This window comes from Miscanthus floridulus, chromosome 9 (genome assembly GCF_019320115.1).
Source record: "Miscanthus floridulus cultivar M001 chromosome 9, ASM1932011v1, whole genome shotgun sequence".
In the NCBI taxonomy this organism is placed as follows: domain Eukaryota; kingdom Viridiplantae; phylum Streptophyta; class Magnoliopsida; order Poales; family Poaceae; genus Miscanthus; species Miscanthus floridulus.
This window is the reverse complement of record NC_089588.1, coordinates 127,150,176-127,219,465: the sequence shown is the minus strand read 5'-3', so window position 1 is coordinate 127,219,465 and position 69,290 is coordinate 127,150,176. Positions and strand designations below refer to the sequence as shown.

Genomic DNA, 69,290 nt, shown 5'->3' with positions numbered 1-69,290 from the left:
CCCGTTTGCATCTTTGGATTCTAACTTGAGATTTTAGCTGCTCGAAGGACTCTATTGCCCATAATACCTTCCACGCCCGATCAACTAATATTTCAGTTCACATAAAAATATCGAAAGGCCTACCACGCGGACGTCCGAACACAGACCCTTGGCTCGCCTCCCGCGTCCCGCCCAGATTCAACGCCCACGTCCGTCGCCGGACCTGCACCCCCGCGCCCACGCTGCGCCCGCACAGGGAAACCCACGGCTACACCCCAGCAGCAGCAACAGACGGTTACGACAGGTCATTGTCCGCCAGCCAACGTCCGCGTCGTGCAACACTCCGATCTATTTTGAAACATCCAGATGAAATATTTGCAACACGTCTGAAAAATAGATGAAACACTTGAAACATGTGATTGAAATATGTGCGTATACGCATAGCAACATATGCAACATCCAAATCTACTTTTGCAACGTCCAGATGAAACACTTACAACATAAGTATGAAATATATGAACCACTTGAAACATACGCTTGAAACATATGGATAGAGCAATAGCAACATATGCAACATCCAAATAGACACACTTGAAACATACGTCTGAAACATCTGAAACACTTGAAACATAGGCTTGCAACATACGTATATTGTTATTGTAACATATGCAACATCCCAGATCTACTTTTGCAACATCCAGATGAAACACTTGAAACAACGCCTAAAACACTTGAAAAACGGTGATGCCGGCGACCACGGCCTACCTGGTGGGGGAACTGCGGTAGCCGGCAAGCTCGGGTCAGGGGGATGTTGAGAGCTGTCCAGCGTACACCCAGGCGCAGGTGCAGGCCTCCCCTTCCTGCCGTAGTGTCTTCGCCCGGCCGCGACGGTGCGAGGTGGATGGATGCGCGGCGCGGGGCGCGAGGCGCGGAGGAGCGCCGGATGGGGGCCGGGTGTAGTGCCCCCATGCTGGAGAAAGCCGCCGGGCTGGAAAAGGCACGAGGTGGATGGAGGCGGCTAGAGAAGGCGAGCGGCGCGTTGGATGCACCAGCGGGGGCACCGTGCAGCGGCCGGCGGGGTGCCTCTCTCGGACGGCTCGGCCCAGATTCGACGCCCGCGTCCGTCGTCGGACCTGCACCCCCACGCCCACCCTATGCCTTCATAGGGAAACCCACGTGGGTTGACCCATGACTGTGTCCCAGCAGCAGCGACAGACGGCTGTGGCAGGCCATTGTCCGCCAGCCATCGGTCGCGCCGTGCAACACCCTGATCTACTTTAAAACATTCAGATGAAACATTTACAACACATCTGAAAATAGATAAAACACTTGAAACATATGATTGAAACATGCGCGTATAGGCATAGCAACATATGCAACCGGAGAGCCGATAGGGTCCTATCGGCCGTCTAGGAGACGACTAGTCCCTGCACAGCCGCGCGTTGGGAGAACCCGCCCATGCCGGTCACTGTGGCAACGCTGTTTCTCTCTCTCCCTCTCAAAATCTCCCGCAAAGGCTATGTCTCTCGGTCGCGCGTCTCCTGTTCGTGCCATGGAGATTGGTAAACATCCGCGCCCCTTCCCTCTACTCGCTCCACCGCCGCTCCCCGTTGTCGACCATTAGGCTGCGAGTGCGTGGCTTGTCGGCCCTCGGACGACCGACAGGGACCTGTCGGCCGGTGGCTAGCCGACAGGCCTTGGACCCACAGGCTTATCGGCCGATGGAGGGCCGATAGAGTTCAGTCGGCTGTGGCTGGCCGATAGGCCTAAAATATCTACGACCTTCTTCCTCTCTCTCACGCAGCCTCTCTCTCGCACGCCTCCGCCGTCGCCGCCGCTGCGCCTGCTCGCCCGGCCGCCGCGTCACTGCTGCTGCTCGGCCGGCAACGCCGGATCCGGCGCCGCCGCTGCCGCTCCCGCCCCCAATGCGCGGGCCCGCAGCCGTCCTGCTCGCGCGACAGCGCTCGCCCTCGCCCGGCCAAGTGCCGATAGGTATGGAGTTTTTTTTTTTAAATTTAGATTTCCTTTTTAAGTAACTTGTCAAGCTCATCGGCCTTCGCTTTCTTCACTTGTGACGATTCTTGCGACACTTCGGCAGGCAAGCTTGCATCGCCGACGTCCTGCATACAAGCAGCAATCAGCATGAATCAGTCGTGTTGCACCGCGGATCAAAAGAAGTGGTGGGATATATGGTGCATAATCTGTAACCGCAATGGATGTTTATTAGTACGTAATTAGGTCCGTGCCTTGCCGATGATCAGATAGTCGAGCATCCACAAGCCATTACGGGTTAGGTGGCCCTGGCCAACTTCCTGCCCTGTCCTATCCTTCACGGAGCAATGTCCAACCTCATAGAACATAGACAATTCATGTTCCCCGTAAAGCTTGCCCGCGGATGTGATATTAATTTGCACTCCCGGAACAACGAGGACGTCCGGGATCTTGTATCGCTCGGTCTTCAAGGTCCCGCGTCCAACAGCCGTCAGCACCTCTCCATTAGGAGTACACACCAGCTTACACGGTTCCACCATCAGGATGTAATCATGCAGCAAATTGGAGTCGGAAGTACAGTGGACTGATGCACCCGAGTCAAGGAACCACTGCCCCGTCTCCATGTCCCCTTCTTTCACGACTCATTGTCTACCTCTGCAAACGCGAATTATACGCGCGTGTGTGTGTGCTCGTCCGTCCGGCGCTGTACTGGATATATATTTGTTTATGATGCCGTGATGAGGGAGCTGGTAGCTTGTCGCTCTCATAGACATTTTTCGCTCACCAGCTACGTGGATGGGCGTGCCAAGGCCTACGTCTCAAACCACTACTCTCTGCTCTTGTATTGTTTCTCTTCAGCCAAGCCCGGTTCTGTTCACAGTGTGCAATTAGCGGAAGCTGTGTGGCCACCATTTAAGCAACTGAGAGTTCTGATTCTGACTCCGTCCTTCCTCTTTAATGTAGATATTGAGCACGAAGAGATAGCCTGCGTATTTGCATTGGCCTTGTCCCACGAAGCTGGGTGAAATATATGTGTACTAAATTAATAAATAAACTTGCTTGCGTGCAGCACTAGTGGATGAACAAAAATTACAATAAGAATTAGAGGTTTAACTTCACATGTGGTTAAAAATTGCAACCACTAGATTAAAAGTTAAAAGCTAAAATATTGATTTATGATTTATAGAAAGATGCAACAAGAACTTTTATAACTTAATTTAGGTTTCAACTAAACATATATCATAAAATTCTTCTCACAAAAAAAGTAGGGCCATCAGATTGGTAGACTCATACCATTCTTAATAATAGCCATTAGGATCTATCCTATTTTCTAATAATGACTAACCTCTGTGATTGTGTAAAACAGTTCAAGAACCCCATGAATCTCTTTGTAAATTATACACTACTAATAATGTCGTTGTAATAGTTAAGAGTGCAATTTATGACCTAAATTCTTATTTCAAAAAGTACAAAAGAAGAGATAGTAAACATACAATAACAATTTTAACTTAGCTTGACAATAAAAAATATGTCATAATTAATAAGATTAAATATTAAAATCAAAATTTTAGATTTATGGCATCAAAAGATACTTGCTGCAATAACAGCCACCATAGTTTAACCTTTTCTTTTTTAAGCTAATGTTTCAACTAAATGCATATTTGTCACACCCAATTTTAAGGATAAAATTGAATGCACAAAACTCGTGTGTGCCCAGGAAACAATCACACACATAAGCTGACAAATTACATATAGTATCATCACGGTGTCTCATACATCAGAGTTATAATAAAACTTAGTCTTATACATCACAGCGGAAAGATAAAAAGATAATAAACTCTCGTGGGCTTCATCACAGGGAAGGTCAACTGGTTGACCTCAAGCCTAATAATCCTCCAGAAAATCCTCATACCCGTTGTCATCTGTTACCCATCCGGGATTTTTATCCATGTAAAGAAAATAGTAGTGGAATCCTAAGTCAGGATAGTAACGTGAAGAGAGGCAGAGGAAGACCGAAGTTGACTTGGGTATAGGCAATAAAAGGAGACTTGAAAGGATGGAATATACCCAAAGACTTAGCCTTAGATAGGAGTGCTTGGAAGACAGCTATTCACGTGCCTGAACCTTGATTGCTTCTGTTGGGTTTCAACTCTAGCCTACCCCAACTTGTTTGGGACTTAAAGGCTTTGTTGTTGTTGTTGTAAAGAAAATAAACAAGTGTAAGTACATTCTGTACTTAGCAAGCTAACATGGGGTTATGAAGCTCAAAAAGGTTAGACTCTGGTTTACTGCAATTAGCATTTTTAATAGGCCAAGCTTTTATTCTCAAGTATTATCAAGTTATGCTTAAGCTCCCATTTAATCCCATATGAACAATTATCAGAGTCAAGTGTATCGTATATCCATCATATACCATCATAAATGATCATCAACAAGTATCCAATTATTCTGAGTTTTCCGGGCCGCTCGTAACCGTGAGCACGGCTGTTATAACAGTTTGTTACCCTCTGCAGAGGTGGTGCACATTCACCGCGAGTCGTGATCCCCATATGCCTGGGTTAATTACTCCCATGTCACTACCAAGGTGAGTGGGCAGGGTACACTATGAAGCCATTTCATAGGTTTCCCTAACAAGTTAGGGCCGCTAGGTTTCCTTGGCAGGCAGATGTAGGGACCCCCCCTTTCTTATGGCACAAATCCATCGCGGCTATACTCATAGGAACAGAGGCAGCCCTATACCCAAAGTGGCAAGCCCCATTTGCGCCAAAAGGTAACCTCTAACCAGCTAGGAAAGGTCCTATTACTGAGCTAAAGTCAGAGCCATATGACTCTCCCGGTTGCACTGTCAGTCCCAGCTTTTGCCGACAGATAAGTCCTTATGGAGGGCCGGGAGCAACATGAACAAAGGTCATTTGCACTTTCGCCCTATGGAACAGTTGTTATAAATCATGTTACTCACTTTGTTCCATAGTATCATTCATCAACATGTATGTCAAGTTCAGTTAGAGCACTAGCAATCTACCCATATGCATTTAACCCATAGGAGACAAGGAACATGATAAACAATCACTAGGATGTCCTTACGGGTATCAAAATTAGACACATGCAAATGAGTAATTGATTAAAGTGAAATAGGACATCAAGGAAGGCCCATGTTATACTTGCCTTGGTTCACAAACTTGTGCGTGTCCTGCTGGTCGTCGAAGAGTTCTTGGTCTCCCACGTTTTCCTCACCGTCTGAACGCGACCAACACGGCAACATACAACATTCCAAAAGCATTCATGCAAAGCAAACATTCCTATCATTAGAACAGTACACCAACAGTATTGAAATCAAGATAAAATGTTTGTAAAACTAATCTACGTCTCGCTACGATCACGTCAATGCGAAGTTCACGAAAAACAGAGCTAAAATGCGAAAGTTATGATTTAAACGGGTTTTCCTATAGCCATATATTTAATTAAATCTAATCATGAAATTAAAAAGTTCTAAACTTGACTAACAGTAGCTCCAACATGTAGCTTATGAAATTACGAAGCTAACGCGATTTGAATGGATCAATTCGGAGCTAAAACGACAATTTTATAAGCAAAACAGTTCAAATGGCATTTCTGTAATTGCTGAAAACGTATTTTTGACTTAAGCCGTGGAGTTTACGCTTTCCAAACGGGATTGCGCATTCGGGAAATACGCTTTGGGCTGCAGGTTAGGACTTAGAAAAGTCCAGGGACTCTAGCAAAATTACCCACGAAGGGGTAACTTCTAATCCTGGCCGTTGATCTCGCGATGGGCGGCTAGGATCGGCCTGGGGGGGACGGCCGGCCGGAACAGGGTCACCGGCGGCCAGGCGCCATTGCCGGCGACGTGGAGGTCACGGTCGCACGCGGTTAGGGTCTAGGGTTCACCAAATGGACCTCCAAGGGCACCGGTGAGCGCGGGGAAGAAGGGGGGTCGCGGCCATGCCGTTTCGGCGGTCGGGAACGGCGGCTAGCGCGGTGGCCGCCATGGCCGGCGACCATGGCTTGCGGAGCTCGCGGCCAAGGCTCAAGAAGCCAAAAAACGAGAAATAAGATGCTCGGGGAGATAGAGGGGAGAACGGCGAGTCTCACCGCGGTGAAAACCGGAGCGGAGGCGGCTCGGTGATGGAGGTTCACGCGGAGGCGGACGGTGGAGCTCGGAGACCTCGGGGCGGCGGTTCTCACGGGCACGGTGACGCGAGAGGGAGCAGGGAAAAACAGAAGGGGGGCGGCTCGGGTGCGGGCTTCGATTTAAAGAAGCCAGGCGCAAGGAGGGGCGCTCCCACGACGCGAGAAGGCCGGGCGCGGCGGCGGTTGCCCAGGCGCACGCGCGAGCGGTTGCCGAGTCGCGCGGGGGTGAAGACGGCGCCGACAAGCGGGCCCGGGCGTCAGCGGCAGGGCATGGGCGCAGGCGCGCGGCAACGGTTGGCGCGGCTACTGGGCCGAGCGGCCGAGGCGCGCGGCTGGGCTGGCGATTGGCAGGCCGAGCGGGGAAAAAGGGAGAGGGGCCAACGGGCCGAAAACAAGGAAGAGGAGGAGATGTTCATTTTTTTCCTTTTTATTTTCCAAACAAATTTTTCCCAAAAGCATTTTCAAATAATTTTTGAATTCATTTGAACTCTAATTCAAGAACAAACATCCCACGAATAAATATTGCAGCAGCATGTATGCATTCAAAAGTTTCAAATCTTATAATTGATTTTAATTCCCCAAAAATTATTAATTTCCTATAATTGAATGCACACTTATTAACATAATTAAATCAAATTTACTTATTTTAAAAGAATGAAAAATTTTGGGTGTTACAATTCTACCCCCCTTAAGATGAATCTCGTCCTCGAGATTCGGGTGATTGCTTACTCAAACAGTTGGGGATAAGTCTTCCTCAGATCCTCTTCTCTTTCCCAAGTAGCCTCATCCTCTGTATAACGATTCTACTGCACCTTGCACATCTTTACTGTTCGGCTTCTCGTAACTCTTTCGGCAGTTTCCAAGATCTTTATCGGATACTCTTCATAAGTAAGATCTTCTTTGACAACAAGTTCTTCCAAAGGAATTTGTTCTTCTGGTACCCTCAGACACTTTTTCAACTGGGAAACATGGAACACGTCGTGCACACCGGACAAGCTCTTAGGCAGTTCCAACTAATAAGCTACTTCTCCACGTCTCTCTAGGATCTTAAAAGGTCCTATATACCTTGGTGCTAACTTTCCCTTCATATTGAATCTTCTCACACTTCTCATTGGTGACACTTTCAAGTACACATAATCACCAATCTCGAAAGTCAGCTCTCTTCTTCGGGTATCAGCGTAACTCTTCTGTTGGGACTGAGCTACTCTCAAATTGTCTCTAATCATTCTCACTTGTTCTTCCGCGTCTCTAAGGACATCAGGACCAAACACTTGAGTTTCTCCAGTCTGATTCCAGAACAAAGGCGTTCTACACTTACGTCCATACAACGCCTCGAAAGGTGCCATCTTGAGGCTCTTTTGATAACTGTTGTTGTATGAGAACTCTGCGTAAGGCAGACTCTTATCCCAACTATCACCATACTGAAGTGCACAAGCTCTCAACATATCTTCCAAAATCTGGTTGATCCTTTCAGTCTGTCCATCGGTTTGCGGGTGGTACGCAGAACTGAAATTCAACTTTGTCCCCAAGGATCTATGCACTTTATGCCAGAATTGCGATGTAAATTGGGTGCCTCTATCCGACACAATTTTCTTGGGAACACCATGTAAGCACACTATTCTTTCCATGTACAACTCTGCTAATCTTGCACCATTATAAGTAGTCTTGACTGGAAAAAAGTGAGCAACCTTGGTGAGTCGATCCACTATTACCCATATTGAATCATAACCTCTTTGAGTGTGGGGTAATCCTACAATAAAATCCATACCAACTTCTTTCCATTTCCATTCAGGAATCTTCATTGGTTGTAGTAACCCTGTAGGTCTTTGATGCTTAGCTTTCACTCTTTGACAAGTGTCACACAAAGCCACATATTCTGCCACATCTCTCTTCAAACCATACCACCAATACTTCTCCTTGAGATCCAAGTACATCTTGGTACTTCCAGGATGTATAGAGTAAGCAGACTCATGGGCCTCTTGCAGAATTGCATCACGGATAGCTTTCACTTCCGGTACACATATCCTTTTCCCGAACCAAAGAGTTCCATTCTCATCCATTCTGAATCCGGGTGCCTTTCCAAGCACTACATTCTCTGCTATCTCCTTAAATTTTTCATCCTCCAATTGTCCTTTGCGTATCTCCTGCTCCAATGTAGGCTCTATCACCAATTCCATTGCATTAGTGACCAGGCTCAAGTTGAGATACTCCATTTCAGCACACAACTCTGCTGACATAGATGTTATCTGAATTCCATTGGCATAGCTCTTTCTGCTAAGTGCATCAGCTACGACGTTTGCCTTTCCCGGGTGATAATGCACTTCCAAATCATAGTCTTTGATCAATTCCAACCAATGACGTTGTCTTAGATTCAGATCTGATTGGGTGAAGATATACTTCAAACTCTTACGATCAGTATAGATATCACTCTTATGTCCAATCAGATAATGTCTCCAGATCTTTAAAGCATGAACCACAGCTGCCAATTCCAAGTCATGAGTAGGATAATTCAACTCATGCTTCCTCAATTGTCTAGATGCATATGCCACCACTCTTCCTTCTTGCATAAGCACACATCCGAGACCCAAACGGGATGCATCACAATATATAGAGAAGTTCTTGCTTAAATCGGGCAAGATTAATACTGGAGCTGTAGTCAATCTCTTCTTTAACTCTTCAAAGTTTGCCTAGCATTTATCCGACCATATATACTTAGCATTCTTTTCCAACAGAGCTGTCATGGGCTTGGCTAGCTTGGAAAAGCCTTCAATGAACCTTCGGTAGTAACCAGCTAATCCCAAAAAGCTACGAATCTCACTTACCGTTGTTGGTGGTTTCCAATTCAGTACATCTTACACTTTGCCTGGATCCACTGCTATTCCACCATTGGAGACAACATGACCCAGAAAAGAGACTTCCTTTAACCAAAACTCACACTTGCTCCGCTTAGCGTACAACTTATGTTCTCTAAGCTTTTGCAAGACCATCCTTAGGTGTTCCGCATGTTCTTCTTCAGTCTTGGAGAATATTAGTATGTCATCTATGAATACTACCACAAATTTATCCAGAAACTCCATGAACACCTTATTCATCAGATACATGAAGTATGCAGGTGCATTGGTCAATCCAAAAGACATAACGGTGTACTCATATAGTCCATACCGTGTAGTGAATGCGGTCTTGGGTATGTCCGAGTTCTGAATCTTAAATTGATGATAACCAGATCGGAGATCAATCTTGGAGAACACATGTGCTCCTCTCAACTGATCAAACAAATCATCAATCCTAGGCAAATGGTATTTATTCTTGATGGTAACCTCATTAAGTGAGCGGTAATCCACACACATCCGTTGACTACCATCCTTCTTATCCACAAAGATCATAGGTGCCCCCCATGGGGAAGAACTGGGGCGTATGAAACCTTTTTCTTACAACTCTTTTAGTTGTTTCTTAAGCTCTTCTAATTCATTAACTCCCATTCTATATGGACGTTTAGCTATTGGTGCAGTTCCAGGTAATAATTCAATAATGAATTCAATGTCTCGGTCAGGTGGCATACCTGGCAAGTCATCGGGGAAGACATCCGGAAACTCCTCCACGACACGATCTTGTTCATTGACTTCACCATCTAGCTGGTTCACTGTGGCTGTAGGCTGAGCTTGCACTACTACTTCTACACAGATTCTATCCCCATTGAGTGATGTCACAACCACAGATTTCTCCTGACACTGAATCACTGCCCGGTGTTGTTTCATCCAATCCATTCCCAGGATAAGATCAATTCCCGCTGTTCTCAACACAATAGGCTTCACCTTGAAGTCTACCCCCCTTAAGGAAATGCTAGTTGAGGGGCTCCAATAAGAAGCGGGCATACTACCTCCCGGGGAATTCACTAGTATGGGGTTTTTTCATGGCACACAAAGGTATGCTATGCATTCTAACAAAAGCTTGGGAGATAAAAGAATGCGAAGCACCAGAATCAAAAAGTACGGTAGCAGAAATAGAGTTGACGCTGAACGTACCCAACATGACCTCAGGCGTCTCCTGAGCTGCATCAGATGACACATAGTTCACCTTCGCTGTGAGAGGTGGTCAGGCGTGGAACTTCTGATTGTTGGTCTGGTTTAGTGGTGCTTGTTGGTTCTGCTTCTTAGGACACTGATGAGCATAGTGACATACTTCTCCACATCGATAACAGGCATTGGGATTGTTGGGTGCACCACTCTTCATAGGAGCATTGTTGGGCACTCCCTGGCGTGTTGCAGGATTGCTGGTCTGTTGTGGGGGATGCTGATTTCCAAACTATTGCTGATACTGAGGGCGTTGCTGGAACTGGTTCCGCTGAGGATACTGACCACGGTTTCCCTGGTGAGTTGGTCCTTGATTCCTCTGCTGGAAACCTTGCTGGGGATAAGCACATGGGCGAGTGTTGCTTCCAGAAGCTTGCTCTTGGAGCCTTCTCTTCTTAGCTTCCATCTCCTTGCGCTTATCATCAATCACGATTGCGCGATTCACCAAAGACTGGAAGTTAGGATAGGTATTAGACATCAGCTGGAGCTGCAGTCCATCATAGAGTCCCTTGAGGAAACGGCGTTGCTTATCCTTGTCATTTGCCACATCATTAGGAGCGTAGCGAGATAGTTGTGCGAACTTGTCCCGATACTCCGCCACAGTCATTGATCCTTGCTTGAGAGATCTGAATTCTTCCTGCTTCAGTTCCACGAGTCCATCAGGAATATGGTATGACCGGAAACTATCCTTGAATTCCTGCCAAGTGATAGCAGGAGCATTGTTGGGACATCCAAACTGGAATGATTCCCACCAATCCTGAGCAGCTCCTTGGAGTTGCCTGGAAGCGTACAACACCTTCTCAAGGTCGTTGCATTGTGCTATGTTCAGTTGTTTCTCCACAGCACGCAACCAATCATCGGCCTCCATAGGGTCTGAGGCATGGGTGAACACCGGTGGACGACCTTTCATAAACTCTCCACGCTTATCTCTAACTTGGACAGGCAGTGGCCCTCTTGCAGGTTCATTGTCCAAGCGCTGCATCATAGCTTGCATCAGCTGCGCTTGCATTCCCAATATCTGTTCCATGGTCACAGGTGGCGGTGGTGGATTTATAAGAGCATCACGCCCACGACCACGGCCTCTGCCTCTTCCTCCTCTTGCGGCCATCTGTTTTCCAACAAATGTGCAAAATTTAGAGATTTTTCCAATTATAGAGAGCTTACAAAAGATAAGAAACAATGCTGAGAATTTTCTGGACAAGATTTAAATTCAGCAGTTCAGTAAAACTGTTATAACTCGAGTTTTAGAGATCCAACAGAGGTGCACCAAGATTCGTTAGAAAGCTTAGGACATCAGCCACAACTTTCATTTAGACCACTTTTACAGATTCAAACTCACACATAGGCAAAAGTAGAGCTAAACCGAAACTGTTCTGAGTTCCAGACAGCGCAGGAACATCAACTTGTGACAGCTAGATCTCCCAAACCTGAACAGCTATTGACGTGATTCCAAAGACACTTGAAAGATACAGAGGTCTAGTTGTCTCCACAAAAATTTCAGAATTTTTATCATCCCAGATTTCGAGATACCAGATAAAGAACACAGGCTGCTCCAGAAATCAGCACAACAGAGATAAGATAAAACGAAACATCTGCATTAAGATTTCATTCTAAACTAAAAGTTCCAATCTAAGGAAGTTGTGGACATGCCCACAAACTTCTAGCAATCAAGAAAAATACCAAATCAACCAAGTTCACAAATTAAACATCTAATCAACCAAGTTCACAAGACCAACAAGACTAATTAAGAACACGAATCTAACGACGTGGTAATATAGATCAAGGCACCTAACACCTATGGAGCGGTGTCAATCATGGTGAAGGAACGACGCTTCTTCTTGTAGATGGAAGGCTGTCCCAGTTGTGCTCGAAGTTCATCCACTTGTTTCTGAAGACGTCTCTGCGCCCTCTGAGATGCACGCAGTTCTCCTTTGACTTCATCATCCACTCCCTGCATAGCATGGATATGCTGCACCGTTGCCTCCAGAGTTGGGTCATTCTCTGGTGGAGCCAAAACCTGCCAAACACCCTCATGATCATTTCGAGGAAGGAATCTGAAGCGATCCTCCCTCATGGCCTTAAAGCGACGACCATGGTAGTGGATGTAGGCATTCTGTGCTGCATCCTCCATGCCATCCAAAGCATGGGCTCTCCTGGCAGGGGCACAGTGGACAGTCTCCACCTCATGTCCATTAATGATATCGTTCCATGCGGTGACCACCAGCTCTACCTTCCAGAAGATAGCCTCTAGTGGGTGCTTGTACTCGGCGCAGTGGTAGCTGATGGAGGCGTGCAAGTCGGGGAAGTAGTCGTCCAGCACGTGGGTGAGGAGAGTGTGGTAGTAGGCTGTCTCTGGAGCTGATTTGAAGTAGTACTTGCACTTCCAGCCAATCTCCTCATCCTCCATGGGGGCAGTGGGGGAGGGTGCAGGTGTAGGGGAAGTAGCCGTCGACTCCTCAGGTGTAGCTACCACAGGATAGACGGGCACGGCGACTGGTGTAGTAGCAGGTGTAGGCGTCGGTGTAGCCATCTCCTCGTCGTCGGAGATGATCACAATCTCCCTCTCCACCGGTGGGGCACGCGGGGTGAACATGGCACGATAGCTGGCGGTGCTGAGTCGAGCAGTCTTCGGATTATGAGACATCTATAGATTTAAAGTGAGATGAAATTAGAATCAACAATTTTAAATAATAGATTAAGGTATGAAAAGCATAAATGTTTTAATAAAATAACAAGAATAAGTCAGTAAGCAAGAAACCAGAGGAGCAAAGATGCTAAAACGACCATTTTTTAACTAGGCTTGCGTCCTATAGTCAACACGGCTCTGATACCAATTTGTCACACCCAATTTTAAGGATAAAATTGAATGCACAAAACTCGTGTGTGCCTAGAAAACAATCACACACACAAGCTGACAAATTACATATAGTATCATCACGGTGTCTCATACATCAGAGTTATAATAAAACTTAGTCTTATACATCACAGCGGAAAGATAAAAAGATAATAAACTCTCGTGGGCTTCATCATAGGGAAGGTCAACTGGTTGACCTCAAGCCTAATAATCCTCCGGGAAATCCTCATACCCGTTGTCATTTGTTACCTATCCGGGATTTTTATCCAAGTAAAGAAAATAAACAAGTGTAAGTACATTCCGTACTTAGCAAGCTAACATGGGGTTATGAAGCTCAAAAAGGTTAGACTCTGGTTTACTGCAATTAGCATTTTTAATAGGTCAAGCTTTTATTCTCAAGTATTATCAAGTTATGCTTAAGCTCCCATTTAATCCCATATGAACAATTATCAGAGTCAAGTGTATCATATATCCATCATATACCATCATAAACGATCATCAACAAGTATCCAATTATTCTGTGAGTTTTTCGGGCCGCTCGTAACCATGAGCACGACTGTTATAACAGTTTGTTACCCTCTGCAGAGGTGGTGCACATTCACCGCGAGTCGTAATCCCCATATGCCCGGGTTAATTACTCCCATGTCACTACCAAGGTGAGTGGGCAGGGTACACTATGAAGCCATTTCATAGGTTTCCCTAACAAGTTAGGGCCGCTAGGTTTCCTTGGCAGGCAGATGTAGGGACCCCCTTTCCTATGGCACAAATCTATCGCGGCTATACTCATAGGAACAGAGGTAGCCCTATACCCAAAGTGGCAAGCCCCATTTGCGCCAAAAGGTAACCTCTAACCAGCTAGGAAAGGTCCTATTACTGAGCTAAAGTCAGAGCCATATGACTCTCCCGGTTGCACTGTTAGTCCCAGCTTTTGCCGATAGATAAGTCCTTATGGAGGGCCGGGAGCAACATGAACAAAGGTCATTTGCACTTTCGCCCTATGGAACAGTTATAAATCATGTTACTCACTTTGTTCCATAGTATCATTCATCAACATGTATGTCAAGTTCAGTTAGAGCACTAGCAATCTACCCATATGCATTTAACCCATAGGAGACAAGGAACAGGATAAACAATCACTAGGATGTCCTTACGGGTATCAAAATTAGACACATGCAAATGAGTAATTGATTAAAGTGAAATAGGACATCAAGGAAGGCCCATGTTATACTTGCCTTGGTTCACAAACTCGTGCGTGTCCTGCTGGTCGCCGAAGAGTTCTTGGTCTCCCACGTTTTTCTCACCGTCTGAACACGACCAACACGGCAACATACAACATTCCAAAAGCATTCATGCAAAGCAAATATTCCTATCATTAGAACAGTACACCAACAGTATTGAAATCAAGATAAAATGTTTGTAAAACTAATCTATGTCTCGCTACGATCACGTCAACGCGAAGTTCACGAAAAACGGAGCTAAAATGCGAAAGTTATGATTTAAACGGGTTTTCCTATAGCCATATATTTAATTAAATCTAATCATGAAATTAAAAAGTTCTAAACTTGACTAACAGTAGCTCCAACATGTAGGTTATGAAATTACGAAGCTAACGCGATTTGAATGGATCAATTCGGAGCTAAAACAACAATTTTATAAGCAAAACAGTTCAAATGGCATTTCTGTAATTTCTGAAAACGTATTTTTGACTTAAGCCGTGGAGTTTACGTTTTCCAAACGGGATTGCGCATTCGGGAAATACGCTTTGGGCTGCGGGTTAGGACTTAGAAAAGTCCAGGGACTCTTTAGCAAAATTACCCGCGACGGGGTAACTTCTAATCCTGGCCGTTGATCTCGCGATGGGCGGCTAGGATCGGCCTGGGGGGGGGGGCGGCCGGCCGGAACAGGGTCACCGGCGGCCAGGCGCCATTGCCGGCGACGTGGAGGTCACGGTCGCGCGCGGTTACGGTCTAGGGTTCACCAAATGGACCTCCAAGGGCACCGGTGAGCGCGGGGGAAGAAGGGGGGTCGCGGCCATGCCGTTTCGGCGGCCGAGAACGGCGGCTAGCGCGGTGGCCACCACGGCCGACGACCATGGCTCGCGGAGCTCGCGGCCAAGGCTCAAGAATCCAAAAAAACGAGAAATAAGATGATCGGGGAGATAGAGGGGAGAACGGCGAGTCTCACCGCGGTGAAAACCGGAGCGGAGGCAGCTCGGTGATGGAGGTTCACGCGGAGGCGGACGGCGAAGCTCGGAGACCTCGGGGCAGCGGTTCTCACGGGCACGGCGACGCGAGAGGGAGCGGGGAAAAACAGAAGGGGGGGGGGGGCGGCTCGGGTGCGGGCTTCGATTTAAAGAAGCCAGGCACGAGGAGGGGCGCTCCCACGACGTGAGAAGGCCGGGCGCGGCGGTGGTTGCCCAGGCGCACGCGCGGGCAGTTGCCGAGTCACGCGGGGGTGAAGACGGCGCCGACAAGCGAGCCCGGGCGTCAGCGGCAGGGCACGGGCGCAGGCGCGCGGCAACGGTTGGCGCGGCTGCTGGGCTGGCGCGGCTGCTGGGCCGAGCGGCCGAGGCGCGCGGCTGGGCCGGCGATTGGCGGGCCGAGCGGGGAAAAAGGGAGAGGGGCCAGCGGGCCGAAAACAAGGAAGAGGAGGAGATGTTCATTTTTTTCCTTTTTATTTTCCAAACAAAATTTTCCCAAAAGCATTTTCAAATAATTTTTGAATTCATTTGAACTCTAATTCAAGAACAAACATCCCACGAATAAATATTGCAGCAGCATGTATGCATTCAAAAGTTTCAAATCTTATAATTGATTTTAATTCTCCAAAAATTATTAATTTCCTATAATTGAATGCACACTTATTAACATAATTAAATCAAATTTACTTATTTTAAAAGAATGAAAAATTTTGGGTGTTACAATATTCAAGTTACACAGAGGTGACTTGCAAAGAGAAAGAGGAATGGATATAGATGGAAAAACATATAGATTAGTAACTGATATCCATTGATCACAACTAGATAGAGACAACATTGTATCTGTTGAGTCTATTGTGTTGGAAAATGAACAAAGAGAAAAACGAGCAATTCAATATTAGTAATTTATTTTAGATTCATCACATCAGAATTTAATGTGGGCCACAACAATAGTGGCCATAGTTTAAGCTAATATTTAGTAATTGAAACATTTATCACGAGTGGATAAAGACATCATAGTATCTATTGTGTTACAAAATTAACCAAGTGTAAAAACATGCGATTTAATTTTAGTATTTCTATTAGTTAGATTATATATTAAACATTAACTAATAATTATGTGTTCTAAAATTCTGCCTCGTGTGAGAGCACGGGTTGATGGACTAGTATAGACAAATGAGAAGATCAAAGAACTTTGTTATGCATCCCGTGCCAGGAGAGGTGGAATGTCTACGTACTCCGTACGTGGGCCTCCGGATGTGTTGGCGGGTGCTCCCCCATCCCCGGGCCCCGTGCCGTACGGTGGGTCTGTGCGTGGCATGGACAGCCCAACAGGCCGTGGCCGGTTCAAACTTCAGAGTTGGGTCAGTGGTGGACCATATGGCTAGAAATCATGTGCCGTGGATGCTGCCGGACAGATTTTGTTAAAGTGCGTCAATCGAAAGAAAGAAATTTTAATGGTATCGTATCGTGGCATTAAAACTAGAGGACGACGATGGAACTCTGTCATTGGCCTTCCTAGCTCTTCCGTCCCGGCAGAGGAAACTCCTATTTCGTCGTTTGGATTTTTAGTTCAGAAAAGGTCAAATAACAAACTTGTGTTGACTGGCCCTTGTCGATCCTCCTGACCTACTACAGTAGGGCGCGGGACAGGCCGATCCATTTGCATTGTGGTTTTGCCGGTGCTGTATGTTGTGTGTCACCAGCCATAGCAAATGAAGCATCCGCGCAGTCCACGAAAGGTTCAAGGTAGTGAGAGAAGCAATCTCTCCGAGTTTTCTTCTTTTTTGCTAGTACAAAATCTGGACACCGCTGCCGCCATATTGCGCTCGACTCTACACCGCCGACGCCCCATTGCCGCGAGGATGCGCTAGCATCCACGACCACACCTAGTGCTCAGGCATACTACAATAGTAGCCCAGTGGCCTAAATAATAGTATTTTAATTATTAATTGTAAATATAGCATTTGGATAAAAAGAATTGTAAGAGTAGTAATCTATCGGTCGCCGGGTTGCCTATAGGCTACCTATCGGCAACTGGCTTGCCGACAGGGAGCCGACTAGTCCCTGGACAACCGCACGTTGGGAGAGCCCGCCCATGCCGGTCACTGTGGCGATGCTGTGCTCGTCCATCCGGCGCTGTACTAGACATATATTTGTTTATGATGTCGTGATGAGGGAGCTGTGCTGGAGTATACCCGCGAGCCTCGCTACGGACCGACGGACGCTGCTCGTCCTCGCCGTTCCTTTTATAAGCACGAGCCGCCGTTGTTTCTCTCTCTCCCTCTCAAAATCTCCCGCAAAGGCTACGTCTCTCGGTTGCGCGTCTCCTGTTCGTGCCGTGCGTGCGTGCGTGCAAATGGAATTCTGTTTCTTCGCAGGCTCACATCGAGTTTCACTGTTCTGCGAGGATGTTTGTTATTGTAAGGTGGAACTAGTTTGTGCTACATGTATGTATAAAGCTACGGCAGCAAACTTCATTTTGCTCTCGCTTGCGTGTTACTAGTATATTATATAGTATATTCGTTTATATGTAACGCCATAACAAGCAGCTGGTAGCTTGTCCTCTGGTAGACATATTTTTATATCACCTATAGTCACCATCTAGATGGATCGGCCGGCCCTTGTAATTTACAGTCATGCGACTTGCATAGATCGATGACTAACAGCGACATCTTTTCAATAATACAATTTGCTTACTAACTTATTTTCGGGGCCTTGGACTCTCGGTGGTATCGGCAGACTGCTTTTATTAGGATTACTAAATTAATTAATTCCAACAATCTGCCAATTGGCTGCTCCTTGACTTAGTTTACGAGGTGCTCAGCCAAAACCACCGGCCGGATTAAAATGTGTATTTGTACACCATGCTTTGTAGTCTACGTGTGTCTTTTATGCCAGTACTCATCACATTATTCGATTGATATAACCTAGAGAAAGCGTGTTGCTGCTGATTGCTAGGCTGGTAGCTCTCCAGATTTCATCCATTAGCTCTTCTTTGCACTGCTGAAAGTCTGCAAAGGTCCATGGCCTCCAGCTGATGAAGGAAGACTTCTTATATATCCTCCTTTGCCATCTCGTTACACTTGCAGAGATAACAGAAGTGCAGAACATACGAATCAGAGTCTTGTCATCAGGTATATTTAGTTCTAGTATCTCTGAGATCATAGTGATTCTTCTCGCCTACTAAGTGCATATTATTCTAGCTATAGCAATTCAATCAACCAGGTTACAAGACTTCTTGTCGCAGTGTGATTTATTGGTTTTTCTCTCTCTCGGTGATAGATTGATATGGGTTCAACAACAGGAGTACTCACGGGTTGTGATCTGAACAAACTGCTCCTGCAAAGATGATTACTACGGGTTCTTATTGTCAGACTCTTTTCCTTCTTGGTTAAGATTAAAAGGATTCTCTTTACTTATGCAAAGTTGTGCTGAAGAAAGGCACTGTCCACTGAACGGGGAAATATTGGTGAACCTGTAGATACTAATCTACATAAATATTTTCTGCAAGATTTCATTTCCTGCTTCAGAAATTATGCAAATGAGAGGAGGAACGGAAAGCGTGATTGAGTAGCCACTGCTGTTTTGGCTTTCAGTGTTTCACTTTCTGACACCTCCCCTGGTTCTCTGCATCCTTTTCAGTTTGGTAAGCAAAACATAAATCAGTTGGCCCATAAAGGTTTCAGACTTCTTCCTATCGTTCTCTCAGTTCATTCCTTTTTTTCTCTCAGACAAAAAGTCGCATAGACACATACTGGTTTACATCCGGATCACTCTGCTGTCAGTTCCTCTAGCTCTCAGATGCACATGGAGTGTTAATTGCTGTGAAAAGCTCCAGGGGATCAAGTTAATCAAGAAACAGTTATGATGTCATTCTTCATTTTCTCCTAAAAAATGCCATATTTGCACGTGCTAATCACATAGAGATTGCAGAAGTTTGATGCTTGACAGAGCACCAGTTTCTTTTGGACAACATCCAGTTGGGATCAGGAAAACATGCATCCTGTTACAACCAGTAGCTAACCATATGCAGGTATATCTTTCCCAGTTCTAATATCTCGGATTGACTAGTGGTGTTTACTCTGGAAAAATATATTAAGTCTATTGATTCAATCAAGCTTTCATTCTCTCTACTTTTTACAGTTGTCGTAGTGTGATCAACTGAGACCGAGAGTCCTCTGTTATCTATTCTATATATTGGTTTCTGAAGCTGTGGCCTTAAAATTTCATTGGGCTTACTAAGTGACGATCTTCAAGTAATGGTGGGTTGATCATCTGAACAAACTGCTTCTGTGATTCTTATGACCAATCACTTTTCCCAATTGTCTACATTTTGCAAAGATGGGTTGATCATCTTCAAGTAATGACTACATTTTTTCCAAGGTAAGAGCTGTAGGCATGCTTCTGATATTATAAGCTTGCATCCATGATGTTATTGTTTTTGCTGATACATGTTTCCTTCTTTTTGTACAACTGTCGGTACTTATACGGACAAACTGCTTATATGATTCTTATTGCCAATCACTTCTAAGATGGCTTTTTCGTCTAAAAGGAAATAAAGTGCTTAGGCTTATAAAAGAAAAACAATAAGCCCATGAACTGGTATGGCACCAATCCAAACATAAACTATTACCCATGTTTTAGGTCTGCCAACAAGGTTTTGGTATTGCCAAATTGTGGTTTGACTCATGGTAGACTAAAAAGCTAACAGTTAGTCCACATCCCTTTACAAGCTATCTGATTCTTACTTTCACAAATGCTTCTTACAATCTTTATTTAGCACTCGTTCGCCGCTTCAGGTACCCGCACGGTTTCTATTTGGACTTCTTCAACTAAATTAGTTTCCTTGCATAGCTGATTGAACTTTCCTTTTCTCCCATGAATATCTCTCCTTTCGCTGCATGTCAGCTTCTTAATCCCTCTCTTTCCTTGCATGAATGCCCATAAATATCTTTGAGTAGTTCATCCTATTTATTAGTTTCTTTGCATGACTTCTGAATTTCATTCCCTGCTAGCCAGGCTCATTATGAAAAAGGGTCTAAGAGTCAAGGTCAGGGCAAAAATAGATGACTTCGAAAAATACTTGAGGTTTTGTTGTGTGATGCTAACAAGCATGCCTATGGATGATTCAGAGTTTTTCTTTAAAAGTTTGGATTATTCAGAATTACCATTTTGGTACCTCACCATGCTTCTATATTTTGCAAACATCATAGCTGATACAGTTGATGATTTTTATAGTAGTTGGTTGCAAAAGCTACTTCTTGACACCTGAACGCGTGATAGGTATTATGCACAAATTAGGAGATATATGTAGACATTTATATTTTATTAACTTAAAATATATATGCTGCAAAAGTGACCGCAACAAGCCTTGGGTGCACCTTGTGCAAGAACAAACTGTGTGCACCTTGTGCAATTTTAACCCACTTAACATTTGTGTTCATTAATTGGCAGCCCACAGCTCTGCAAGTTTGGCCACTCTAGCTACAAAATAAGTCGCTTTGGGTGCATCTCATTGATTCATTCTGTCTAATTATGGCAACCATACTTGATCCTATTGTTGGATCATGTGCCAAGAAGTTGCAAGATGTAATAACAGAGAAGGCTGTTATGATTCTAGGGGTAAAAGAAGAGCTCAGAGAAATGCAGAGAACAATGAAACAGATACAATGCTTCCTTGATGACGCTGACAACTGGCTTGGAGACCTGAAAGATGCAATGTATGAAGCCGATGATATAATAGATTTGGCTAGATTAGAAGGAAGCAAACTGCTAGCAGACCGTCCATCATCATCTAAAAACATTGCTTCATGTACAGGCTTCTCATTTCTATCTTGCATTCCTAATATTCAAAGACGTCATGCAATTGCCGTTCGAATAAAAAATTTCAATGTTGAACTTGAGAAGATTTCAAAGCTGAGTGAAAGATTTTTGATGCTGAAGAATATGCAACCTAAAGAAGAGAATTCAGTAGTGAGGCAGGTGAAAACTAGTGAGCTTGTGGAGCCTAACCTCGTGGGAAAGGAAACTTTTGTTGCTTGCACAAGATTGGTGGAACTGATTCTGGCACATAAAGAAAATAAGTCATACAAGATTGGCATTGTTGGAATAGGAGGTGTTGGAAAAACAACTTTGGCCCAAACAGTATACAACCACCAAAAAATAAAAGGCACTTTTAGCATGCAAGCGTGGATTTGTGTTTCTAAAGAGTACTCTAAAGACACTCTTTTGAAAGAGGTTCTTCGAAATATTGGTTTAGACTATAAGCAAGACGAAACTGTTGGAGAACTTAGCATAAAGCTTGCGACAGCAGTTCAAAATAGAAGTGTATTTATTGTGCTAGATGACATATGGAAACATGATGCATGGACTAATCTACTAAGAACTCCATTAAACACTTCATCTACAACAATAGTTCTTATGACTACACGTAATGATATTGTGGCACGAGCAATTGGTGTGCAGGATGTTCATCGAGTAGAATTGATGTCTGATGACACCGGATGGGAGTTGCTGTGGAAAAGTATGAACATTAATTAAGAGACTGAAGTGGCAAACCTAAGGGGTCTAGGGAATGAGATTATCCGTATGTGTGGTGGCCTTCCCCTTGCAATCAAGGTTACTGGTAGTGTTCTAGCAACCAAAGAGAAAACTGAGAACCAGTGGAGACAACTTATAAACAGAAGTGCTTGGTCCATGAGCAAAGTTCCCATTGAGCTAAGGGGGGCATTGTATTTGAGTTATGAAGACCTTCCAGGGCATTTGAAGCAATGCTTTCTATTTTGTTCATTATATCCAGAAGATAGTAACATGAATCGTGATGATCTTATAAGGTTTTGGGTTGCTGAAGGTTTTGTACAGGAGCAAGGCGAGCAACTTCTTGAGGATATAGCTGATGAATATTACAATGAATTGATATACAGGAATCTCCTTCATCCAAACCCCCGATATGCTGACTATGAATGGTGTAAAATGCATGATCTTTTAAGGCAGCTCGGTCAACATTTGACGCAGGATGATTTTTTTTGTGGAGATACACAATCATTGGAGGCTATATCTTTGTCCAAACTACGGCACATTTCAATTTTTACTGATAGTGATTCTATAACTCTCCCCAATGGGAACAAAGAGGATATTAGAGCCCGAACATTGCTCATTTGGACCAAGTCAGCAAGAGTTGAAAATACAATATTCAAAAGACTTCCATGCATTCGAGTTTTGAATTTAACTGGTTCAATTATACAAAAAGTTCCAGATTCTATTGGGACTTTGATCCACCTTCGGTCACTTGATTTTGATGAGACTGACATATCTTATCTTCCCGAGTCAATTGGTTCTCTCACATACCTTCAAATACTGAACTTGCAGCGGTGTCCAAATTTGAACAGGCTTCCTTTGGCAATCTCCAAATTATGCAATTTAAGACGCCTGGGCCTTGATGGAACACCAATAAACCAGGTTCCAAAAGGGATATGTGAATTGAAGTCCCTCAATGATTTGGGAGGCTTTCCAATAGGTGGTAGCTATGTTAATAGTGACACAATGCAAGATGGATGGAACCTAGAAGAATTGGATCCCCTTTGGCAGTTGAGAAGGATTGATATGATCAAACTGGAAAGAGCAGTTTGTCCTAGTAAAGATACTCTGCTAGCAAACAAAACACATCTCAGAGAATTATTCCTATGTTGCACTGAACACACACACGAGCCATATTCTGAAGATGCTGTAATCAATATTGAGAAAACCTTTGATTTGCTAATCCCAGGGCACAACCTGGAGGATCTCCGTTTTGCGAATTTCTTTGGCCGGAGGTTTCCCACCTGGCTAGACACTGCTGCCCATTTGCCTTCACTGACATATTTGAGCCTCATTGATTGCAAATCATGTTTGTATCTTCCACCAATCGGTCAGCTCCCCAACTTGAAATATCTACAAATCAAGGGAGCCACTGCAGTCACCAAGATTGGACCCGAATTTGTTGGCTCTGTGGTGGGTAATCTCACAACTCCAGAGGCAGTAGCTTTCCCCAAGCTTGAAACATTGGTCATCTGGGATATGCCCAACTGGGAGGAGTGGTCCTTTGTTGCTGAAGAAGAACAAGAAGCAACAACAGCATTCACGGAAGGAGCAGAGGATAAGGCTGCTGCAAATCAAAAGTGGGATGCCCCACCTCCATGGATGCAGATGCTGCCACGATTGAAGCGGTTGGACCTTGCCCGCTGCCCCAAGCTGAGAGCTCTCCCACGGCAGTTTGGACAGGAGGCCACCAGCTTTAAGGAGCTCCGATTAAGACAAGTGCACAGCCTTAAGGTGGTGGAGAACCTCGGTTTCCTCTCAGAGGTCCTTGTAATCTTAGTTTGCGAAGGCCTAGAGAGAGTTTCGAATCTTCCCCAAGTGAGAGAGCTGCGGGTACAGCTGTGTCCCAACTTGAGGTGTGTTGATAGGATGGACAACTTGCACCAGCTGTTTCTGACAGAGGATATGGAAGGTGCCTCATCACAGTGGCTGCCTGGACTCCAAGAGCATCACCAACAGCTGCACGGAGAAGACATGGATGTCTACACTTGGATATAGTGAACGTACAGACATGCCGAATGAGATGGCTATGAAGATATATGTAAGCTATGACCCTTGTCTGAATTTTCTAATTTGGTTAGATGTTTATCTTCTCTGCTTTTAATTATCCATGCCCGTTTTCAACTATTTATAGGTAATCTGGCATTGAGGGCAGAAGAGAGGACTAGAGTCTAGAATTTGTCTCATTGATATCCATCAGGTGCCTTATTACGCTGGACTGGATAGTACGGACGCATGTCTCGTGTCAAGCTGATGCAAGGAGTCGAAGAATTTGGTGCTCTGCTTATCGAGGAAGGATAAGATGCGCTTTGGTGTCTCCTGATCAAGTGGCGCATGTGTCTGAATAACCAGTGTTTTGTTTGCGTATGTATCTGAATAAGGTCGTGATATATACTGCTGGTGTTTTTTAGTCTTGTTTTTTCTTTAAGTTGTGCCAAACATTACATACGTTGTTTGGAGCCCCAGCGTGTATGCTACTACCTGAATTTTGTTTGAGGAATGCTCTGTGGATATGTTTCATTTAAACAGATGGTAAAACTTTTTCTTTGGCGGAGAGACCAAAGAACCATCTAAAGATTGGATTGTTGAATTAAATCAAGAAACGTCTTTGTTTTGACCCTGATGAGGCGTTTTCCAAATGGAACATATGTTTCTTTGTCTTTTCCATGCGTCCGAAGAGTGTCATGGTAGTAGGCGCTTGCCTTGCTCTGCTTTTGCTCCTATCGTAGTCAGAGACAGAGTAACACTCTCCTGCTCAGTGAGTGCAAAGCGCTACTCTGTTTTCCACACTACCAACTCTGGTGACAAGTGCAAAGTGCAAAGTGCAAAGTGCTACTGTTTGTCATTGTAGTCAGTTCTGGGCGACGCGTGATGATGCCAAGCTCAACACATCACGGAGGATTATATCTTGTGGCCTTGCAGCTGCGTGTGTGCCGATCCGCCGCGAATCGAACTCGATTTCTTTGCAAGGGAATTCACAATGCATCGAGGAGGTTAGTTCATTTCATTTGTGAAGATGTGCAGTCAGATTTTAGGCGTACGTCTACCACCTGTATGTACATATGCCCCTGCAAAGTTCCACTGTTCTAGGCATGTAGCTCTTGCCATTTGTGCACATCAATCCCATCTTGATGACGATCACCTAATAAAAAAAATTCCTGGACCAAGTTTTAACTAATGTTAAGGTTGCTTTCCTCAACTCGAAATTCAAGCGAGTTGGTAGTTTGGTAGTACTCCCTCCATCCCAAATTATAAGTCATTCCAAGAATCTTGGAGAGTTAAAGCATCTCAAATTTGATCAAATTTATATGATAAGATAATAACATTTATAATGCCAACTAAGTATCATTAGACTTTTTATTAATTATATTTTCATAGTATACCTATTTGATGTCACAAATCTTTGTAATTCTGTGTATAACTTTGGTTCCAGAGTATTAGTTTTTCTGGTATCCAGCTCTCTTTCCATGACATTTTTTCTTTTTTTTTCTTTTTTTAATCTCTCTTGTTTTTCTTATAAACACAAATAATAAATCCATTACTATGGGTCTTTGAACTCTGAACCCTTCTATCTATAACCCCTAATAAACAAATATTCCACCACTAAGTTGCAAGTTGTTGATGAATATTATATATAAAACTTATTTATTATTAGAGCCTCCATCAGCTGATGGTCCAACTAATCAAATCGTGAACTAAAATCTTCATAAGTTTGCCATCTAATCTAATCAAAATAAATGTATCTCCAAGCTGTAGGTATACACAACTCCAATCCTCGACGAGGGTTGCCATATGGAAATTGAGAGAGAGGTCTCCAACAATAACTTACTTCTTGCTGACTTTAATCAAATATTATAATTCTGTATTTCTATGGGTTCCAAAGAAATCACAAAACTCAATATCTGACTCTACCAACACAAACATAGTACGAAAAGCAAAATTATGATATTTACAGGTACGACCCCGTTTTGCGCGGCTTCTGCACCGGCTTCAGAAGTTGTTCGCCTGCCAGCCTAGCCGGACAACATGGGAGGGAGCGCGTTGGGCCACCGGTATCGTGAGTGCGGCCATCGAGAGGGCGCGAGGGCCGCCAACATCAGTGAGTGTGATGGAGATGGCAAGGTGCCACAGCCTAGGCAACGGCGGGCGGCCGCCGGATGAGAGAGAGGCCATAGGGAAGAGAAGGAGATGGAAAAATAGAAGGGAAAGTGTAACACCCCAGGCACCACAAAGCCCAAGATGTCACTAACGTCCCTTCCCTCATGCTAAAGTCTAAAACTTGGCCACATAAACCCATGAACCTAGTAAAACGGGGAAGCAACAACAAGACAAAACTATGGTTAAAAAATGTTCCACCTCAGTTAATATTATTAAACCACAAAGGGTCATCATGACCGATAAACTAATTTTATTACATCAAGACAAACGTATCATTATTATCTCTATGTGTGGGTGAATCAGTGAAGATGTGCCGCTAATCCCCTTCCCTTCCATGCAAGCATCAAGTACCTGGGTTGAGTAATGCAAGGATGAGATGAAACATCTCAGCAACCAAATTTGCTTTGACAAGCTATTTAAACCACAATTTGAATTAAACAACGTTTAATGTTGAATTCCACATATAGAATAAACATGATAGAATATCAATATAAAAATGAGTGCCTTCCAATTTAGAACATAGCCATATGATAGAACTTGATAATAATAGGGACATATCACTTCAATATACTTCGTGAATGCATATGAATGCAATGCGAAAATGACTCCTGCCTGCACACCCAACAAGGTGTCGAGCTGCATCCCATGATGCTGTACCGGTACGGTCGTGACCATAGGTCAACAATATAACTTCCAATGCACATGAATGATGCAATGCACATGGCATGCTACAATAAAAACCACATAAACCACCGATGATACTTCAACTTCATCTTCAAGGGGTATGGATTAATCTCATATGCCAAGACAGAATAATAGCAACACCATATATAGATAATTAAGACATCCACTAAATAAGATTGGATAGACAAAGGTCACAAAGTTTGATTATTAGTAGTATGACATTATTATTGACATTATGTTGTAGGCGATAAAAATAACAAGCCAAAACGGTAGCAAACCACCGCTACATTCACTTGCCTCCAATATCGAAGTCGTACAAGAAAATCACTCAGCACGATCAGAAGTACCACCACCTGATTGTTAACCACAAACTCAGTACACAGATATAAAAACAAGTATATACAACTCTAAAGCAATCCTACGGCCCAACCCGCCGACAAACTCAAGATAGTGATCACTGTGTTCTGCATATTGTAACAACGCTGATTCATTTCATCATATCTTTTAATTTATAATAGGTATGATAGGAAACAAATAAATCTTCAAAATCTATAGGAAACAACCTACAACTTTTGTTCAGTTACTTTAATTATATTCTAGATGCTACAAGGCACAAAATGCATCATAAAACAGACTATACCAACTGTCTGACAGTTTCAGGGAGCTGAGGCGAAAAAACCATATCTCCTAACCCACTTGTCCTAAAATTCTGAAACTTCACCAAACCATCTAACATTAGGTGAACAACAACTTTGTAGTTTTAGTTGTTCAGAGATTCGATAAATAAGGTAACCTAAAACAGGGCTATATCACAATTAACACTTTCTGAACATTCAGAAACAGCAGTCAATTCAGCCATCCATATCTCAAGAACGAATCTGTACAAAACTCTGAATTTTTTACAAAAGAAAGACAATAGCGTTATCTACAACTTTCTTATTATACATATTTTGAGTAAAAATCGTTTTGATGGCCGAAACCACCAAAACAGCCACGCCAGTCAGGCTGCCAAAGAGCAGAACCTACAATCGGAAACCTAACGATGATTGTACCCCATCTAAACAGCAATCTCCAAGATCAAGAAGAATGTAACACATCAATTACCAAGGATAAAAGATTATACACCTTACCTATGTTTTCCCCAAACTTAGGGCAGCAACCAAAGGATGAGGGAAAAGCTGATCTGCGTCCAATATGCACCACTCATCGATCCCCTTCTCCTCAATCCATCTTTCCCGTTTTCCCATGAAATTTCTGCTATGTAGGAGGTGCTAGGGAAGAAGAGGGCGCTGTGGGAAGAGGAGGTGGCGCCCTGGAGGTCGAGCAGAGGGAAGGGGAAAGGGAAAAACGTCTTTTCCTGCTGCACGCCCCCCCCCTATATGTAGCACCCTTGGCCGCCGGCGACTGCCGTCGACGTGAGCACACAAGAGGAGATCAGCGACGAAGGCGCCGGCAGGGTAAACCCCTCTGCCTTGGCTACTTTTACTTTTCATAACTTGTTCCGTCCCCAACAGAGGTTCAGCACTTATGTGCTTTTCTTACACTGACTGACCATGAGGTCCCACATAACAGACTCAAATTGGAAAACGTACATGGTTGTTTACGCCACAGCTTACAAGACACAGCTTCTATGGCCTCACATGTCGCCCAGCACGACATCTCCCCCCCCCTTGAGTTGCCGCTTGTCCCCAAGCTGGCGCATCTGGAAATCTCTTTTTGATCACATGGTAGTCTTCCCACGTCGTAGCTGATGTTGGCAGCCCGGTCCAGGTGACCTTGACTTGAGGAATCGCCGTATTGCCTTTCTTCACCAATCGGCGCTCCAGAATGGCTTCAGGCTTTGCTGCTGCAGCTTCCAAGTCGGTAGTCACTGGAAGTGTGTCATACACAGGAGTGTAGTCTGCAATAAAAGGTTTCAGTTGAGAAATGTGAAAAACAGGATGAATTAGAGATCCTTCTGGCAATTGAAGCCGGTAGGCCACATTTCCAATTCGCTCTTGCACTGTATAGGGTCCAAAGTACTTGTAAGCGAGCTTGGGAAAGGGTCTGTTAGCCACTGATGATTGTGTGTATGGCTGAAGTTTGAGCAACACTTGATCGCCCACAGCGAAATGATAGTCCTGTCTTGTCTGATCAGCCAGCAGCTTCATACGGTTCTATGCCTTAGCTAGATTAGCCTTGAGGGCTTGTAAGTGCAATTCCCTGTCTGCAATGATCTCAGCGACAGTACTTGAAGTTGAGTCTGGGACAGTAGGAACCGCCCCAACATTTGGCTCATAACCATACAGAGCCTTGAAAGGTGAGCATCCCAGTGAAGTGTGATAGGATGAATTGTACCACAGTTCGGCTAATGACAGCCACTGAGTCCAGGCTTTTGGGGAGTCTTGCACAGAGCACCGGAGATACATTTCTAAACATTGGTTGACTCTTTCAGTCTGGCCATCTGTTTGTGGGTGGTAGGCAGTGCTTAGCTGAAGATTGACTTTATATAGCTTAAAGAGTTCTTTCCAAAAGTGACTGAGAAAGACAGTGTCCCTGTCAGTGACTATTGTGCTTGGTAATCCATGTAGTTTGACTACATTGTCCATGAAAAGCTGGGCGATAGTTGCTGCAGTGTATGGATGTTTGACTGGCAGAAAATGGGCAAACTTGGTAAGCCTGTCGACCACCACCAAAATGACACTGAAGCCTTGGGATTTGGGTAATCCTTCTATAAAGTCCATGGACAAATCTCTCCATACACCCTCTGGAATTGGTAGGGGCTGTAGTAAACCCAATGGATGATGGTTTGAGTGTTTGGACTGTTGGCAGACCGAGCACTGTTTGATAAAGGATTCCACATCTTGTTTCATACCTTTCCAAGCAAAGTGTCGTTTAAGTCTTTGGTAAGTAGCAGCAATTCCTGAATGGCCTCCAAGGGCACTGGAATGACAGGCAGCAAGTATTTTGGTCTGTAGTGCTGCATTCTGAGCAATCCAAACTTTGCCCTGATGTCTGATCAGTCCTCTGTCCAAACTGTAACCCTGGGCATCAGGACTGGAGATGGCTAACTGTGTCAGGAGTTGCTGGGCTTGAGTGTCTGTAGTATAAGAATTCAGGACTTCCTGTATCCAAGCCGGTTGTACTGAAGACACAGCTTGTAATGCCATAAGATGAGCTACCCTAGAGAGGGCATCCGCAGCCACATTTTCTTTGCCTTGTCTGTATACAATTTTGAAATGCAGTCCCATGAGCCTTGTCATTGCTTTCCTCTGCATCTCAGAGTGTAGATTTTGTTCATTGAGATAGGCTAGGGATTTGTGATCTGTCACTATGATGAACTCTTGTCTTTGCAAATAAGCTCGCCACCTTTCCACTGCCATGATCAAGGCCAAGAACTCCTTTTCATATATGGATAAGGCTTTATGTTTCTCGCCCAATGCTTTACTAAGATAAGCAATGGGTTGACCTTTTTGCATCAAAACAGCCCCAATACCATCCTGACAAGCATCTGTTTCAATTGTAAAAGTTTCTTGGAAGTTGGGCAGGGCCAGGACAGGTGTTCTTGTCATTGCCACTTTAACACTGTCAAATGCTGACTGGGCTGCAGGAGACCAATTGAACTGTTTCAGTCGTAACAAGTTGGTCAATGGTTTGGTTAGGACTCCATAGCCTTTGACAAACCTTCTGTAGTAACCTGTAAGGCCCAGGAAGGCTCTAAGTTCTGTGAAGGAAGTAGGAGTTGGCCAATGGAGCATAGCTGATATCTTGTTTGGATCTGTGGACACCCCTGCTGCTGAGATAATATGGCCTAAATATTCCAAACTTGACTGTGCAAAAGAACATTTGCTCTCTTTGAGGAAGAGTTTGTGTTTTCTCAATTCAGCTAATACTTGCTGCAAATGATGTTTGTGGTCTTCCATAGTAGCACTAAAGATGAGTATGTCATCTAAGAAAACCAACACAAACTTCCTGAGAAAGGGCTGCAAAATTTGGTTCATGATGCACTGGAAAGTAGCAGGTGCATTTGTGAGTCCAAATGGCATCACCTTGAACTGATAGTGGCCGTGATGAGTTTTGAATGCAGTTTTGTACTCGTCTTCTGGATGCATTCTCACTTGATGATACCCTGACCTCATATCAAGCTTGGTAAAGAACTGAGCTCCATGTAATTCATCTAAAATCTCTTCAATGACTGGCATGGGAAATCTGTTTTTGATTGTGATGTCATTCAACTTTCTATAATCCACACAAAATCTCCATGTACCATCCTTCTTTTTGACCAAAAGGACTGGTGAGGCAAAAGGACTATGGCTATGAGCTATTAATCCAGCTTGTAGAAGCTCCTGAACTTGTCTCTCGATCTCAGTTTTGTGTAATGGTGAATAGTGGTAAGGTTTAGAATTAATGGGGATAGATCCAGGCAACAAGGGAATGGTATGGTCATAGGCTCTTTGTGGTGGAAGGGTTTTGGGATCAGTGAACACATCACTATAGGTGGAGAGAATGGCAAGAATGTCAGATGGTGGGGAAGTTGCACTAGGTTGGTTTGGATTGGTGGCTGGAACACAGTCGAGTAGAACAAAAGCCCAAATGTCATTGCCCTTTGTGGAGTTGAATACCTTAGTGGCTGAGATAGACTGAAGGTGTAGAGGAGGGTCTGTGATTCCTTTCAGCTTGACAGGTTTGCCATGGATCCAAAATTCCAGTGTTCTGTGTTGCCAGTCACACTGCATGGGACTATTGGACTGGAGCCAATCAAAACCAAGGATGGCATCATATGGATGCATATTCAAAACCACCATATCAGTAGAGAGAGTATGGCCTTGACAATACCAGGACAATCCTTGTACCTTGCTGTTGGTGGTCATCCATTCACCATTTGCTAGCTTGACTGTTTGCTGTTGAGTGGACACGGTAGGTATCTTTGTCAAAGCAACAAAGTGAGAGCTAATGAAGCTATGGGAGCTACCACTGTCCACAAGGATGAGCATCACCTTATCCTGGACTCTAGCTTTCAGCTTGATACAGTTTGTGCTGTCTACACCGGAAATGGCATGCAGTGACAACTGGCAAAAATCTTCATGAAGTGTGTCTTCAGCTGCTAGTTGGTTTAGGACCTCATCAGATAGTTCTCTGTCAAGATCATTGATGACCATTGCATTAACCTGTGGCTTGTTTCTCTTAGGACATACTTCTAGGTGGCCAGGTACAAATTTGTCACCACAGTTGAAACAAAGTCCATTGGCCTTCCGGTAGTCTCTTAATTGCCTATCCTTCCACAGAGAACTGAGTGGAGTGGCTGGCTTGGGTTCAACTCTTGGTGGCATGTATGGTTTTGGTTGACTGACATTTTTTTGATATCTAGTCTTGCTTCTGTCATAGACCCCCTGCTGAATTTTAGCAATTATGGCAGCCTGATGCACTGTTGTTGGCATTTGACTCTCTACTGTTCCCTTGATTTCTTCCTTTAGACCTCTGATGTAATGAGGTGTGAAGAACATGTCATCATAATGGGGGTTGTGCATGGTGACAGCGAACTGCAATGCTTGGAACTGGGTAGTGTACTCTGTCACTGTCCCAGTCTGCTTGAGGTCCAGTAAATCACTCATGGCTGTTCAATAGTCATCTGCTCCAAACTCCTCTTCCACGACAGCACAAAAATGATCCCAATCTCTGAAAGTATGGTTGAGTTTGTAAGCTTGGTACCACTTAGCAGCATTACCCTCAAAATGCAAATGAGCAGCTGTAATCCACATGCCCTCGGGCAGCTGGTACAAATCAAAGTAACTCTGACAATTGTCCTTCCAAATCTTAGGATCTGTACCATCAAATTTGGGAAATTGCATCTTGGGCATAGCTGGGCTGGGCAAATTGTCTCTTTTTCCAATTCTGTGTGGGTGTCTTCTGATCTTTGAAGTTTCGGCCTTTACTGTTTCCTTATCTCTGGCAAAGACATTGTGAAAGGATGCCTTCTCTCCAAACAACATGGATGCCCCATCATCATCATCATAAGCAACCTCCTGATCAAACTGTCTCATTGTCAACTGGGCTACTGCTGCCCCATTGGCTTTGACTTGTTGAGCAATCATGTGTTGTTCAGCAGAATAGTTATCCATGGCTGCTCCCCTGATATCCATCTGGGCTTTCATCTGCTGTTGAAGCTCCCCAATATCATTAACTCTGGTGAATAACAGATCAAATTGCTCCATGACCTGGTCCATGAACTGCTTCTCGTCGTCCGCACTTCTGGCCATGGTGTCCAATAGAATCTGGGTCTGTTTCGATGGTTTAAGTGGAGCCGTGGTGACAGATGGATAGGATCCGAACCACGAGGTGTAAGCGGAGAAGGAGAAGGATTCGGTGGAAGTGATAGAGTGTCTGGAGGAGTGGAGAGTGGAAGGATAAGGTAGCCGACACCCAAAACCGTCACTGACCCAACTCAACCCAAAGGAGGGACCTCTGGGATCTCGCGTCGAACACCACGCGGGCGTGACGGAGATCGACCTGCCCACCGGAATTACGAGCTGTAGATCGAAGTAACTGGATTGAGACGGTACCGGAGAGAGAAGAGTAGATGTGGAGCAGAAACAGCGGACGGCGGTGATGGAGGAGGTGGGGGAGGTGGGCGGACGTCGTACCGGTAGGACCTCCGGTGAAGACGTCGGTGGTGCGGATAGGAGGCGATGAGGGAGAGCGTTGCGCCCGTCACCCACGCCGAGGATAGAATGTCTCTGATACCACTTGTAGCACCCTTGGCCGCCGGCGACTGCCGTCGACGTGAGCACACAAGAGGAGATCAGCGACGAAGGCGCCGGCAGGGTAAACCCCTCTGCCTTGGCTACTTTTACTTTTCATAACTTGTTCCGTCCCCAACAGAGGTTCAGCACTTATGTGCTTTTCTTACACTGACTGACCATGAGGTCCCACATAACAGACTCAAATTGGAAAACGTACATGGTTGTTTACGCCACAGCTTACAAGACACAGCTTCTATGGCCTCACATGTCGCCCAGCACGACACTATAGGGTTTAGGTGATTGGGACAAGTTGGGCTTGAGATGGGCTGCCACATAGCCTAGGTGATTGGGACAAGTTGGGCTTGAGATGGGCTGCCACATAGCCTGGCCTAAGTTTACTTGGCCGCTCCCTCTAAAGCAATTTTTCCTTTAATTTTGTTTCTTCTATTAGGTATTACAATTTTTTTGGGGCATTACAGAAAGAGAAGGGCATAATAGTCATTTTAATGTTTAGGAATTGTTTTGTCTAACCCGTTGAGCTATTTCATCAAATGGAGTCTAAAAACAGCTCCAGCTCCGCTGGTAGAGCCGCTTGTGGAGCGGAAGCAAAAGAAATGATTTTGCTGGTGAAATTGTATTTTAATTCGATGCAGATTTAATAGTATATTGTTGTATTATTGTCAATGTGAACTTATGTTATGGATGTCATTGTCATTGCAAAAAAACTATAGATTTTAAAATTTATAGAAAATATAAAAAATAAATAATGTAACATTCTCGGCCACTCAGGCACGGACAGTCCGCCGCTGTAGCGAAAGTTGAGTCCAGAACTGTTTCTCGTCGTCTGTTTTCGGAGTTTTTGCCGGCGGACAGTCCGACGCAGACCTCGGACAGTCCGGACCCCCTTACGCGGACAGTCCGCACTTGGCACGTGGACAGTCTGGCCCTGTGCTGTCTGTTAAAAATTTAGGCATTTTACGGTATATATTAATTCCGAATATTATTAAGTAAATCATGAAAATTGTGAGTGACTCAGAGCATGTGCGAGTGTTCATGTTTAACACATTTTTAATCATGAACAGAATGAAACAAAAGAACCAGAAAAGGTTCAGAGTGTACCCCAGGGCAGGACCATTGCCGGAGGCAATGGGTGTGCCGTTCCCAGAACTGGAAGTATCAGACATTGTGCCTGAAACTTCGGTTCGGGCTGTTCGATGTAGTCGATCAGAGTCGGTGCAGTGACGGTTTGGTGCAGCGCAGTCCCTCGAACGGCCTTCGGGAAGTAGTAGGACGTAGTCGTTCGCAGCGAGCAGTCGCGCAGAAGATGCGCTCCCCAAAAACTTGATCGCATGCCTACTCGTGCAAGTGTCGCAGCAAGACAAAGTTTCGAAGGCCTGCTCTCGCAAGGTCTGTGTGCGCAGAGACTTGCGATGGAGATGCGAAAGTAGCAGCGAGCAATAGCAAAAAGGGAAGAGAGAGTGGTTTTCCTCTTGCGTGTTAACCAGAGTATGAGTATCTTTTTATAGACACAAGAGAAAGAGATTCAACGAACTTGGACACTGTCACAGGTGATTGATAGCCATTAACCAGCCATCAGTTACCAGTAACCTCTAGTCGTTACTAGTCATTGGTGTCAGCCTTTTAAACCACGTCAGTTACTAGTCACTAAACACAGCGTCAGCTACTAGTCATCAACTCGTGATTAAAAACTGCAAAACCAGACGCCTAGCCCACACATCACGTTGCCGCGCCTCGGCGAGCGAGCGCGCGTGTGGCACCCTTTCTCTCTTCCTCAACTTCTCAATTAGTGCACAGATAGTCCACCTATTTAAGTTGGTTAAGATACTCCTTAACTACCCATTTAGGATTAACCACTTTAACCACCTAGCATTAATCGTGGGCCTTGAGATTTAAATGGAATAAATGGGCCTAGCCCAGATATTCCAACACTGTCTTCTCGGTTTTGGGGCGTTCCGTCAAGGGCTTGGCTTGGTTGTTTCTCGAGTGTCCTGCTGTGTCTCTTGGACATTGCCATAGACATCCAGCCACCTAGTTGACTCGTAGACTTCTCTTTCGTGCGTTTGTCATTGGGGTTTGATTTTAGGACAATGACTAAATATTTTGAAAGAAATTTGAGGCTTCCATTCACCCCCTCTGGTCACCGTTTCGGTCCTTCAGTTGAAATTAATGCACAGGCCAGTTGCAGCCGCGAAGTCATCCAAAATTCTTTTTAGCACTTGCACACTATGTAGGTCACCCTTCAGCAGAATCGATGTATCATCCGCGTATTGGAGCACTGCCCCAGGGGCCTGAGTGTCCACCGGGTGAGCAATTTCTGGAGCTGCACACTTAACTAACCTCTGAAGAGTCTCTTGAACAATCAGGAACAAGTAGGGTGACAGTGGGTCTCCTTGACGCAACCCTCTTTTGCATGTGATCCAGGAGCCAGGGCAGCGGTTCACTAGGACTGCACTCTTGGAAGTGGACAGGATCGTTGATATCCAGTTCACCCAGGTGTTGCTGAAACCTCTGTCCAGCAGGATCTGTTGCAGCCCATCCCAATTAACTGTATTGAACGCCTTGGCGAAGTCTAGTTTCAGCACTAGTGTCAGAATTTTCCCCTTGTGACAAACCTGCACCAGTTTGGCCGCATAAACAAAACCCTCCGAGATGGAGCATCCTAGGATGAAGCCGGTCTGATTAAGATCGATGAGCGCATCAATTTCTCGCTGCAGCCTCTTGGTCAGAACCTTTGCAAGGATTTTGATTGAGCAATTCTGTAGACGGATAGGTCTGAAACCATCAATAGAGAAGTTTCCAGGCTTTTTCTGCAGGAGAACAAGGAAGGACCTATTAACTCTCTCAGGGTCAATCTCTCCATTGCAGAAGGATGTCATAGATTGCATCACTTGAACTTTGACCGTCTGCCATGTAGCCCTGTAGAAACCAGGGCCAAACCCATCTGGTCCCGGGGCACTGTTGCGGTTCATGGAAAGCATAGCCTCCTTTGATTCTTGTTCAGTGAAGGGGTCTGTAAGTGAGGCAGCAGGTTGAGGGCACCCCTCAAAGAGACTGCGTACATCAAACACTAGAGAAACGACTTTTGATCCACTTCGAAATTTGGCTTTAGTCCCGGTATTTTTCACGTCCAGGACTAGAGAAACCTTTAGTCCCGGTTGGTATCTCTAACCGGGACTAAAGGTCCCTGTCCAATGGCTACTGTGGCATGCTTTTGCTGCAGGGGACCTTTAGTCCCGGTTGAAGCTATCAACCGAGACTAAAGGGTAACTTTTACTCTCGTTGGTCCCTCCAACCGGGAGTAAAAGTCTACTCCCGGCTAGAGGCTCCGTCCGGGACTAGAAAGGGACCTTTAGTCTCGGTTGCTGTCTCCAACCGGGACTAAAGGTCTCCTCCTATATACCCCTTCTTCCTCTCAGAGCCCGAGCCACTTCGAGCTTAGTGTTCTTGCTTCATCGCCGGCCTCTCTTCTTCCTCATCGCCGGTAATCATAAGATTTCTTCGATTCCTCCATCGATTCTTCGGTTCTAAAGGTTATCAACTTTATACTCTCATGTTTCATCAGTATCATATCTTATTTTGTGGCCTAGATATATGTGGTTTTTTATGATGGATTTTTTTTTATTTGTAAGCCATTTAATCTCAAAATCACTTTAAAGTTTGCATATTTGGATGAAGGAAGGTTAAAGTAGTTATTCAAAACTAGTATTCAGCTTTCATTTCTAGCATGCATAGCACACTTCATGGTTTAGAGATATAGATAATTTTAGAGTTTTTTTAATTTTATTTGTTTATAAAATGATAAATTTATATTATATTAAAAATGAGTATAGAGAGTAGATGGCAACTGCTTCTGGGTCATCGGCCTCTCATCGGGTTCCAAAGCGACTAAGGTCGGACCTCCCTCTCATTACATGCGGCAAGTGTGAGGAGAAGATTGTGATGGAGTACCGGGTGAGGAAGGAGTGTCCCAACAAGGGCCGTATCTTCTATAAGTGTTTGGATCGCAATGTGAGTTATTTTATCGCATTTGATGATTATGGTTAATTTATACTTATTTTCATGATGATTGTGATTAAAGTTCTAATTTTTTGTTTTAATTTCAGTGGGATGGCACTGGATGTTCAGGCTGGTACTGGGAGGAAGAATATGTTGAACACGTGCAAAACTCTCTTGCATAGGCGGCTACGACGGCTGATGAGGCAGTGATCCTACGGAAGAAGCCCATAGATGTTGAACAAACGCATGATCTGTCTGTTTTAGTTGGGATTGGTCGCGAAATCCTTATGCTGCTGAAGTGCATTTTAGCTTTAGTTTTTTTAGTGGTAGTTGGGATTGTCTACATTGTAGCGAGACTTTCATAAATTAATACTGAAAGGATCAAGATGCCCAAGAGGGGGTGAATTGGGCTAATTCTAAATTCTCTTGCAATAATCAAATCCTACGGATAGCCCAATTAACCCCTTGTGCCTAGAAAAGTGTTTCTATCAAATCAACGCACAACGGACTTGCAACCTATGTTCCAAACTTACTCTAGCAAGCAATTCTATGGATGTAAAAACAAGTATTGAATTGCTCGAAGTAAATGCTCAAAGTAAATAGAGAGAGAAAGGAACGCGGCGATGTTTTGCCGAGGTATTGGAGAGTCGCCACTCCCCACTATTCCTCGTTGGAGCACCCGCGCAAGGGTGTAGCTCCCCCTTGATCCGCGCAAGGATCAAGTGCTCTCTACGGGTTGATTCTTCGACACTCCGTCGCGGCGAATCACCCAAAGCCACTCATAACTTGAGTTGGGTCACCCACAAGCTCCGCAGGGTGATCACCAAGCTCCCAATCACCACCAAGCCGTCTAGGTGATGGCGATCACCAAGAGTAACAAGCACGAACTCTCACTTGACCACGTGAAACCTAATGAGAAGATGGATGCACACTTTGCTACTCTTGATTTACTAATGAGGCTACTCTCTTGGATTCTCAAATCTCAATCACCTCACTAGGACCTTGCTCTTCTTGGCACTCACAAACGTGTTTCTCAGCTGTTGGAATGAGCAAAAGTGACTCCACACACGAGTGGAGCTTCTATTTATAAGACAGCCTGAAAAACGAACCGTTATGAGCTTCTGCGGGGTGACCGGACGCTCCGATCATATTGACCGGACGCTCCGGTCAGTTCAACCCGTGATCCAGTGGAAATGTGTTGACCGGACGCTGACAGGGTCCGGTCAGCACTGACCGGACGCGTCTGGTCGCATGAAACCCTCACTGGATGCTTACTGGACTCGACCGGATGCTGAACCATCAGGGTCCGGTCAGTACTGACCGGACGCGTCCGGTCATAGATTCCCTTCTTTGGAACCTTACTGGAGTCGACCGGACGCTGCCTTTCAGCGTCCGGTCACTTAATCGATCCAGCGTCCGATCACACCGAACGCTGTCTGCTTGATCAAATGAACTGACCGGACCTTGCGGCCAGCGTCCGGTCGCACTGGGGCCAGCGTCCAGTCAGCATTTGACCCTCCATTCACTTCCAACTCTTGATCATATGTGAATGAAGTTAGCTCCAAAGGATCTTAGGCATTCATAGGAGCTACCTAGAGCTAGTTTTAACAAGTGTGCACCACACCTAACTCACTAGACTTAACTAGGTCAAGCTACCCGTCCATACCCCCCTTAATAGTACGGCCAAAGGAAAAACAAAGTCCTAAACTACTCTAAGTGTCACTCCAACTCCTATCGACACTTAGAACTAGTCATCCTTAACCTTGTCGTCTATCCTTTGAAAACCGAAATGATTTCCATCATAGGGGCATGACCATCACGATTGCCCAATCGATCACCATTACTATGACCTAACTCAATTGCCTCTGTAAAACACACGTTAGTCATAGTAATCTTGTATTGACATTAATCACCGAAATCCAACTAGGGGCCTAGATGCTTTCAATCTCCCCCTTTTTGGTGATTGATGACAATACCACCTCGAGTATGTGAAAGAGTGAGGTTTTTGACGGGCTTAGTTCATATAAGCTTTTGTCAATAAGAACAAAAGTGTTAGTCAAGCTTATATGACCCAAGCCAACACAATGTACTCAAAGGATATGAATTAAGCATGAGTACAAATAACAATGCTCATTTACTTCGAAGTATAAACGCAGAAGCAAAAGCAAATGAGCTTGACACAAGTGATATGACATTTAAATAATGCAAAGTAGAAAGCACACATGTCATATATCACAATCACGTAGATAACACTATCACATATATATAATAGTATGCATGAAAGTAAACACACGAATGCTTAAGAAATAGTGTATCACACAAATAAAACTCCAAATGTATATAATAAGCTAATACTAGAAAACTAGCTCCCCCTAAAACTCGCTCCCCCTGAGTCTACATACTCGAACCCTCTCCCCCTTTGGCGTCAAACACCAAAACCTAAGGATCGGTCGGCGGGGCTGCAACGGATGAGCCGGGCGCTGAAGTACGTGGAGCAAGATGGAACTGGGCACCATCATCATCTGACCTTGAGCTCTGAACTGACTGACCCTCTAAAGCAGGAAGTGTCACTGAAGCGGTCTGGGTCTGAGCTGGGGCTGGTGCTGCCTGTGAAGCTGCTAGTATGTCTATCGTAGGATCTGAAGAGGCGATAGATGAGGGGAGCCTCTGAGTAGTCATGATAGCTGGAGCTGCTGTAGAGGGACCGACGGTATGCATGTGTGGCGGAGTAGGCATGCCGGTCAACTCGCTGAAGGATGCTCCAAGACTCCTAGAGACTGATGTGTCAGGCATGAATAGCGAAGATGACTGCTCTGGTGTGAAGCCCGTCTGAAAAGGCGTGAACTGTAGGGCTACCACTGGTGAGGACAACCACTGGGACACCTGAACTATAGGTGAGGCAAATGGAGCTGGAGGCTGTCCCTGACTCTGAAGCCCGCTGGGCTGTACTGCTGGAGTCGTCGAAGTGGTGGCAGGCGGAGCAAGCTGGGGCAAAGACAGTGGCTGTGGGGCCCCAAGTGCTGTCACTACATGTTGCATGAATCCCATGAGCTGCTGCTGCATAAGTAACTGCTGGTGCTGAAGGAGCTGCTGCTGCCGCTGGAACTCGTCCTGACGAGCCTGAAACTATGCGAAGTTGGCAGCTGTCTCCTGTGCATGTCGTGCCTGCTCCCGCTACATCCGCTCAAGAATAGCAACCAATGCGGGGTCCGTCTACGGTGCAGGTGGTGCTGAGCTGGAACTGCCGGCCTCTGCATCATGTCTACGTGGAGGCATCTGAGGTATCGGCTGATAGTCATCATCCGAGCTATCACTGGACTCGGTCATCCCCTGCTAGGCCTTGAGCTGCTCCTCCTCTATGGTGGCTATGCCTCTAATGATCTCGTCCTGCTGAGCTGCTGACTCTGGAATATCTGGACGATGACTGGGCTGAGCTGGTGCCTGTGGAGTGCTGTGCCTGATCCTCTGGGCCATGTTGTATGCGGGAAACTCTGTGGTGGCAGCCCTGTACTCTGCAACCAACTCAGGGGTCCTGACGTGCACACACTGTAGCATCAAGAATGTGACCCAATGTGCATAAGGAAGTTGTCGGCGACCCTTGAAGCCCTTAGCAATAGTATCCTCCATCTCTGATAGAAGGAGGTCCCAAATGTCGAATATGGTCTGCTGCATCAGGGCATTAAGGAGCCAGAGTTGTAAGCGAGTCAGACCCTCTCTGTATCCTAACCTGGGAAGCAGTGTCCTCCTGATGATGGCCTCTAGCACTCTTGCTGTAGGAGTCAAGTCACTGGGGTTCCTGCTCGACCCCTCACCAAACGGCTCCTTGAAGCAATGTCGCACCAAATCTGTAGGGGGCACCAACCCTCCATGAGGACGCCTGGGAGGCTCCTGCTGTCCATAACATACCTCATGCAATTTTACAGGCTGCTCCTGTAATCTCAGTATCTCCCGGGCCCTAAAGCTCATCACCCGGTAATCTTTGCCGTTGAATGCAAAGTGAATGAAGTTGTGATGCGGATCAACATAGAGTAAAGCATAAAACTGCCGGACCCAAGATGGTACATATACTCCTGTCCGGCCAATCAGATCTGCTAGCCCCGGCAAATATGACAAGTAGGGGCGGATGTGCTCTCCAGCGGCTGCCACAATAGACTCTAAACTGTAGACCCTCTGAGATCTGAACACAGCCCCACTGTTGATATAGGCATTGTAGAAGTCCTCCTAGAGCGGTGTATAGAACCCCTCAGCTGCTCTCTCATCCCTCCTTGGAGGGAACCACACATCGAACTCAACAAAACGCGGCTGGCGAACCTGTCTGGCTATGGCGGCCCTCAAGTCGAGGTGAACCACTGGAGGCAGACCCTGTGGTCTGGGCGATGGGCGTGAACCCCTACGTTGTGTAGCTGGCCTCGGTGGAACTGTAGCACTGGTACGACCCGAGCGGCATAGCTGGGGTGCCGGCTCAGTCTCCTCGGTCTGCTGACCCTCCTAAGTCTCCTAGGCTGGCTGAGGCTCTGCTGGTGGGGGCTGCTACTGTGCCTCCTGCTGGGACTCCCCTTGAGGTCGAGCCTCCTCAATAGCCAGTCGACGTCCTGCCATCATGACAGTCCCAGGTGGACCACCATGATGACGCTCAGCCTCCTCAAGTGCTGCCCTCTATACTGGTGTGAGCTGTGGATCTGCTATGACAACACCACTGCGAGCGCCTCCTCTCTCAGCACGCTCTGCGGCCTCTGCAACAACCACTGCTCTCGCTGTCTCTGCGTCGAGATACTTGCGCTTCTTGGATGTCACCTACTTTGTTGACTTGCCTTTCAATCCTACAGGCTAGCGAGGCGGGGGCCTCCGATCATCATCACCTGGGCCACCACCAACGTTCTTGGTGCGAGCCATCTGAACTGACAAGAGGATGAACTGCCGCTGATGAAGATCAACTGTTAAACTGACACTCCCGAGGCTTGGCCTCGATCCTTACTCACGAGCTTGGCTCTGAGTTGACTGTCAACTACCACAAAACCTCAACGACACCGACTAGCTGACGAATCAGCGATCCGAGAAAAGGAAAGAAGTCACACGGGGAACCCTCGGAACCGGCTGGGGCTAGGGTTTTCGAAGCTCAAACGAGGAGGTAGGGTTAGGGCTAGTATGGCGCTTGCTTGAGCAGCAGGAAGACTAGAGGCGCTGGATCCACGGGCTTGACGTCGACGTGGCTGACTTGCGAGAGGCGTGCGGCGAGGCTCGGCAGCGGGCTGCGGTGGCGCGGAGGCGAGCGAGGCAGGGAAGGCGTTGTGGTGTGCGAGACAGGCGCAGGATGCTCGGCTGCGGGCTCGGCTGCAGCGGCGCGGCGAGCTAGACGGCGGCGTTGGCGAGCTGCGGCGGCGTGGGAGTCGGGCACGGGACAGGGGCGGTGCGGCGAGCTTGGGCGCAGGAGCGGCGGAGGTGGCGGCAATGACGATTAGGGTTAGGCCTAAAAACGCGAAGGCCACGGTTATATGAGGGTCCCAAACGCAACAGAGAAGGAAACAGAAGAGGAGTCCCGATGTCGCACGAAATCCACTGACCGGACGCTCCGGTGGTAGCGACCGGACGCTACCACCCAGCGTCCGGTCGATTCCAGAGAGGTCTGATTCCTCTGGAATTATGACCGGACGCGTCCGGTGGTCCATGACCGGACGTAGGCAGGGTTCGGTCAGTACAGCTTGTTCTTCCTTCGATCGACCGGACGCTGGATCCCCTCCTGACCGGACGCACAAACACAGCGTCCGGTCACTCCTTTAGCAGCAGTTCACCTCCTGTGAACTGACCGGACGCTGGACAGCAGCGTCCGGTGCAGCGTTCGGTGCACCTTTTCCAGCAAATCTTCAAAGTTCCTTCGCGTTGCCTGTTCCCAATCAAGTCCCAACTTGAATAAGATCCAAATAAACACCAATTGGGACTGATGTGAGTGACCTCTCTCAAACCCTCATATTTTTCAAAATATTTTGCCTTAGGCTATAATTCTTTTTAAGAAAATAGGCAACAAGAGGGCAAATGGAACAAAACGACAAAACAACATTCATGCATATGCAATACTTGTAAGTAAATCTAGTTGCTTGTCAAGTTTGATCTAAGGTTAAGCTTCTTCACACGCTTTTCGGTGGTTATCTTAACCATGTTAGACAGGCCCTATATGCATTGCCCCAAATTAAACATGTTGTATATAACAATGAATGCAAGGGACAACACAAGCTCAATTTTTAGTGAAGTTACTAAAATCAAGCACATTGAGCTCATTCCGCAATCTACAAAATATAGCCTCATCTAGCGGTTTAGTGAAGATATCCGCTAATTGATCTTCGGTTCTTACACCTTCTAGTGATATATCATTTTTAGCAACATGATCTCTTAGAAAGTGATGGCGGATATCTATATGCTTGGTGCGAGAGTGTTGAACTAGATTATTTACAAGTTTTACCGCACTTTCATTGTCGCACAAAAGAGGTACCTTTTCTAGAACTACTCCATAGTCTAGCAAAGTTTGTTTCATGTATAAAATTTGTGCACAACAAGCACCTGCGGCAATGTATTCTGCTTCGGCGGTGGACAAAGCCACACTATTTTGTTTCTTGGAGGACCAAGACATAAGTGATCTACCAAGCAAATGGCACCCTCCGGATGTGCTCTTTCTATCAACTTAGCATCCGACGTAATCCGAATCGGAATATCCAATTAATTCAAATAAAGCTCCTTTGGGATACCAAAGGCCAATGCTTGGTGTGTGCTTAAGATACATAATGATTCTTTTTACGGCAATTAAATGTGTTTCCTTAGGACTAGCTTGAAATCTAGCACACATACACACACTAAACATGATGTCGGGCCTAGATGCGGTTAAATATAACAAGCTACCAATCATAGAACGGTAGAGAGTTTGATCAACCGGGTTACCTCCCTCATCTAGGTCGAGATGTCCATTTGTAGGCATTGGTGTCTTGATTGGCTTACATTCATCCATCTTGAATCTCTTGAGAAGATCTTTTGTGTATTTCTCTTGAGAGATGAAGATGCCTTCTTTCATTTGCTTGACTTGAAAACCAAGAAAGAATGTAAGCTCACCAATCATTGACATCTCGAACTCCTTCGACATTAATTCACCAAATTCTTTGCATGAGTCTTCATTTGATGATCCAAAGATGATATCATCAACATATACTTGACAAATGAAGATATGGCCATCAAGCTTCTTGATGAATAGTGTGGTGTTGACCTTCCCAATGGTGAAGCCCTTCTCAATATGGAAGTCCCGAAGGCGCTCATACCAAGCTCTTGGGGCTTGCTTAAGCCCATATAGTGCCTTGGACAACCTATAAACATGATTAGGATATCTAGGGTCTTCAAACCCGAGAGGTTGATCAACATAGACTAGTTCATTAATAAAGTCATTTAAAAAAGCACTTTTCACATCCATTTGATATAGTTTCATTTCATGATGTGATGCATATGCAAGAAGGATACGGATGGCTTCTAATCTTGCAACCGGTGCAAAGGTCTCTCCAAAATCCAAACCTTCAACTTGAGAGAACCCATTTGCAACTAGTCTTGCCTTGTTCCTCACAACAACACCTTGATCATCTTGCTTGTTGCGGAACACCCACTTTGTTCCAATGACTCTTGCACCTTTTGGTCGCTCTTCAAGAGTCCAAACTTCATTGCGAGTGAAGTTGTTCAACTCTTCATGCATGGCATTGATCCAATCCGGATCTTTAAGAGCTTCTTCTACCTTAGTAGGCTCATAGCAAGAGACAAAAGAGTGATGAGCAATAAATGAAGTAAGTTTTTGAGATCAAGTCATTACACCCTTTGATGGACTCCCTATGATGAGATCTTGTGGATGATCTTGTAGGAGAGGTGTATTTCTTCTATTGACCACTTGAGGAGGAGGTTGTGGAGCATCAACATCTTGTGCTTGTACCACCATTTGCTCATGGGAGATATGAGTATCTTCATTTTCTACTCTCCCATCTTTTTCACCATCTTGAGGTACATTTGATGAAGAAGGTTGGTTAATGACTTGTACATCATCTTCATCATCTTTTGGTTTGATGTCTCCCACCGGAATATTCTTCATAGCCTCCCTCAATGGTTCATCACCTACATCATCAAGATTCTCATGTGCTCCTTGGGAGCCGTTAGATTCATCAAATTCCACATCATATGTTTCTTCAACCAAGCCAGTGGCATGATTAAATACTCTATATGCTTTAGACTTCAATGAGTAACCAACAAGAAAACCTATATCACAACGTCTTTGGAACTTCCCTAGGTGTTGCCGCTTTTTGTAGATGTAGCATTTGCAACCAAACACCCTAAAGAATGAGACGTCCGGCTTCTTCCCATTGAGCAACTCATAAGGTGTCTTGCCAAGGAACTTTTGAAGGAATAGGCGGTTGGATGCATAACATGCGGTGTTGATTGCTTCCACCCATAGAGCTTCGGGGGTGTTGTACTCATCTAGCATTGTCCTTGCAAGAGTGATCAAAGTCCGATTCTTCCTCTCAACTACACCATTTTGTTGAGGAGTATAAGTTGCGGAGACTTCATGTTTGATTCCAACTTCATCACAATAGGCTTCTATGTTTGTGTTGTCAAACTCTTTGCCATTGTCACTTCTTATCTTCTTGAGCCTCACTTCAAATTCATTTTGAGCTCTCTTGGCAAACTTCTTGAAGCAAGATGCAACTTCGGATTTGTCATGAAGGAAGAACACCCATGTATACCTTGAATAGTTATCCACAATCACAAGACAATAGAGATTCCCTCCCAAACTCTTGTATATTATTGGTCCAAATAAATCTATGTGTAGGAGTTCTAGCACTCTTGAGGTTGACATGAAAGCTTTGGTTGGATGAGTGTTTGCAACTTGCTTACCGGCTTGACATGCACTACAAAGCTTGTCCTTCTCAAACTTCACATCCTTCAACCCTCTCACCAAATCATTCTTCATAAGCTTCTTGAGTGAGCTCATCCCAACATGAGCAAGTCTTCTATGCCATAGCCACCCAAGTGTTGTTTTGGTGAATAGGCAAGTCTTCAAGTTTTCATCTTCAGAGGTGAAATCAACTAGATATAAGTTGTTGTATCTAAATCCATTGAATATCACTTGATTGTCATCTACCTTGGATACAACAACCTCCTTCTCGGTGAACAAGCATTGAAAGCCAAGATCACACAATTGCCCAACGGATAGCAAGTTGAAGCTCAATGAAGCAACATAGAGCACATTAGAGATGGAATGATCATTTGATATTGCCACTTTGCCCAATCCTTTAACCTTGCCCTTTGAATTATCTACAAATGTTATTTCCTCTTGTCCATCTACCTCTTCATCTAGTGAGGTGAACATACAAGGATCACCGGTCATATGTTGAGTGCAACCACTATCAATAACCCAATGACTTCCACCGGTCTTGTAGTTCACCTACACACATGAGATTCAAATTTTAGGAATCCAAACTTGTTGAGGGCCCTTCACCTTCTCAACAAGTGACTTAGCCACCCAAATCTTCTTAGGCCTACTCTTGTTGTGGGTCCTAAGAACATGACTTTCATCTTTCCACTAGAATCTTTTCTAAGCATGTAGTGAGCATTGAAAGCAAAGGGTCTAACATGCTTGGGCAAGGGTTGTGGCGGTGGAGTTTGACACTCATGAGCAAAATGGCCTTCTTGTCCACACTCAAAGCATCTCTTTGGCTTTGGCTTTGGCTTTGGCTTTGATTGTTGTTGTTGAACTTGAGCCTTCTTCTTCTCTACACTTGACACATATCCAATGCCACTCCTATCCATCTTCATGACAGTGTTCATGAGTAGCTCACTTTGTAGATGCTTGCCTCTAGCAAACTTGCTCAACCCAATCTTGAGATGTTCTTTCTCCATCTTGAGCTTCTTGTTCTCTTCCTTGAGAACCTCATTGTTCTTCTCTTCCTTGAGCTTCTTGTTCTCTTCTTTGAGCTTCTTATTCTCAAGGATCAACTCTTTGTCATGATCAAGAGTTTCTAGCACAATGATGTTGTTGCTCTTCATCTCTTCAAGATCTTTCATGAGCTTCTCATTATCACTCTTGAGCTTGACATACTCATTATAGTCATTGCACTCAACCACTTGCTTGCCTTTGCTACTAGATCCATGCTCAATGCTCTCATCAATTAAATCATCACATGAGGTAGCTATATCAATCTTAACAACATGGTTAGTAGCATCATGTGGCTCATTTGGTAAGAATTCTTGAGCAATAACAAGAGTATCATAATTGATCTTTAGAGTTGTATATTCATCTTTTAGCTTGTTGTGACTAGTGATAAGCTCATTGTGCACCCACTCAAGTTTATCATGTTTATCTTTAAGCTCTTTCTTAGAAGATTTGAGATCCTTGAGTTTGGATGATATAGAATCATTTGTTTCTTTGAGCTCATCATTAGCCTTTTCCAATGTATCACACTTAGCTAAGAGTGAATCATTTTTAGCATCAAGTTTTTCATTTGTAGCTCTACTCTTTCTAATGATCTTAGTGTATTTTCTTAATATTTTGACAAGATCATCATATGTAGGTGAATCATCATCGCTATCGCTATCATCATCACTAGCTTGCTCATCATCACTACTATCATCACTCTTAGTTACCTTGCGTTCACCCTTGGCCATAAGGCATAGGCGTGTAGAGGATGATGGCGATGGTGGCGGTGAGGATGCAAGATCAATAGCAATGGCGGCCACCTTCTCATTGTCACTATCATCATCGGATGATCCACTTGATGAATCAATGTCCGTGAGCCAATCACCGACAATGTAGGCCTTGCCACTCTTCTTCTTCTTGTAGAAGTCCCTCTTTTTGCCATCTCTCTTCTTGTATGGCTTGTTCCTTTTCTTCTCATCTTCATCTTCATTGCTTGAATCATCTTTCTTGCCCTTGTTCTTGAACTTGTCTTTCTTGGGCTTTGTGCATTGATGAGCTAGATGGCCAAGTTCACCACAATTGTAGCAATCCATCTTGGAGATTGGCTTTCTTCTTGAGCTAGTGAAGAACTTCTTCTTCTTGCCATCAAACTTGATGCCACTCTTGTTTAGCCTTTTTAGCATCTTGGTGGTCTTCTTCACCATGAGAGCAAGGCTTTCTTCATCATCTTTATCACTTGAGCTCTCATACTCAAGTCTTGCTTTGCCCTTATCTTGGCTAGCTTTGAATGCTAAGTCCTTCTCTTTCTTCTTTGTAGAGGATGAGCCATCTTGTGGCGTGATGTGCATGTACATCTCATGAGCATTGATCTTTCCCAAGATTTGTGTCGGTGTAGCAGCGGAAAGATCACCTTGATGTAGCACGGTCACAATGTACCCATATTTGTCAATGGGGAGGACACTCAAGATTTTTCTCATAACGTCGGATGGTGACATTTGAGTAAGTCCAAGCCCATTGACTTCCTCTACAAGAACATTTAAATGAGAATACATCTCATTAGCACTTTCTTTGGGAAGCATCTCAAAAGAATTTAACTTTTTAATCACAAGATGATAGCGTTCCTCACGCTCACTCTTGGTTTCCTCATGGAGCGCACAAACGTCCAACCATAGTGCATGGGCGTCTTTGTGGTTCCTTACATGGTTAAACACATCTTTGCAAAGGCCTCTAAAAATGGTGTTTCGAGCCTTTGCATTCCATTTTTCATAGTTAACCTCATCGCCTTATAGGTTAGTAGCATCCTGAGGTTTTGGGAAGCCTTGAGAGGCGGCTCTAAGAATACTAACGTCTAGAGCTTCTAAGTACGCCTCCATGTGGATTTTCCAATATGGAAAATCATCTCCCTCAAAGATAGGAGGTGGTCTATCCCCGTGAGACATCTTGCTCTAAGCGATTAAGCTTAAAAACGTGAGCACAAGGCTCTGATACCAATTGAAAGGATCAAGATACCCAAGAGGGGGGGTGAATTGGGCTAATTCTAAATTCTCTTGCAATAACCAAATCCTACGGATAGCCCAATTAACCCCTTGTGCCTAGAAAAGTGTTTCTATCAAACCAACGCACAACAGACTTGTAACCTATGTTCCAAACTTACTCTAGTAAGCAATTCTATGGATGTAAAAACAAGTATTGAATTGCTCGAAGTAAATACTCAAAGTAAATGCTCAAAGTAAATAGAGAGAGAAAGGAACGCGGCGATGTTTTGCCGAGGTATCGGAGAGTCGCCACTCCCCACTAGTCCTCGTTGGAGCACCCGCGCAAGGGTGTAGCTCCCCCTTGATCCGCGCAAGGATCAAGTGCTCTCTACGGGTTGATTCTTCGATACTCCGTCGCGGCGAATCACCCAAAGCCGCTCACAACTTGAGTTGGGTCACCCACAAGCTCCGCCGGGTGATCACCAAGCTCCCAATCACCACCAAGCCATCTAGGTGATGGCGATCACCAAGAGTAACAAGCACGAACTCTCACTTGACCACGCGAAGCCTAATGAGAAGATGGATGCACACTTTGCTACTCTTGATTTACTAATGAGGCTACTCTCTTGGATTCTCAAATCTCAATCACCTCACTAGGACCTTGCTCTTCTTGGCACTCACAAACGTGTTTCTCAGCTGTTGGAATGAGCAAAAGTGACTCCACACACGAGTGGAGCTTCTATTTATAAGACAGCCTAAAAAACGAACCGTTATGAGCTTCTGCGGGGTCATCGGACGCTCCGGTCATATTGACCGGACGCTCCGGTCAGTTCAACCCATGATCCAGTGGAAATTTGTTGACCGGACGCTAGCAGGGTCTGGTCAGCACTGACCGGACACGTCCGGTCGCATGAAACCCTCACTGGATGCTTACTGGACTTGACCGGATGCTGAACCCTCAGGGTCCGGTCAGTACTGACCGGACACGTCCGGTCATAGATTCCCTTCTCTAGAACCTTACTAGAGTCGACCGAACGCTGCCTTTCAGCATCCGGTCACTTAACCGATCCAGCGTCCGGTCACACCGAACGCTGTCTGCTTAATCAAATGAACTGACCGGACCCTGCGGCTAGCGTCCAGTCGCACCGGGGCCAGCGTCCGGTCAGCATTTGACCCTCTATTCACTTCCAACTCTCGATCATATGTGAATGAAGTTAGCTCCAAAGGATCTTAGGCATTCATAGGAGCTACCTAGAGCTAGTTTTAACAAGTGTGCACCACACCTAACTCACTAGACTTAACTAGGTCAAGCTACCCATCCATACCCCCCTTAATAGTACGGCCAAAGGAAAAACAAAGTCCTAAACTACTCTAATTGTCACTCTAACTCCTATCGACACTTAGAACTAGTCATCCTTAACCTTGTCGTCTATTCTTTGAAAACCAAAACGATTTCCATCGTAGGGGCATGACCATCACGATTGCCCAATCGATCACCATTACTATGACCTAACTCAATTGCCTCTGCAAAACACACGTTAGTCATAGTAATCTTGTATTGACATTAATCACCGAAATCCAACTAGGGGCCTAGATGCTTTCAAATACCTTGTGTGGTGGCGTGCATGTCGTATAATTAACTAATTATGTTCTACGTTTTAATATGGCATGTATGTCATGTAATGCAGATGAGCCGGAATTGGATGTACAATGCTGATCGCCACTACCAAGAGTTCATTGAGGGCGTGCATTCTTTCTTACGTGTGGCCGAGGCAAACAAACGTGATGGTTTCATGTGCTGCCCATGTTCCATATGTAAGAATTTGAAGGAATATGCTAGCTCAAGGAGTCTTCATTCACACTTATTGAAGTTGGGTTTCATGCCAAACTATATTTGTTGGACGAAGCATGGAGAAACCGGGGTTGTAATGGAAGAAGATGAAGAAGAACAATGGGACGATGATGACATTATTGTTGAATATAGTGCCTTCAATGATACTGCAATGGGGGAAGCTGAAGAAGAGGTAGGGGCAGAAGATGAGCCCACTGATGATCTTGGTCAGGCCATTCGTGATGCACAAAGAGAATATGAAAGTGAAAAGGAGAAGATCAAGTTCGAGCGCATGCTAGAGGATTACAAGAAATTGCTATACCCAACTTGTGATGCGAGGCAGAAAAAGTTAGGTACCACACTGGAATTGCTGCAATGGAAGGCAAAGAATGGTGTATTTGACAAGGGATTTGGGGAGTTACTGAAAATCCAAAAGAAGATGCTTCCAAAGGATAACGAATTGCCCGCCACTACGTACGAAGCAAAACAGGTAGTCTGCCCTTTGGGATTAGAAATCCAGAAGATACATGCATGTCCTAATGACTACATCCTCTATCGTGGCGAGGAGTACGAGAAGTTAGATGCATGCCCGGTATATCATGCATCGCGGTATAAGATCAGGTGAGATGACCCTGGTGATGTTGAGGGCGAACGTCCCACGAAGAAAATCCCTACCAAGATTATGTGGTATGTTCCTATAATACCACGCTTGAAACGTCTATTCAGAAATAAAGACCATGCAAAGTTGTTGCGATGGCACAAAGAAGACCGTAAGGTAGACAATATGTTGAGACACCCTGCTGATGGGTCCTAGTGGAGGGCAATCGATAGAGAATTCCTAGAGTTTTCAAATGACACAAGAAACTTAAGGTTTGCTTTAAGTACGGATGGTATGAATCCTTTCGGGGAGAAGAGCAGTAGTCATAGCACTTGGCCTGTTACTCTATGTATTTACAACATTCCTCCCTGGTTATGCATGAAGCGTAAGTTTATTATGATGACAGTGCTCATCTAAGGCCCAAGGCAACCTGGCAACGACATCAATGTGTACCTGAGGCCACTAGTTGAAGAACTTCTACTTTTGTGGAACAGACCAGGTGTACATGTGTAGGATGAGCACAAATAGGAGCACTTTGACCTGTGAGCATTGTTGTTTGTAACACCATGCATGCTTTCAATTAACACCATGCATGCTTTCAATTCACCGGATCTTTTTTCTCGTAAAAGTGGGTTCTGAGGCAAGAACAGGGGACCAACTACTGCGGATACTATGTTTGCGAGTTCATCATGGCGTACTCAAAAAGAACTCCTAAAGAGATCCTCAAAGTACGTTATATAAATATATTCATATATTCACAATTTCTTTTATTGCTCATATATATAAGTAATCACGTGACCAACACACACACACACACACATATATATTAATACTTTTCCTTTAACTTTTATTGAAGACTCTATGGTTGAAGGAAAAAGTCATACGACGTGACCAACTGAAAGCAATTCAAGAGACCATAGCAGGATTTCTTAATGACCATGTCTTAAACCCCGCCGACGAGTTCTACAATGACATGAACGAAACATGGAAGCCAAACCAGATGGAGTGAATTTGTTATCCTAATGATATGATAGAATATACAATGCAAGCTTTATTTGTAATATATATATATACATATTATATGTACATAAAATAACGTACAATATATGTATATGCATGTAATATATACCACTACGTAGATAACGATTTTTAGCAACGGTTCAATTTTTTGTAGGGGCGGCTGGTGATGGAGCTACCCCTACAGTGGCATGCTCGAGTGCCCAGACACCAGCCGCCCCTACAAATGGAACAGCAAGGGCGGCTGGTGTTACGAGCCGCCCCAACAAATGGGGTCTGATTTGTAGGGGCGGCTCAATCACCAGCCGCCCCTGGAAATGGTATTTGTAGGGGCGGCTGGTGATTGAGCCGCCCCTACAAATGGCCCCGTATTTATAGCTCCGATTTGTAGGGGCAGCTCAATCACCAGCCGCCCCTACAAATGCCCCCCATATAAAACAGATACAACACCTTCTTCCTCCTCGGGTCACTTACTCCAACCCGTAAAAGAAAGGTGGGGAGGTCTTGGGCACCTCCCAAAAATTGCTCTACTAAGGGGGGAGGTTTTGGTCTCAAATCCTTTGGTGGAGAGGTTGTAGAAAGTAAGAAAATGCTATTCCACACTTTTTTTGAAGTTTTAATGGTTGGTTAGTGAGTAATTAGAGTTTTGTTTTTCTCTCTCTTCTATGGTGCTTGAGCTATTTATGAGCAAATTAGACCCAACTTTTAAATGTACTAGGGTAAATTAGGGAGGGGAACAAGATCATACCCTTATTTGGTCCATGTTTCTTGATTTTAGTGAACAATTAGTTAGTTTTATGGATGTTTCATGTGCATGTGATCTAGATCTAGGGGTTTGTTTTTTTTATTAATTTCATTTTTGTAAATTTATGTTTGATGAAATTGGACTAGGATTTGTATGAAAGATATTGGGTAAAGTATAATTATTGCTAATTGTTGTCTTTGAAATTGTTTATTGTAATCAATAAATATGTATTTTAACTATTTATGGATAAATGGGCCATTAATTAATTTTCCTCTACCATGGTGTGTTTGTATGCTTCATGTAATTATATTAGATTTACATTCATATATATATGAAGTATATACAATTATTCTCAAATAATTATTACTTTGATTCATTTTTATATATATCTGAATAAGTAGTCCTTTAATGTTTGTTTTGTTGTTGTTGTAAAAGATGGAGTACATGAACTCTTGGATGTATGGTTCGTTAAGGTTCAAGGCAGGTTTCCGTGAAGAGGTGGATAAATTTATTGAAGCCGCAACGAAGCATGCAACGACATTGAAAGAGAATAAGGATACAATTATTTGCCCCTGTAAAGATTGCAAGAACCGTATGGCATGGACAGATGTGACTATCATCAGATCACATTTGATTATGCGAGGATTTGTTGAGGACTACACGGTGTGGATTCATCATGGTGAAACGGTTATTGTTAACGACGAGGATGAGGAGGAATACGACGACGAAACCATAGAATCCCTGTCCCAATATTCAGTAGAGCTTGACGCACAAATGGATTTCGAGTTTGGTAATGAACAAGGTGGTGATGCTGGTGGTTGGGATGGTAACGACGAAGGTGGTGCCAATAATGATGGTGGAGCACGTGTCAGAGATGAAGATGATTTAGAGGACATGATTCGAACCCTTGGACCAGAGATTTTACTAAATAGCCCGAAAGGTCTAGAAAATTTGGAAAGAGTGACAAAAGCATCGAAGGAGACTGTGTATGGTGTTGAAAAGGGATGTCCGACACATTAGACATTGCTACGTTGTGTGCTTGAGCTGCTCATCCTGAAGGCTAAGTAGGGCTGATCAGACTATAGTTTCAATGATCTATTGCATCTCCTATCATGGGTGCTACCACAACCAAACTCAGTTCCCGCCAACACATACCAAGCGAAGAAGGTCATAAGTCCATTGACTATGGGGGTTGAAAAAATACATGCATGCCCCAACCACTGTATACTTTTTTGTGGCAAAACGTTCAAGTCACTAGATAAATGTCCCCGGTGTGGGGCTAGCCGGTACAAGAACAATGACCTTTACGGTGGGGACGAACCCTCCATGGGGAAAAAGAGGAATAAGAAGGGTACAAAAAAGGTGGTACAAGAATCTCAGCCCCTAGAGGACACTCCATTAGGCAACAATGCAAAGCAGAGAAGAATTCCTGCCCTGGTAATGTGGTACCTACCAGTGACCGACCGCTTGAGAAGTATGGTCCTAAACCCTAAAGAAGCCGCACTCATGACATGGTGGGATGATGAGCGCAAGGTGGATGATGATAAGATTGCACACCTGGCTGATTGTAGTCAGTGGCAAAGGTTTGATGAGAAGCACAAAGAATTCAGTGATGACCCAAGGAATGTACGGTTTGGCTTGAGCATCGATAGAATGAATCCCTTCAATGAGAGGATGAGCAACCACAGCACATGGCCAGTGATCTTGACCATGTACAACATCCCAACATGGTTGTGTCAGAAGAGAAAGTACCTTCTCCTCACTATTCTTATTTCTGGCCCTAAACAACCAGGCATTGAAATAGACATGTTCCTCGAGCCCTTGATGCAAGAAATGGAGAGGCTATGGAGGCATGGGGAGCAGATGTACGATGCGTTCCGAAAGGAGGACTTCATATGTAGAGCAATAATATTTGTTACTACCAATGATTACCCCGCGCTGTTTGCTTTGTCTGGACAGATCAAAGGGAAGACGGGATGCTTGGTTTGCTTGGATGGTACTACATGGGTGTACCTGGATGCATCCAAGAAGATAGTTTACCTAAGGAACCGACGCTTCTTAAAGACAAGTCACAAGTACCACAGCAAATTGTTCTTTAGATTTTATGACAACGCCCCAGAGATTGAACCCCCTCCGGAGAGACGTCATAACGGAGAACATGTGTACAGAATGGTGAAAAACATACGCGTCGTCTATGGAAAGAAGAATCCGGATGGGACAAATAGAGATAGAAGCACACCTCTTGTCGAAGGCGTACCTTTTAAGAAACAATCGATCTTCTTTCAGTATCTGCCTTATTGGCCAGACTTGGAGGTCCCCCATGCCATTGATGCTATGCACGTGCAGAAGAATGCCTTTGAGAGTCTCATTGCTACCTTGATGGACACAGGCAAGTCAAAGGATGGTCTGAAAGCACGGAAAGACATGGTGCAGCTAAATGTGATGCCACAGCTTCACCCGGTACCTGAGGCTAATGGAAAATACACTCTGCCCATGGCATGCTTCAACCTAACACCAGACGAGAAGAGAGCTATATGCACTTTCCTAAGGGGGATCAAAGTCCCGACTGGGTTTTCAGCAAATATGAAGAAGCTAGTGTCGATGAAGGACTTGTCAATAACACACTGCAAGGCTCATGATTGCCATGTGATGCTGACAGTGTTTCTACCTATTGCAATCAGGGCTATAAAGCCAGAGTTCTTGAAAATGGCCATCACCCGCATGTGCTACTTCTTTTCGAAGATCTCACAGAAGACGATTGACAAGGAAGAGCTGAGTGACCTACATGAATTTGTGGTGGAGACACAAAACCAACTGGAGTTGTGTTTACCTCCTACTTTTTTTGATATAATGCCACATCTCATGATTCACATGGTTCATCAGATAGGCACTTGGCCCTTGCTACTTGCATGAAATGTAGTCCTTTGAGCGGTTCATGTCGGTTTTAAGTCGATACGTGCATAATCGAGCATACCCAGAGGGCTCCATGATAGAGGGTTACAATACTGAAGAAGTCATCGAGTGCTGTCAAGAGTACCTAAAAGTACAGAAAGGGATTGGTAAACCCGATTCTCATCACAAGGGTAGGCTGGCTGGGAAGGGCACCAGTGGTAGAAAAGTGTTCATCGACCATGATTACAAAGAGGTGAGTCGGGCGCATTACAATGTCTTGCAGAGTACACAACTGATGCAACCGTATATTGATGAACACTTGACTATCATTATGGCGGAGAGAAATGGCCGTTCGGATGATTGGGTCATGAAACAGCACAAGCAACGACTAACTACATGGTTGAAGGACCAAAACATACCGCCTGGAGAAACCATAGACTCTATTACCATCAGTAGGTTGGCGGAGGGTCCATCGAGACAAGTGACATCTTGGAATGCTTATGACATCAATGGGTATACATACTATACCCACGCAAAGGATAGTAAATATGTGAACCAAAATAGCGGCGTTCGAATAGAGGCTCTCTATGGATTAGGGCGAAAGATCCAATACTTTGGCATCATTGAAGAGATATGAGAACTTGACTATGGAAGGGATATAACGGTGGCCCTATTTCGATGCCGCTGGATCAAACAACACCAACTGAACAAGATCGGATTGAGAGTCCTGGACCTCGAGAATCTAGGCTACCAAGATGACCCTTGGGTGCTCGTTTCACGTGTCACACAAGTTTTTGATATGTCTGACCCACAAAGTAACCTCCCCCCGAAGAAAAAGACAAAGCACGTGGTTGCCTCCGGGAAACAACACATTATTGGAGTTGGTGGCGTGGACGATGTTGAAGCTTACAATAACTACGATGAGATGCCACTATTCACAGACTTTCCTAAGAAGATCAGTGTTGTCGAAAAGAACCTCCCCAAAGACATAATGCCATGGGAACGAAAAGGTGTCAAGGGGAAAGTCGTTACAGCGGGCTAGCTAGTTGTTGAACGTGGAGTGTTTGTGTAAGTGTGTGTTTGTAAGACTTCATTTATGCATGCGTGCGAGACTATATATTTATGTACGTGTGTAAGACTACATATTTTTGTATGTGTGTGAGACTACATTTTATGCATGTGTGTGAGACTACCCTTTGCAACATCCAGATGACTCTATTTGAACATCCACTCTATTTTCATTTATTACAACATTTTCATTTTATTTCATTTAATGTCATAGAATTGTAGTCGAAGTTTTAAAATTCAAATTTTTAATTTTTGTTTTCTATATTGTTTTGACTACAATTGTTTATATATATATATATTTATTCATATAGAATAATACAAAATATTATATTTGTGCATATACACAATTTTTTATATTACTTTGTGTTTTTATGATATAAAAAATATAGAATTTATAATTTAAAAAATAGAAACTATTTGTAGGGGCGGTTGGATCAGGAACCGCCCCTACAAATGCATTTCTAGGGGCGGCTGGATCAGGAACCGCCCCTAGAAATAGGAGGGAGTATTAATAGGACGGCGCACGGGAGTGATGTCGTCTGGGCGCTGTCTTCTTCCACCGACGACGCCGTCAGGCTGCCCGCGCGCCTAGGGTTTCCACCGCCGCCCCCACCGCCGGTCCCGCGCCCGCGCCCGCCCACACCCGGCCCCCGGCGTCTTGCACCCGGCCCCCGGCGCCCGCCCCGGCGCGCCTAGGGTTTCCACCGCCAGCCACGCCGCCGGTCCCGCGCCCGCACCCGGCCCCAGGCGCCCGCCCCCCGCGTCCCGCACCCGGCCCCCGGCACCCGCCCCTACGCGCCTAGGGTTTCCGCCGCCGGCCACGCCGCCGGTCCCGCGCCCGTACCCGGCCCCTGGCGCCCGTCCCCCGGCATCCCGCACCCGGCCCCCGGCGCCCGCCCCTGCGCTCCTAGGGTTTCCACTGCCGGCCACGCCGCCGGTCCCGCACCCGGCCCCTGGCGCCCGGCCCCCGGCGTCCTGCCCCTGCACGCCGACGACGCACGCTCCCGACGCCCCACGCCCGCCCCCCCTGCCCCCGCGCACCGACAACACATGTATGTTCCTCCTCTCCCTTTCTCTGTTGTCCGTCCCCATCTTGAACAGAGGCTAAAGAATCCTCGCAATTCTATTTGCTCTTCTTAATTATATTGCTTATGCAATTCTATGCCTTCGCCTTCAGACTTATCGTAAGATTAGTATGCTTGTGTTTGCTTCAATTAGCATGAGATTTGTCATAAGTCCAGAACTGAAGGGAATGAAATTGAACATGATATAAGCAGTTTCAAAAATTAGTATGCTTGTGTTTGCAGGATTAGAAATTAAGAGTTTGCATGATTGTGTTGGGTGAGCACGAGCGGCTCGTGACGTCTTCGCTTGCGTCATGATAATAGGGATATTCTTTCTAGAGGAGGAACCACGTGATTGTACTGCCAGCACGTGATGATTGATTATGAGATGGATAAGATGGTTAAATTTGTACTGATATTTAGTAGTAACATTTGCTAACAAAATATTTGACTACATCTAAACAAATGTTTTCATTATTGGTATAAACTTTAAACCAATACTTTATAATAACATAATAAAATTTCTCTCTTAGTAATTAGAGAAATGGTTAGTAATAAAGCTAACTAGTGGCTAGAAGATACCGCTGTCTATAATAACCAATCTAATAGCTCATTCATATAATACTTTTCAATTGAAATATCTGACCACATCATTCTGTCATAGAGATTCCTTTATATTTTGGAGCCTATGATGAATTACCTCCGGTCCAATTTCTAAGGGAACTCCCAACCATGAAAGATGAAACTAGTTATATGTTCAATAATCAGGATCTAAACTAAGGAAAAGATGATGTGTCACTGCAATTAAAGAAGATAGATGAGGAAATAGTTTCTTAGATAAAAACCAAGATATGAGGAGATGAGATAGATAGATGATATAGAGAAGACATGTGATTAGCTAAAAAAATTTATTCTATAAAAACTATTATAAATTAATAGACAGAGAAATTATATGTGGTTTTTAGCATATATGTGGTTCAATAGGCAGAGTATATATTTTTTTCTTGAAACTATTGCACGCCTTAGAAAATACTAGTATACCGGAAGGGAGTAGCTAGTTTGTAAGTTTATCGTCTGTTTTGTTTTTCCTCTTTTCTAATCATTCTTCATCTCACTAAACATCTGAGATGGCATCTTTTATATAGCTTTTTTAGATTAACCTATCGTACTTGCTTTTATACATCTGTGTCTGTTTGTCTGAACACTTTACATAGGTGCCCTAAGGGCGTCCCCAAAGATGTTGACGACGTAGGCAGCTGATGTGGAACAGAGAGAAAAATAGAATGATTATTATTTATATATTCTGTCTCATGCTTGATTATTCTTGCTGAACAGAGAAAAAAATAGAATGATTATTATTTATACTTAACATGATATAAGTTTTTTTTAGAGTGGCAGTTTCAAAAATTTAGGTATCGAGATATCAATTTGTCAACGGATTAGAAATTAAGAATGCAGTTTGCAGGATTTTTTTACATGGTGCTGGTGATGAACATGAAATTTCTAGCAGCAAGTACACATGTTATTTCTTTAATGATCTGTTCTGACTTCCTGGATTATATACTATAGTAAAACTTAATTATTTGTTTTTTATCAGCAAGTACACATGTTATTTCTTATTTGCAGTATGACATGATATGATTTGTGGTAGGTTCTTGCATTTGAACTATGGTTGGATTGATACATGACGTTGCAGAGAAGAATTTAGTTTCCATTGTTCAGTTATCAGTTTGACTTCAACGTAATGAGATGTGCTAGCTTGCTTGTCAAAATATTGCTTATCATGTTTGACATAGAAGCTGGAGGATATTTTGTTCTATGTTTTGTGTTTGGTTTTGATTGGGCTCCATGGCACTTACACTGCATACTTTCAACTGTCTTGATGCTTACTACTTTTAGCACATGCCACTGGTTGTCACTGTCTTGATGCTTACTAGCAGTGGTTGTCACTGTCTTGATGCTTACTAGCAGTGGTCGTCAATATCAAATCCTTAGTACTACTGCTACTAATACTTAACTACTACTTAAGCTGTCCTTCCTACTAGTCTGTACTCTTACTCTTACTCTTACTACTACTTCACTACTCTTACTCGTACTACTCTCTATACTACTACTACTGCTCTACTCCTACTCCTATACTAACTGCTGCTGCTACTCTATACTACTACTACTCTCTATACTACTACTACTGCTCTACTCCTACTCCTATACTAACTGCTGCTGCTACTCTATACTACTACTACTCTCTATACTACTACTACTGCTCTACTCCTACTCCTATACTAACTGTTGCTGCTACTCTATACTACTTAACTGCTGCTGCTACTCTATACTACTACTTCACTACTCTTACTCGTACTACTCTCTATACTACTACTACTGCTCTACTCCTACTCCTATACTAACTGTTGCTGCTACTCTATACTACTACTACTCTCTATACTACTACTACTGCTTTACTCCTCCTATACTAACCGCTGCTGCTACTCTATACTACTACTACTCTCTATACTACTACTACTGCTCTACTCCTACTCCTATACTAACTGCTGCTGCTTTTTTACTACTACTACTACTGCTCTACTCTACTACTTTTACTACTACTCCTCTACTCTACTCTACTCTACTATCTCTACTACTCTCTACTTTTCTATACTATTACTACTACATAACTACTGCCACTGCTCTATACTACTACTACTCTGTACTACTTAACTGTTGCTACTACTCTATACTACTACTTAACTAATACTTAAGTTGTCCTTGCTACTACTTTATACCCTTACTCTTACTACTACTTCACTACTCTTACACTACTACTCCACTGCTCTTACTACTCCTGTCTTTTGCCATCAGCTGCTGCACTATGTTTGCTAAGCAACTGTTGGTTTTTTTTGCCAAATCTCCTCTCTCCTCTTCTTTGTTTTGCCAATGATGAAATTGTCTAAGTCCATACATTATATGGAATATGAGCTGATGATCAAGAACTTGTGAGGAACTTGGCATCATTAGAAGTCGCCCCTACATTACCTTCTCCTCTCTTCTCTGTTATGATGCTTTGATGCTCCAAGTTCAAGATCAGATGATGATTGACATGTTTCTGAGGCCTCTACTACTGCTACTACTAGTTTTTTTTGATATATTGTTGTTTTATAGGACTACTTTGGTTTATAGCCCTTTTTTATTTTGTATACCATCTCGCGTACCTAAAGCACACTTTCTTGCATCTTTTAGAACAAAGCGCGAAATAATGTCGCGGACAACAGACAGTGCAGCTCGATGCCCCGAGCATGATGAGCAGCCAACCCTTGAGGAGCAAGCACTAGAGGACCAGCTTAACTCCCTTCAACACGAAGTATATCCAAAAGGGGTTAACTCCCTTCAACGAGTTCAGCAAAGTAACTCCTAGTCAATGGGAGGAGCTCATGGCTCAGAAGACTTCACCAGAGGCATTGGAGCTCAGTGCCCGTAACATCGAGCTGGCGAAGAGGAAAAAACACCACCATCATCTAGGCCTCGGTGGCTACTATGCCAAGGAAGAGCAGTTTAGGAAGATGGATGAAGAGGCCGCAGCTGCTAGAAATATCGATGTGACAACTTGAAGGTACACTCAAGGAACTAGATATATGCGAGGAGTACAGAACCATCCGGTAGTAATCTTAAGTTTGATAAGCCGGAGACCCAAGAGACGGTATCAAGGATACTGAAATGTGCTGAAGACAAAGAGACGGGCTCATTCAATCCTTCCAGAGAGAGGGATGAGCTTAGCCTTGGCTTGGGAAACAAGGAGCACACAGGCCGCACCAGGGGGCTAGGAAAAAGTATGACCTGGAAGCAAGGATTCAAAGAGAACAGGCACATGTACAAGAAACATGGCCGAGACCGAGAGACTAGTCTTGAGCTCCAAGTGAAGGCTCTAGTTGCGAAGGCGCTGGAGGAGCAAGGACTGTCTACGGAGTCATAGATATTAGTGACACCGCTGGGAGAACTAGCATTAGTTGGCAGCCCTCCGAAAGTTCTTAGCAGCCAAGGTTCCACTGCAGCCACAACCCTAGTCGATCGCATACGGGAACCAACTAGTTACACCTTGGTGTTTCTCAGCGGCCGACAGAACACTGTGATGGAGGTGGCAACGGGCGTGGCACATCCTCCCGGTGGCTTACACCACAATAATAAGATACCGCTAGACTACACTAGGGTCGAGGTGCATACAGTGAAGCCCGAGTTCATGCAGTGGAGGATAGACTACGCAACTCCCGAGGGGCTGGTGTTACTCGGAGATGTTATGGGGCAGTTCATCCTCTGGCACAAACGGGACATTATATTGACTGCTTCTTTGCCGTCTCCCCCTCTCCCAAATTTGGAGCGATTTGTTGAGGTCGAGGAGATATTTTCACCGTCTCGTGACCCCCACATTCCTGAGATGCCACATTCTTCCCCGCCTCTTATCGAGCATGTGCCTAATGAGATGCCACAACCTTCTCCAGCTCGTACCGAGCAAGTGCATCATGAGATGCCACAGTCTTCTCAACAAGCACAACCGATACATGAACAACGAGTGCCTACTAAAGAAGGTGATGCACAAGAAGATGAGGACGTGCCTGAATGGGAACTTCGAAAGAAGATTCCAATCAACATAAGGCCAGTTTATGTTCCGATCAAAGACGTCTCGTCAGTGTCCAAGTGGTATTCCCATGACCAGTTCAAGCCCTTCCTACCAAACTGGGACATCCAGCGCCTACCACTTGGAATGAGAAGGTTCTATGATTGATACTTGCGTGTTCTCCCAACGAGCATAGATATCATATAAGCATGCTTTCCCACCGGCACATTTGGAAGCCTAGCCGGAAAAATTGTCTTTGACTTCAATGACATGCACACATGCTTTCACCTGGGAGAAATAGAGATGAATCTAATTCGCACATGGTGCCTGTAAGTCCTTGTCCTCCCGATATGATATGAATGTAATCTTTGAATTTTGTTGTAACTAACCCACGCCATGATTTGTAGAATGCAAGTGCACATTGTCAAACAAATGCCAAGTGTGAAAGCCGGGTATGTAGACCCTCAAGCTATAGCCCAAACAAATTTTAATTACCCTAAATGGTGGACACTGGATGCCAAAGAGCTAGCAGTTGCAAAGACTCTTCGGGAGAAAGAGCGCATCCGTAGTGCGAAGCTAAGGGAAGAGTCCCTTAAGGTTGCGGCATACATTGCCTTGGCTTTCAAAAATCTCCAACACCACTCTACTATATGGCTACCATACAACTTCGAGTAAGCTCAACCCTATACTTAAAGCTTTGTTCGATATATTTTATTCGATGCAGAAGGGCTTATCTAGTTCTATGATTAAATCCATGCAGCAACACTTGGATTTGTATAGCCGTCGATGTCGGGAGGAGCATGGCATGGGTCTTTGATTCATTAGATAAGGACACGGTGACATACAAAGACTTCATATCGATTCTCAAGACGTATACATATCGACAATCCTCATTAGCTTATATGTTTGTATACATACTTGTAACGTTCACTTTTGGATATGAACAAGTTGTATTTGCTAAAATAATTCGAGCAGGGCATTTAGGTTCTATGTCACTAATCATCATGGAAGGCATGATCCAGCAAGGAAGGAAAAGCTGGCTATAAAAACACTATGTGCGGTAAGTGTAACTTACTTCTTCAGTACTCCGTTACATGGCTGTCAAAAGCATTACTTAACATTTTCATATGCAAAACACACAGTGCCCCAAGCAGAAGCCTGGGAGTGTACATTGTGGATACTATATATGTTCTATAATGGGTAACACCGGTGCCTACAGGAGACACCCCTTAAGGTTAAATTTGAACCTCTTCACCCGTAGTATAAAAACTTCGTAAATGATATGAAATACTAAACCGAAACTTGTTTTCTTGTAGTGGAGAGAAGAGAAAGGAATGAAAAAGGCCCATACAAGGATGACCAACTCTTAGAGCTCATCAGCGATCTTTGCAACTTCATATTGGACCAGATTGTACACGTCAGAGGCGCCTACCATGACCGAGAGTCTAAGTTAGGTACAAATCCTCAATACCAACACCTTCATGAGACTGAAAGGCTAGCTCTAGGACGTTGATAACAATGTGTATGGAATTTATATATTTAATGATGGATTGTATATATTCTTGTGAATTGGACTTGTAATTGTAGTTTATATAATACTCTTATGCTTGTAGTCGCGGTCGCGGGGTGTTCGGCAACGCGAACGCTGGTCGCAGGGCGTTCGGCAACGCGAACGCGGTTCGGAACGTTGGTCGCGGGGCGTTCGACAACGCGAACGCAGTTCGGAATGTTGGTCGCGGAGCGTTCGGCAACGCGAACGTGGTTCGAAACGTTGGTCGTGAGACATTCGGCAACGCGATTTTGAATTGTAAATTTGATTTTTTTGCGGGAAAACGTACTGTAGGGGCGGTTCTAGATTGAACCGCCCCTACAAATACCTGTTTGTAGGGGCGGCTGGTACTACAGCCGCCCCTACAAATCGATTTGTAGGGGCGGCTGGTAATACGAGCCGCCCCTACAAATTGATTTGTAGGGGCGGCCTGAGAACCGCCCCTACAAATGCATGATTTGTAGAGACCCTTGCGTAGGGGCGGCTGGGCAAACCGCCCCTACAAATGGTCTACAACCGCCCCTAGAAATGCTTTTTGACGTAGTGTACGTTAGTTTCATACTTTAGTTTGTACAAAATGTTCGAACATTATAAGCGTGTAGAATACGTATATTATTGGCGGCGTAGAATGCGTATTCGAAAACCTACTCGAAAACCAAAACGAATCATCAATTGAAAATAAAAACAAAAAAAAGAAAAAAAAGAAAACCTTTAGTCCCAGTTGGTAATATCAACCGAGACTAAAGGGCTGGCCCACGTGGCCAGGCCGAGAGGCCTCTTTAGCCCTGGTTGGTATTACCAACCGGGACTAAAGGTGGGGCGAGAAACCATAACTAAAGGAGGGACCCTTTAGTCCTGGAGTCGTGCTCCCGGTTGGGAAACCGGGATTGAAGGGGTTTCCCAACAGAGAGTATGTTTCTGTACACAAGCTCCAAGAAGAAAGGCCCGGCTGACCAAGGATCGACGTGAAGTAGTTGGTGAGGGCTACTGACTTGCCATCGTGGTTGGTGATCTGAACACTGCCAACTTCCACAACAATGATTTTGTTTTGCCTCATTCGCATGGTTGCTTGTGCATGATGAAACTTGGTATTTGCATCTCCTTCACGGATTGCCCGATGCTTGCTTCGCTGCTTCCAGTAGGATGCCCTCTCTTTGAGTGTGCGGGCCAAACATGTTTGACAGTCCTTACGAACCTGAAGCTCATAAATAGATAGAGGACGACTTTCTTCGAACAAATCAAATAACAGAATTAAGAAGTTGCAGTTTTGGATTAGGAAAGGAGGCGCCCTTGTACGCCGAATCCAAACCTTGGCCGCCGTTCGAGTCGCCGTGAGCTGACCCGCTGCGTCCACACACAGTGGTGCTTGATTCCAGGCTGGGAGGATGGAAGGCAGGAAGGAGTTGTTGTGGAGCCACGCATTTTCAAAACTGAAGATGTTGGAGCGTGGTATGGCAGTCGACATGGTTAGCAAGACCGGGGTGTGATCGGACGTTGGCCGCGGTAGGGAAGTAAGGGAGGAGTCTGGGAAGGATTGGCAATGTTCAAGGTTAGCAAAAGCCCTATCCAAACATGCCAGTACCGGGTTGGCTCTTTGGTTGGACCAGGTAAAGCGGCAATCAAGAAGCGGGAATTCAGAGACAGCAATATTTTGAATGGTATCATTGAAGGTTGTCGCTAATTGGAGGTTGAAGTTGAAGTTGGAGTTGTTTTTGTCTTCTTGGCTGCGGATAAGGTTGAAATCACCAATTAGGACCCACGGACCATTAATTAGTGGAACCAAATCGGTGATTTCAGAGAGGAAGGAGGCAGTATGACGTTGGTCTGAAGGCGCGTACACGTTAGTGACGGTGATGGATAAGTCAGACATTGTTGAGAGGAAGACAGTTTGTAAGAGTGTAGGGCCGCTGGATGGTGTTTGTGATGCAACTGTAGCAGGAGCCGCGGGAGGCAGATATTCCAGCTTCGCCAGCTCCATAAACAGTGCACGCGCTACAGTGAGGCGAAAAGGTGGGAAGAGAAAACCGGCTCACAGTGTCTGTCAGGACCGGAGCCGCAGGAGCGGTACCAAAGAGTGTGGCACTGCGGAGCAGTAGATCAGCAAAAACAGTAGCAAGGCCAAGGACCTGCGAAGCCGAGACCACGCCTTCGACCCCTGAAGAGCCGGACGTGGGGGCGAAGGGGAGGCACACGAACTTGACGAGGGGCCAGTTTGCCTTACTTGAAAAACGGCACTATTCAGCTTGTTTTTTAGTCGGAATTATGTTTTTCTCCCACAACAATTCAGCCAGACCAGTGTTTTCAGCTAATTTCAGTCAAATTTCAGCCGAACAGGGCCGAGGGGATCATGTTGAGCGGGTGGAAGGCTAAGGAAGGAGCAGGCTCCCTCACCAGCGAGGGGGGAGGAGGGGAAGGCGGTGCAGTAGCAGGGTTGCAGGTATCGCGGAGCTCGAAGGGCACCGCATGGACAGCCCTGTGAGACGCTGGAACGGGGACGGTAAGGGGGTCTAGGGGGCCAGGCAGCGATTGCCTTGCCAACCGGGCTACGGTGGCCGATACCGTGGCAGGAGCGGCAGCACAGAGGGTCTGAGGCAAGCAGGGTTTTCAATTTCGATATTGCAAAAATTTCGGCCACCACCGAAACTACCGAATTTCGCGAAATTCGGCCGAAATTTCGGCGAATTTTTTTTAGAGAATAGCACATGAAGTATGCTTTTTCTAAAAAAAACATTTAAATCTAAACAAATATTAGTATGATTTATGACTACACATCTATTGAATACAAAAATATGCAATATAAACAATAAAAAATTGAGTCTAAAGTTATATAACATATGTATTAGTGTATTACAAAATTTTGGATTTTTCTTTCGGCCACCACCGAAATTACCGAATTTCGCGAATTTTGAACCCCGGAGGCAAGACAGCGGAAACACACAGCGGTACAGTCAATTGGCTTTAGGCCTTGATTAGATTGTAAATTTTTGTAATCTGAATACTGTAGTACGTTTCGTTTGTATTTGACAAATTTTATCCGGTCATGGACTAACTAGGCTCAAAAGATTCGTCTCGTGATTTACAATCAAACTGTGCAATTAGTTATTTTTTTTACCTATATTTAATGCTCCATGCATACGTCTAAAAATTGATGTGATGGAGAGAGAGTGAAAAAACTTAGAATTTTGAGACAATCTAAACAAGGCTTAAAGTTTTTGAAATTGAGAGAGGGGGCTGCGGAGGGATTAAAGCAACCTGCAGGAAGGAGCGTTGAGCGGTGGTTGGACGGATTGTAGTAAACTCTGTATTCGGATGAGCGGTGGCCAGCTGAGCCTCCCCGCCGGAGACAAGACAGGCCAAAGGCCCCTTGCCAGGAGCTGGACAGCCAGGTGAGCCACCTTGACGAAGGACAGCTACAGAAGTTAATTTGGTAGTTGGCTTGTCAGGCCCTCCGCAGCGTGTGGTTGAGTGGTGCCTGAAAGATGAGAGAGAGCATTTAGGAATCACTTCCCACGCTGTGGCATGCGGTGCTAAATTTGAGCGGTACCAACAAAAAAAAAAAAAAAAAGGGAGCGATGCAACTACTTTCACCGATGCCTAGTTCTTAAAAAAATATTTTTCACTGTGGCATGCAGGGCAAATGCGTGCATGCGGTGCATGTAGGAAGTCGAGACGGCCTGCAACTTTATTGGCGTGGCCCGCAACCCGATTAAATGTGTCCTTTTTTATTGATTGTGGGGACAGCCAAGATAGAATGGAGTGATGCTCTACACTGTAGGTATAAAATGAAGCAAAGCATCACTCTGAGGTGGAGATCGTACACAGTTCCAAGCATCACTCACGTTGTGGAAGGCCTCAGTAAACGCAATAACTGCGTCTTCATCCTCCTCGCTGCAGTACGGCGGCAAAGAGAGGAAAAAGCGTTGAGCCACAGCCATGGAGGAGTGCAAGAAAATGCAGGAGGAGCCAAGGCGAATGGCAGCAATGACGGCAAGAATATTGGAAATATTTTGGTTTGAAACCCGAACTTTGAGCACCCCATCCCCGGAACGAACAACTCTAAGGCGACCCGGAGGAGATGCAAGTATCCCTTGAATAGCATTCTGCATGATATGAATGCCTGCTACTCTGCTTCCTGCTTGGGCTCGCAAGAGCAGTGCCATCAGCTGGAACGTGTTCACGTTATCGTTCCCGGCCAACCAGCTCATCCCTCGTGCGCAATCTAATATATGCCAACTTAAGAAGAGATAGACGTATCCTGATCAAGACTCTTGATGAATTAAGCAATTAGCTCAGCCTTCCACGGCATTGTGGAAAATATAGAAACAGATTCCAGTTTGAACTAAGGTACCGTTTAGTTGGCAAAATTTTTGGCGAAATGCCACTGTAGCATTTTCGTTGTTATTTGGCAATTAGTGTCCAATCATAGTCTAGTTAGGCTTAAAAGATTGGTCTCGTGAATTTCGTCTAAACCGTGTAATTAGTTTTATTTTTTATTTATATTTAATGCTTCATGCATGCGTCCAAAGATTCGATGTGACGGGGAATCTTGAAAATTTTGGCATTTTGGAGTGGAACCAAACAGGGCCTAAACTTGTCATTGGGCCAAGAAAAGCCCACGAGG

General features: G+C 44.8%; 1 protein-coding gene, 1 long non-coding RNA gene and 1 pseudogene across 2 annotated transcripts; 1 reads left to right on the top strand and 2 right to left on the bottom strand.

The window, feature by feature from the left end:
* Nucleotides 1–18,268: 18,268 nt before the first annotated feature.
* Nucleotides 18,269–24,432, top strand: LOC136484245 (putative disease resistance protein RGA1; annotated as a pseudogene).
* Nucleotides 24,433–26,155: 1,723 nt separating this feature from the next.
* Nucleotides 26,156–28,113, bottom strand: LOC136482917 (uncharacterized). Its single transcript, XR_010765248.1, has 3 exons — nt 27,793–28,113; nt 26,960–27,015; nt 26,156–26,329 (listed from the first exon to the last, which is right to left on the bottom strand). It is a non-coding gene; the product is annotated as an uncharacterized lncRNA (long non-coding RNA).
* A 14,634-nt stretch (nt 28,114–42,747) lies between these two features.
* LOC136480874 (glycine-rich cell wall structural protein 1-like) lies at nt 42,748–58,545 on the bottom strand. Its single transcript, XM_066478307.1, has 2 exons — nt 58,118–58,545; nt 42,748–42,865 (listed from the first exon to the last, which is right to left on the bottom strand). Exons 1-2 carry the CDS (start codon nt 58,543–58,545, stop codon nt 42,748–42,750), a joined length of 546 nt encoding a protein of 181 aa, XP_066334404.1.
* Between the last annotated feature and the right edge of the window lie 10,745 nt (nt 58,546–69,290).

Bases quoted from the DNA above. Each gene is read 5' to 3' on its own strand.
- LOC136480874 (XM_066478307.1), bottom strand. From the start codon at position 58,545: ATGGGGACGGACAACAGAGAAAGGGAGAGGAGGAACATACATGTGTTG. The intron at 42,866-58,117 runs GTGCAAGACGCC...TCGCGTTTTTAG, and splicing joins GGGCGGGCGCCGGGGGCCGG to GCCTAACCCTAATCGTCATT.